Raw genomic sequence first — 68,926 nt, forward strand, 5'->3', positions numbered from 1 at the left:
GCAGCTCCAGCATGGCCCCTCTCCATGGCCTCAGCCTTGGGGACTCCCAGGAGAGGATGTGATCCCCAGGAGAAGTGCAGTCTCCCCTTTGAATACACCTTTCTCACAGGGCTCTGCTCTGTGCCTTCCCAACCTCTGCGCCCATGGGAGACAGTGGGTGGTGGCATCACTGTGGGCACTGAGCCCCCTGGCTGGCAGCAGAAGGGTCACCCATGCTGTCTTTCACTGGGATGGCAGATCCAGCAGCACAGGACATCTCCATCTAGGAAAGGTTTGCTGTTCTCAGGAACTGCTCTGGCACCTGACATGGTTTAAGAGGGGGCCATGCACCCCTCTTCTCTTAACCCTTTTTCCCCTCCGCTGCCCTCTTTCTCCACTTCCCCTACAGCCCCCAGCCCAGTGCTTTCTGCTCAAGGTTTCCATGCACTGCCTGGTTTTGCTCACAGGAAGGTGGCTGCCTGATTTCTGAGCATCACCACAACCAGGTCTGGAGGAGGATGAGCACTTTGCAGCATCCCTGGAGGAAGAGGAACACTACAGCATCCCTGGAAGGAGGGGAGCCCTTTGCAGCATCCCTGGAAGTGACAGGGAACCTTTGCCAAAGCTTGCAGCCCACCCCACTGCACACAGGATTGCGTGGCCACCTCTGTGTTTCACCAAGGCTTTTGCTGCCCAGCAGAAAGAATCTGGATGTTGCTGAGAGAGCCTCACCTCACACAGACACAGGGAAATGCATATGGAGGAGAGGAATTTTGGCTCAGAGTGGGGTAGATGCTGCTGTGGCTCCAACGCTCCGTTTTTCCACGTCTTTTACAGGGCATGGGCGACCCAGCCTCTCCTCGGGCCCTTTAGAGACAGCAATCTCCCCAGCAAAGGGCAGGATGTATCTCTGACAGAGTGCTTCTATCCTCAGAGAGAATTATTATAATAATTACAACAACAATAATAATAAAAATTACAATAATAACACTAAGAATAAAGAGAAGGAACCTGACAGCATTCCCTCCTTGCCAGCAGAGGAACAACTTTTGCTTTTAGGTGCTACATTGGGGACATTAAGGGAAGGGAAAGAAGATGTGCTGTATTTCCAGCTCAAAACCCCAAGAACTGTGACATCTCTCCCATAAATTGGCCTAAAAATGAGATTTTAAAGCTTGCCACAGGCAGCATCATTTTCTTTGCTTTCTGATTTCAGAGCATCCTTTGTGCTGCAGCTCGGAAAATCCCCCAGCAGCAGATCTGGAGCTCGGGGATGCTGGGAGCAGTCATGGCGGGGTTTGGCACAGGGATGCAGGGTGGGATGAGGAGGATGCTGCGGACCCCCGGGGCTGTGCCGATGCCGGGGATCCCCGTGGCTGGCGGAGCGCGGGGGGCCGGGGCAGGAGGGAGGCGGCAGGGAAGGGCTCCAAGGGAAAGGCTTTGTTCGCGGGCCAGCCGGGAGCGTGCGAGGGCCTCCGGGCTCCAGCGTTTCTCCTCCACTTCGCTCCTGCTGTGTGCGGGAGCCGAGCCAAGGTGGAGCACGGCGGGGTGGAGCGGGTCCCTGAGGAAGGCAGGGGACAAGGGACGGCCGTGCATTTGGCCCTTAAATTGCCTGGGAAAGCAGCTCTGTCTTTCCATCTCCCCCCAGGGCTCTTCTCTCACCCAAGCTGAGGCTGTTTCCCAGGCTGCTTGCCCTGAACACCTCCACCTCTGCCCTTTGCCAGCGACCCCTCTTCTTGGCCCATGGAGCCCGTGGATCTGCAAGCTCAGGGGAAGGATAAGGAAAGGCTCACGACAGAATGGCCCTTCGTGGAGCGCTCGAGCTGCAGAAATAAGGTTAAAGGCTCTTATCTGATGGAGCTGCAGCCTTGCCAAAGCCTGTTGCTATCAGCTCGGGACACATGTGCTATTGGCAAAGCTTCGGGGACACAATAATACAAACAGTTTTCATTGTCGAGTCAACAATGATGGGAGAAGGAGCCTGGTGCTATTACCGGTATAAAAGGCACTGTAGGAAAGCTCAGGACAGGAGGATGCAGTCGGGATCAACAGCAGGGTTTAGCAGATTACAGTTATATTTGTATTCGGGAAGGAGAAGCCTTCCATCCCCAGTGGGCTGGAGCCAGAAAGATGGAGCCAGAGGTGGGGGTTTAGGCTGCAAGGAAAAACTCTTACAGCAGCACTGGAAGCAGCTGCAGCAAAGTGCTGATGGCAGCGGGTTTGGACAAGGGCAGGTTTGCAGCACGTCAGCCCAAGGTTGTGCTCTCCTCGTGAGGAGTCACTCAGGGAAAAACTCACAGCTGCAAGGCAAGAGAGACTGTGCAGCAACAGCCCGAGGCTTGCACAATCCTCCACATTTTCACTAAAAAGTGTGTTTATTTGGAAAAGCCAGTGTTTGCAGGGTGGATGGGTGAAGTGGCACACACTGTATCCAGACCCTGCTGTCACTTGGGCAGATTTGAGGATGATGGGGAGAAGGTGGGTGTCTCCACAAGGCTGGTGCACGGACGCCAGGCAGTACCTGTGTGTTTCACAGGCATCCTCCCGACACCTATGTTGCTTGCCCCCACATTCATTCTCCTCAGCCTTCCTGGCCCCTGTCAATCTGAATGGGGCATTTTTGGAGAACACACACTCCCATGCCACCCCATACCCTCGGATATACATGGTGAGGTGATGGGCAGCATCATCTCCATTGTGCCCATGGTAGTGAGGAAGAGGATGCAGATTTGCCAGCTGTTGTGCCATGGTGGCAGGAGTCAGGCATCTATCCATCATCTATCTATCTATCTATCTATCTATCTATCTATCTATCTATCTATCTTTCTATAATCTCAGGCACAAAAGCCTCCCACCATGGGGGGCCGTGGGAGGCTGAAAAGCCGGACAGGAGGTCAGGAAATTGTTGGCTAATGTCAGGGACCGAGTGGGGCCAGGGTGGCCATTCCCACCGGGAGCGATGATGTCAGGCGGCGGCCGGGCCAGGAGGCAGGAAGCCCAACGCAGCCAGCGAGTCTGTCCTCCTTGGACTTCCCCGTGTGCTTTCATGAACAATGCACCTCGTGTCAGGGACACTGGCAGGCAGGTCCTCCTTCACTTGGGACACTGCAAGGTTCATCCTCCTCCTGCACTGGGAACACCGTTGTGCTGTTCCAGGTGCTGCTCTTCGCTCATGTGAGCTCTGGGATGGTGCTGGGTTGCACCCTTTGCAGGGGGATTTGATGTGTCTGTTGCATTGCTGTGAGGTCTGGAGCTGACAGCTGTGCTGCTGTGCTGTGCTGCTTCCCTGGCACATCTGGCCTTGTGTGAGCAGAAGACAGGCTGGTGAGCTGCAGAGGAAGTGCTTGGAGAAAGGATGGCCATGCCAGCTGCTGGCCCTCTCCCACTTCCAGCTCAGCTCAGAGAAGTCACATACCTGCTTTGAGCATCCAGCCATGCCTGCTTCAGTGTCCAGATCTGAAAGTGGAAACAGCAATTACTCAAATGTGACAGGAAAGGCTCTGTCAGCCTAAGACACTTAGGGAAGCTGTGAGATGCGGAAAAGCCTCTCCAGGCTGCAGGTCCCCACTGAGGTGAGGAGTGTCCATGCCCCTGCCCTTATTCCCCCAGCCCAGGCAGCTGGAGCTTAGTTTTGCATCTCGGCCCCTTTGTGAACCGAGTGGGCATTCAGGGATGCAAACGGGGTGGCTTCGCCAGGGCGAGACACCTGGTCACAAACAGCAAGAGGGAGAGGGACTTCCTGAGGCCAGCGAGCTCATGGGTGGCCCCAAGGACTCGAGCTCGGCCTCTTCCTCCACCCCACCCAGCACACCCTTGTTTTCGCAGGGGTGCCTCCGTGCTGGGGCTGCCGCGGGCTGCGTTTGCCAGCGGCTGGCAGCGATGGCGGTGCTGGTGCCGACAGGCCGGCTGGCATGCTTTCCCCCAGGGAGGCTTTAGCAGGAGGCTGTGCATTTCTGGGAATTGTGTTGGTTATTGTTCGAGCTGCAAGTGTGCGGCGCGCTGATGAGATCAGGGCTCGGTGCTCGGGCTGGGGCAGCGGAGCCGCTGCAGAGCCGCTGATGGGGCGATAAGCGGGACAAGGTCCTTATCTGTGCTGCCATCGCTGCGGGGAGCAGAGGGCACGGCACAGCCGCGGTGACCTGGCTCTGCTGGATGAGGGCAATGAAGAGGGAACACGCTGCCTTTGCCCTCCGGCAAAGCACGGCTGAATGCTGAGGTTATTTCAGAGAAAAGGCCCCAGCCCTCCTCGTTGAGTCTCTCCTTCCTCCCTCTCTGCCAGTCAATCCCTGTCTCCAGCCCCTCTGAGGTCTCGACCCCAACCCTGTGTGATCTGCCACAAGCTTGCTCCTTTGCTGACAGGACACAGGTCCCTTGATCCCAAACTGTGTGGGAGACAGTACCAGAGCTTTGCTTGCAAAAGCACTGAGAGGAAGGTGTTTGAGCCCTTTGCAATCCTTTGCTGTGGCTGAACTGAGAGGCGCCATGTTACCCTCTAAGAAGTCAACAATTTTTTTTCCTCCAACTCCTCAGGAGGATGCCTACACTGTGGCTTTTGACACAGAGCAAGTCATGAGATCGGAGGTCAGACCTGCTGCCACGGAGGGGCACTGCCATCCAGAGAGCTTCCCACTGCCCGGGTCTGGAGATCGCATGGGTGAGCAGGGACAGCGTAGGAAATGCGGCATGGGAAAGCCCTGTGTGGGAGCCCAGGAGCCCCTGCCTTCCCACAGCAGACTTATCAAGGCACCAGTTCAGAGTGGTGCTTTCCATGGGCCAAAAGGGAAGTGCATACACACCAGACTTCTCAGGGTCAAGGATGCTGGGCAAGCAGTGAGAGGAGAGGCTGCAGGGGGCAAGGGAGGGAACCGGGGCGTGGGGAAGGAGACACAAATAGCAAAATGAATGGCTTGAACTTCCTATGTTTTATGGAGGTGAATAAAAGGAGACAGAGAGGGGGAGAGAAAGGAGACCTGAGTGCCTGCACAGGCTCTCACGCTCACACAGGCCAGCCCAGACCCACCATCTGCTGGTGGCTGATGTGGGGTGGCAGCCTGCACCCACTTGGCTGGCATGGCTCTGGGCTGGCTGCTTGTCTGGCCCAGTGTCCCCCGGGGGCATCTCACGAAGCGTGACAGGCTGCTGCTTAGCATTTATTCCTCTCCCTGTCATTATTGTTTTGAACAGCAGCCAGTATAATTAAAATCGTTAGGAGGAAGAGGTTTAGGGAAAATCCAAAATGTCTCAGAAGAGCATCTGCAAAGCTGGAGGTCCAAACTCCACCCTGGCACTCGCGATGAGCAGGGCCCATGGGAGCCATCATCTCCTCTGCATCCTCCCTTCCATGCTCCCCGTTTCTCAGGGTGGCAGAGGCTGGGCTAGCACACAGGGTGGTCCTGGCCACATTCCCCTTGCAGCTGCTGCCCACTGTAGCCAAACCCTGCAGCTTTTCCTGGTGTAGGACTTGTCCCAGGAGGTCCACATGGCAGTGTCCCCAGGCATGGGTGCTCACCTGCAGCCCCGGGTCAGATGCAGTGGGGGGATGCAGGGAGACATGGAGCCTCTGTGGGCTGCTCTTCCAGAATGGCATGGATGGATCCTAAAATATCTCCTGGGAACCAGGATGCTTTCTGTTGTGTTAGGAGGGCCTGTGCCACAAGAGGAGGTGTGGAGAGGTCCCTTGGCTCCTCAGAGGAGAAAACAGCATGGTCTGTAAGACAGAAATGGAAGTCACCATTCATGCCACATTCTCCTAAGTGTTTGAATGGAGGATTTCACTGCTCTAGGGTCAAATGTCCCCAGTTCCAGGTCTAGGAGATTAAGGACATCATACAGCTGCAGCAAGGAGGGGAAGAAAAGGCAGATCCCTGTCTCCATTCCATGGCTGGCACAAGTGCATGGTTAGAGGATCAGTCGGGAGCCCTCCAGCCAAGGCTGAGGGTGAAAAGGTGGGGAGATACACCAAAACCCCTCCTCAAAATAAATGTTGCTCTGGCAAAGCCTATGGCAGCTGCTCCCATCTCCTGCCTCAGTGTCTCCCAGCTACTGATTGTCTTTTGTTCTCTGGATGGGGTCACTCATTACTAGTTCAGAGCCCAGTGTGTCACCTAGGACAGCCAGTCCTCCAAACAGTGACCTGCTGAGGTCCTGGAGATCTGAGCACCCCTGAAGTTAGGGGGTGTCTCAGGACAGAGCTTCTCTGTGGGTTTTATGGTGGGTGGATGGACAAGGCAGGCCCAGAAGTGCCTCTCCTCTCTGCTTTTTCCAAAAGTGGACCAGACCAAGCCTCTGGTGGTTGGGAGTAGAGAAAGGGTGGGGTTTGATGGCTGATCTCCAAATTACTTGAACTTACTGGGGATAGTGGAAGCAATTTGATCCAGCCCCTTTGCTGTGTTCAAATCTGCTGAGAGTTGCTTGGGAAATACAGTAGCCCAGTGGAAAAAACAGGTGAGATTTTGTGGGGTTTTATTTTGCAGGAAACCTCTCCTGGCTCTCCCAGATCTGCCTGCCAAGGGCAGCTGCCAGCGAGGCACCACAAACAGAGATTTTCAGGGAGTCTCTTGGTGTGCAGGGGTCAGCAAAAGCCCCCTCCCAGCCTCTCCCTGACGGACTCGCCCCTGCTCTGTTTTTAGCACATTCAAGTAGCTGCTTTCACAAGAGGTAAAAGAAAGTTCATGGATCCGTTGACAGATCACCCCAAGCGGGAATTTCTCTGGGAATTCCTGCAATAGCAGGTTGGCTCCCGCGGAGGTGGAGTTTCCTCTGGATCTACCTCCACCCAGGCTTGGGGAGCGCTCCGGCCACCGGCTCCACGCTTGGGGGGCAGGGCTGAGCGACGCCACTGCTGCTTCCCAGCCAAGGTCAGCCAGAAACCCTCCCTGCTCTGCAAGCGCCTGGCCTGCTGTGTCCTGTTAACCCTTGGGAAGAGCGGAGCCACAGGCTGGCAGGCTTGGGCTGCAGAGCTGGCATGTGCCACGGGCACACAGGGGCAGGGGGATGTGCCCAGCAGGCATGCAGGGCTGCAGGCGTGAGGATTTCGTGCCATTCTGTCCTCGGGGACCCGCTGCCAAGCAGGCAGGGGTGGGCCCTGGGTGAGGCTGGCTGCCACTGCAGGAGGCCAGCGCTGGCAGGGTGATGGCTCCTGCTCCAGGCAGGGAGCAACGGGGTGATGGCGCTCGGCATCAGTGACTGCGTGCTCTGGAATCTGAGACACGTCCCCAGCCATACTTGTGGTCAGGAACCATCTCTGCATTGCAGCGACACAAACCACACTGGCAGTGGCAGCAGTGCCGCTCGAGCGCGCCTCTGACGCCGAGGACCGGCGTGACCCGACCCCACACACGGGACAGGCAGCTGCTCATTTCCAGAAGGTCCTCTTGTTGGGGCTTGTTTCCTCCTCCCTAACAGAGGTGGGCCTCTCCAAAATGGCACCCCCTGACTCCACAGCCAGGCCCTGCCAAGGGCTGGAGGATTTCCAGGTGCTGCACAGGCTCCAGACTGTGGGGTGGAGGGAACTTGTGTTGGCAAGAAGTTTCAAGGTGTCATGCTAGGGAGAGGGTCCAGGGCTCACTTTTGGTCTGGGACCACCTTTGCTGCTTTAGGGATGAACTGACACGTGTCTTACACATCCAGGGAGCAGCTCTTGCTCATGGGGATCCCAGAGCTCCATGCTATTGCTATAAATCTCTATAAATCTCCATGGTATTGCTATAAAGAACAGCAAGCTGGCAGCTTGCTAGTGGGCAGATCTGGGGGTCAGCCACCTATCAGAGCTTTAGCACTGATCTGGTCAATACTTCTGTCTCTGGAGGTATTCAAAACCCACCTGGACAAGTTCCTGTATCACCTGCTTTAGGTGACTGACTTTGAAGGGGAGCTGGACGATCTCTAAGCCCTTGAACCCTACCAATCCTGTGATTCTGTGATTATGCCCTCAGTGACTCAGCCTGCCCCAGGACAGAGTGCACTTGGAGATGAGTGCTGGGAATTCTGATTCCCAAGACCTTTCTGCGCATCCCGAGCCCACACGTAGCAGCATACCCCTGTGCTTCCACAGGATCTGCAGCTCCACCGGGGCAGGACACGGCCGCTCTTCACCAGCACAGTCAGGGCCCTTTCTGAACCACCAGCGCTTGGCGAGGGCTGTGCATGGCTGTGCAGGGAAGTTCTCCCTCTGCCAGGAGCCAGCCGGAGGAGCGACAGCGCTCAGCAGCAGCTCCCGGGGGACGCGCTGCCCTCGCACAGTGTGCGAGTGCCATCTACAGGGGGTCCAGCCTGGCTCCCCCAAGACTCCCGTCCTCTCACCGCTGGTAACTGCTGTGCAGTCCCCAGGGCCGTGTGAGGGGCACAGCCTCGGTTTGTGCAGGGAGCATTTATCCAGTTTATCCAGCGGTTTATCCGGCACTGCTCTGAGGGCTCAGCCATGGACAATAGTCACAGAATGGTTTGGGGTGCAAGGGACCTTAAGCTCATCTTGTCCCACCCCCTCCCACGGGCAGGGACCCCTTCCACTGTCCCAGGCTGCTTCAAGCATTATCCAGCCTTGGCCATGAACGCTTCCAGGGATCCAGGGGCAGCCACAGCTTCTCTGGGCACCCTGTCCAGTGCTGTCACCACCCTCACAGGGAAGAATTTCTTTCCAACACCCCATTTAACCCTGCCCTCAGTCAGTGTGAAGCCGTTCCTCCTTGCTCTGTCACTCCAGGCCCTTGTCCAAAGCCTCCCTCCACCTCTCTTCGAGCCCCCTTTAGGCAGGGGAAGGGGCTTTGAAGGCCCGCCCGGAGCCTTCTCTTCCCCAGGCTGAACCCCGCAGCTCTCAGCCTGTCTCCACTGCAGAGGTGCTCATTATCTGGCCTCCTCCGGACCCGCTGCAGCACTGTGGGACACGGCTGTTCCTGCCGTGCCGCGGCACAGCCCCGCGGGCGGGGACGGGGCTCCCTCAGCCCGGCTCCCTCAGCCCGGCTCCGCTCCGAGCCCCCTCCTCGGGGCGAACCGCAGCCCCCGCAGCGCCCCCGGCGGCCGGGCGGCACCGCGCGGGACGGGCGCGGGACACGCTGGGAGATGAAGTCCCGCTCGTGGGCACGCTCCGGCAGGCGGCGGGTGGAGCTGTCGTCCCGAGGACTACAACTCCCGTCGTACCCCGCGTGCGCCCGCCCTGACTGCGGCACCGGGGGCTGAGGTGGGCACCGGGCACCGACCGCAGCTCCCCCCGCCCGGACCCCCGTCCGGCCCCGGCACCGATCCCGGGGAGCGGCGAGATGGGCGGGGAGGACGAGATCGTGCGCATTGCCAGGCGCCTGGACAAGATGGTGGCCAAGAAGAACGCGGTGAGTGGCGGCGGCAGGGCCCCCGCAGCCCGGTTGGCGTGGGGGGCCGCCCCCTGCCCCGGGCTCTTGTCTGGCGGACGCGCTCCCTCCTTTCCGCAGGATCCCCTCTCGCTGCCGCGCTGCTGGAGCCCCGCCGCTCCCTCGGTGCCCGTTGTCAGGGGCCTCCCTCTGCCCAGAGCCCATTTTGGGAGCCTGTCTTTCAGTGCCGCCCCGTTCATTGCATCGTGCAGGAGCAGACGCTCCCCCCGTTAAAGTGGGGCTCCCTCCCCCAGGCCCCGTCGCCCTCTCCCTTCCCCATCCTTTGCCGAGGTGTGGGATCCACCCGCTGCCAGTTGCTGGGCGGGCAGCCCTGTGTGCCCCCCTGGGTGCTGTGGGAGCCCCCAGTCCCCACAGTGAGCCCCCAGTCCCCACAGTGAGCCCCCAGTCCCCACAGTGAGCCCCCAGTCCCCACAGTGAGCCCCCGCAGCCCGGGCCTCCGGCATGCCCAGCCCACATCTCAGCGCTCCGGGGCTCAGCCTGTGCTGCCTGCCCGGTGTTCTCCTCCCGGAGAGCATCCCCTGTCCCGCTGGGAGCCCTTTGGAAGGGGAGTCCCCCACTAGCACCGGCCTGGGGCTCCGGTTTGTCCTCGGGGAAAGCCCCGCTGCTGATGGATTTGTTTCCTGAATCTCCATCCCACACCGGCACACTGCTCACTGGCCTCTGGAGTGTGGAGGGCTGGCCAAGCTGCTGTCTGTGACCCGTGTGACAGCCTGGGGGGACAGGAGCTTTCCAGCTTAATGGGATACATCAGTGCTTGTAGGAACAGTGTCATGCAAGTGCTAAGGCAGAAAGCTGACAAGGGTTTGTGACGGAGGTAGGCTGTACCTCCATCTGGGTTTGGGGTGGGGGACAGGGATTTTGGGGCTGGAAAGGGCTGTGGGGAGTGGGAGATGATGGGTGAGGAGGAGGAGGGATTAGAGGAGTGTGATATTTGTGTGGTGGGATGCTGGGTGCTGTTATCACATGAACTTTTGGATGTTGGACTGACCCTTCCAGCCATGGGTAGGGCAAGCACTGTCACTTGTGTCGCTGTTGGAACAGCCCAGGGAAGTGTGTTTGGGCTGAAGCACAGCCTGTGATGTCTGTTCTTGCTCATGGCAGGTTTTCAGCATCAGTGTTGAAATAGGAAAGGAGCAGCTTTGCAGAATTTGCTTCCAGCTTCATTGGGAAAGAGGCAGCTTCTTACAGGAGGGGTATGCAACATTTCCTCTTGGCTGGCGTTGGAGATAGTGCTGAACTGCAGCATGTTGTGTGTTGGCTAATCTTAGAACCCTTCCTGCAGGACAGTTTCCTGGAGTACCTGTTTGTTGTTTTAGTTTTTTCGTGGATCCTCATTTGCTGCCGTTTGGAGTCAGACCGGGTCACTTTGGGTGTTCAGGGCTGGAGGAAGGGGAAGGTGTGAAACTGTGGGGGAAGTAATTCGTTCTGGGTACAGTAAATGTGTGTGGTTTATGCTGGTGTGAGTTGCTTGTGTGCACTGAAAGCTTTGCTTTGATTTGAGCATCTGTTCTGTAGGGTGGATTGCAGCTGGATTGCTTCCTGGGATGAGTTGGAAGCAGCCCTTCTGCACAGGGAGGATGGGATGTGAGGACAGGGCTGGCAGTGCAGGCGGCTTTGCCTCCCTACAGTGGTGGCTGTGCAGGCCTTGTGCTGCAACTGGGCTTGGAGTGGTCGGTGTTGTAAATGAGCTGCTAAATGTGAACACTGGAAGCCTTGTTTGAGGGAAGGGGGCTGGGAGGAAAGAGCCAGCTGAATGGAGACAGGCCTACTCTAGGCTGGCATGTGCTAGAGGGAGACAAGTGATTTCCAGTTCTCTGCCAGTTAGGTATCTAGAGATTCCTTGTAAGATTTTTCCTGGTCCTGGGTTCTGGGATGTAGAGATGATGTAAGGAGACTTGACAGAACAAGTTTCAAGTGACCAGCTCTTCAGCATCTCAGCTCTCTGACTTTGCTCCTGGTCTCTCTTTTCTCCTGAGCAGAGTTAATATGAAAACCAGGAAACAGCTACATGGAGTCATTGACAGTTGTAATTCACAGTGTATTTTTCAGGTGTTAAAAATGTTCAGCGTGCCAGGTAAGAATAATAAACTAATGCTGCACTTGCACCATACACAAGCAGGGATCTAGCACTCCAGTGATCTTCTGTTTTGCCCATTCCAATGATTCAGGTTCCTTCAGGTTGCAGGGTGTACTCTCTGTGTGGAACAGCACCCAGCAGTGCACTTGCTGATGTTTCAGGGAATGTTGTTGGTGTTTTTCCCTTTGAATTCAACTTTCTGTGTCTATTCCCAAGCTGTTGAATTTCTTTAATCAAAGCTGAGGCACTCATTCTCTTTCTCTTTTTCTCTCCAGGAAGGTGCAATGGATTTACTGAAAGAACTGAAAGGTATGCCTATGACTTTGGATTTACTGCAGGTAAGTTGCACAGTTATGGTAAAAAGCTAAGTTTACATCTGGATGAGTTCAAAATGTTGTCTGAATAAACCAAATAGATTTCCTCATGCGAAGAATAAAAATAAACATCAAATCCAACAAAATAGTGCAGAAGTTGGGTTTTGGACTAGCAATTAAAGAGCTCTGGGTCACCATGTGTGCAACAGCTCAAGCCTTGTTTGTAGGCTGCAAAAAGAGGAAAGACTGGGTTAAAGCAGCAAACACAGAGGGCAGTCATGGGAGAAGTTCTTTGTAATGTTGATATTCAGAACATTGAGGAGGAGTGAGCAGAATTACAAGTTGGAGTTTGTGATGCATCTCGGAGTTTTTCACTCTAAGCTTGAACGTCACTCACAAGTGTGGAGGGAAGGGATTTGTGGGAGACTGGATGTGTCTTCTGTTCTTTTGTACAAGCTGGAGAGTGTCACCTCGCTCTTCCAAAATTGTAAGGGTCATAGAATCATTCTGCACACCTTTGGATACTCCTGTCTTGTCATGGCTTTGACTTTGTTGTGGTTATTTGAGATTTCAGTTAGTAAATAATGTTAAATCTGTTCTGGAGTGGTTCACTGGGGTGTTCCCTTGCAGTCCACCCGCATTGGGATGTCGGTGAATGCACTGAGGAAGCAGAGCACAGATGAAGAAGTGATATCACTTGCCAAATCCCTCATCAAATCTTGGAAGAAACTTCTAGGTAAGGAAATCAGCATGTTCCTGTCAGATTCAGCTTGTGAACAAGCTGCCTTCAGTGGGAGGCTGAGTTTTTCGGGAGAGCTTATCTCTTGATCTGAATAAACATTCTAGCAAATCAGCCTTTACAATTCCACCCTCTCTGTCTTTCGAGTTTTGTGTCCTATCATGCATCCTCCTAGATTTAGCTCCTGTTTAGCCAGCTCATCATTGGAAGAGCATTGAAAGCTTCAGGACTATTAACTTATACCTCATCACATAATAATTAGCAATGTTATTTGTGCTCTGAACCCTCTGCTCCCACTTGTGCTCTGTGTGGCATTAACACCATGTGTGCTGTCAGCCTCATGCAGCAGCTCAGGAAGGGAAGTGCTGGAATGGATTGGGGTGGTGAGTTAGAGAAGGATCTTAGTTAATCATCCTGTAGATAAACTCACATGGACCATTTCCAGCTGGGGAGGCTTTCCCTGTTATGGGCTCCCATTTCTTGCCAGGCTGGATGAGTGTTAAAAGGGCTGTTTTCCTGTCCTGCCTGGATTGTCATCTCCTCGTTAGGTTGGGTGTGTATTGGCTAGACTCAGACAATTTACCTCTGGGTCAAACTTGTTCTACAGTGTCATGAAAGCCTCTCCAGGGTTGTGCTGTTGGCTTTCAGCAGCACTTGGGAATCAGAAGAAGCTGTAGCTCCACAAGGACCAGCCTGTACTGGCCCTTCAGCTGGTGTTGGCTGGAAATTCTGCTTTGAGTTGTGCTTGAGAGAACTTGATCTAATCCCTGCTCAGCAGCCTCTGAAAGAAACTTTTGTGAAGAGGCATGTCTTGTGAGGAAGCTTATCTCCCAGGCAGGGAAACTGAGTGCTCTCTAGTTTGGTGAGGAAAGCTTTTGTTTGAATTAGTTTCTACTTGCAGGCAAGGAAAAGGTCTGTTGGGAAGCAGGAAGGCCATAAAGGCATTTTCTCCTTTTGGGAAAATAATAACTTTAGGCCAACAGTGGGTAGTGTGAAAACATTGAGGAGTACAGGCAGGGCTGTAGCATAAAGACCAATTCTGAATTTATTCCTCTTTTGAACACAGATGCTTCTGAGGAAAAAAATGAGGACAAAAAGAAAAGCCTGTCTTTGCCAACATCTTCCTCCAGGGAGACTGGTAACTCAAGAGACCAAAGGTAATACTTCCCTTTTACCAAAGGTAATACTTCCCTTTTACCAAAGGTGACTCTGTTAGAGAATTTAAGTTTTCTTAAGGCAACTTACTTTAATTTTTTGTTTAAGTGTCTGAGTCAGGAATTTTGTATAGTCAAATTTCTGGTCAGAGACTCTGGAAGTGTTTCTTCTTCAAGGTTGATCTGTGTGGTGTTATTAATTAACTGTTATGCAGAAATACACATCTAGAAATTCAGTGGCTTTAGTGAGTTTTAAAATTTTATTCATATTTTATTTAATGTTTTTTACTCTTGGTTATGTGTTGTTTTTTCTAGTAGCAGGACATTCCATTTTTTTTCTGTTACATTTTTATGTGTTTTTGTTTATTTCTAACTTTGAACTCCTTAGAATGAAGATTATTTTTGGCCTTTGCAGTGAATGGGATTGATTGATACATTACTAAAGTAAAACTTCCATTTCTTTGTCCTTGACAAATCCCAGCAGAAGTCCCCTTTTCCCTGTGGCTGGTGTCCCCCAGCTGGCAGGTCAGCTGCATGCTTGCTCCTTGCCATGCCTTGAATGCTGCATCCTGTTTCCACTGCCTCTGACTGCAGTTGTTGAGTGCAGACAGTGATCAAAGGGGAGGGGAAAAATGGGATTTAAAGCTTTGTTCTAGAAATTTCTCCCAGCCTCAGATCCCAGGAGGGTGTGTGCTTCCTAGATTTGGCTCTTAAGTGATTTAGCCAATTTCCCAAGTTTGACAGAAGATTTAGAGTATTCAGGCTGTAGTCCTGCTGGCTTGCAGGATTTTCCATGTTTGTAGCCTTTGTTTGTCACTTTCTTGTCACTTCTTTGGTTTTGCTCAGCTCTCTCAAGGCTTGGCACTTCAGGGTGAGCCTCTGCAGCTCGATCCAGAGCTGCTGATGGAGAGAAGGCTGCTGATGCTCCATGACTTTAAATGATTGGTATCTTTGGTTATCTTGCTTCCATAAAATGGGAAAAAGGATTTGCTAAGTAGTGCAATGAAAGGACTTGGGAGACTTCACAGCCAGGATGGAGCTCAGTGATGCAGTGCAGGATGGGAGCCAGGGCTGTCCAGATCTGTGTGGCATTTCTTGGCTGTAGGCACAGGGGCAAAACCCCTCCTTGCTTTGTCACTTATCTTGGGGTTTGTGGGGTGCAGCTGTCTGTCTTGTGCTGGTGATGTTCCCTTGTGCCTTAATGTGCTGCAGATACTGCAGCTTTATGGGTTTTTTTAATCCTTGATGATTTTACGTGTATTCAGCCTCCATCTTCTGACTCCAAAGCATCCCCTTGGCTGTGCAGGATGAACAGAAGCCAATGGATTAATGCAGCCTAGACCAGGAGCAGGGGCCAGCTCCTGGTGTTATTCTGTTGAGCCAGGCTCTCTTCCAGAGACAGGAATGTTTTTTCTCCAGTCCTGCAAACAAACTACTAATCTGCCTTAAAAAAAAATAATAATTTGTTGGCAGAGGAGAGTCTCTGTTCTTTGAAGCAGAGGCTGCAGTGGAGTCAGACTGGTTGCTCAGTGTGTGATAGCTGGTTCAGATGAGGCTGCTGTCAAGACACCAAAGAAATCAGTTTGTATTCAGATATTTCAGCCTCTTAGTCTGTTAGATTTTGGCTACGCCTTCCATTTTGGTCAGGGAAAAATATTTGACTAACTCTTAGCCTGAAACTCATCTTGCTTTCTGGAGCACAGATGTAGAAATCCCTGTGTAGTGACTGGAGCTAGCACTGCAAGACCTGAAGGCTCTGAGCCAGCCAGTGTGGAGCTGGCACCTGTGAATTTAGATACTGCATTACTCTAATCCAAAGCACATTCTGTTGTGCTGTAGAGTTTCAGACCCATGGTGTAGTACATTTTAATGGGCTGTGTCTAATGTTTCTGTCTCTGGCAGCATGAGGTTTTTCTTTTCCAGGATTCTCTAAACTGCCTTTATTAGGAGGTTTTGGATCTGTGGCCTGAATTTAGCTCTTCTGTGGCATTTTCTTCCAATGCAGCCCTGAGTTCTGTTTGCAGTCCCTGGCTGCTGCTTTGCCACCATTTTGTTCCAGCATAGCCTTGTTTTATGTATAAACTTTTGCTGCCTGGATAGATTTACAAGCTCTTTCTCATGTTTAACAGGAACAGTGTGAACCACAAGGATTTCCTGAAATAAGTCTTCTAGGTGTGTTTGAGCACTATTTCCCAACAATTCTATTTATAAACTAACCTCTAAACATTAATAAATAATTTTTTGTCTTTGGAATGGCTGAGAAGTCTGTTTCGTGTAATTCTTGAGGGATCAGCTCTCATCTCAGTGCATGGATGTTGTGTGTATGCAAGCAAATGTATCTTTCCTCATCAGCTAACAGAGATGGAACCATGCATCTTGTTGAGCTTTTTTCCACCCCTAAGGAATAAACATCTAAATATTCAATTGCAGATAGAAACTTTCCTGAAAATCAAATATTACCTCTGCAAATACAGGTTTGAAGACCTATGTTTGAGGACTCATTATAGTGAAGGTCAATGTTTTGAGTTCTCACACAGCATTTTGCTCTGGGAGACTTTTGTTTGTTGATTGCAAAATGATACAAAATTTAAATCTGGAAGAGCTTTCAGGGAAACTTCTCCTGCAGCTCCTTCTTAGCACAGCATAACCTCTGCCCAAGCTGTCCCTGACAGGCTTTTTTCAAGCCCTTTGACAAGCCTAGAAAACCTCAGGGCAAGGTGTTTCTACAGCTGCCCTTGGCAGTATTTCCAATTCATAACTCACCTTTACAGTTTAAAACTTACTCTCAATCAAAACCTGTCTTGCTAAACCCATATCTATGGATTTTTCTTCCTACCATCTTCCTTTGGAAGGAATTTCAGGACTTGTCTCCTTTAAGTTTCTCTTGCCACAAACCACCATATTCCTTCTGTCCTTCCTTTTACTGTAAGTATGTTTTGCCTTTGTCCTTTGGGAAGTCCAATTTTCTCCAAACTATTTTATGTAACATGAGAAGCTGTGATTTTTTAGATGGGTTATTGCTGAATTATGGGTTATTCCTTAGTGTATGCTCTGCTATATACACCCCCCTGAGTGCTGCCTGTGATTTGTGTGTAGCTTCTTAAGCACAAAAGTACCTGATGGCAGTTTCTACATTCCAGATGGGAGAAAATCATCATCTAATGGATTATTTACAGGCTAAGTTGTTTCTTCTTTTTGTAACATGTGCAGTGTAAATCCTATTGAATGTTTTGAGCTGCTTGGACACAAAATCTGTTCTTTAATAAGCTCCTGCAGTGCTGACCAGTAAAACCAGCTGGTTAAAAGGGGTTTTATTCAGCTACTGGTCAGAAGAACACAGTGAGCTCACAGTGCAATCTCCCTCACAGAGTGCATCATCTCATTCATATAAGCAAGAAATCAAAGTTCTGCTTTGGTTTGATGTAAACTATTTGCTGAAGGTTCACTGATGGATGCTTCTGAAAAGGGCTTGGTGAAGTTCTGAACTGTGGAAATCCGGTACCCCAGTGGTGATCTGTGGGATTTGAGCCAGACTGGATATGACCTTAGTCACAGGAGCTCCCAGGATAAGTCCCTAAAGTCGTCTGGCTCAGTTTGTGTGGCAGCAGATTCGGAAGGCTTCCAGCTTAGTGCTGTTTTTCTGTGGGCTGACTAATCCCTTCCAGGACAGTGTAGTGGAAGTGCTTGTTCATAACAAATTTATTTTTGATGGCAAAGAACTGGCAGTAGTGACCCAGCTTAACAAAATTTGTCAAGCCACTTGGATCTTCAAGAAGATGTTGCTGGCATGCCATGGGTGAAATATTGAGGTTTCTTTTTTCCCTGTCTCTTTGTGCAATAATGGTACCAGGCATTGGCCATAAATACAGGGCATTTTACAGCCAAATCACCAAAGCCAGAGCAATCTCTGCTGAAAAAAATTGCTGTACTGCTGCCTAGATTTAGGGGGGAGAACAAAGCTCTAGAAAATTATCTATGAATCATGCTAACCCAGATCTTTTACCAGCAGTGTTTGCAGGGCTGACTAATGCCATGTGCAGATGCTAGGCTTTCTGCGTGCACACCCAGCTGAGCTGCTCGTTGAGGTTCCTTCTCTGCATGCAGACCCCGCAGCAGTGACTCAGCCTGCCCACATCATGTGCTGATTGTGCAGGCAGGTCTCCATCCAGCTCCCCTGGCAGCTGACCTGACTGAGTCAGTCACAGCAGGCAGGTGTTTGCATTCCCTTGCCTGTGCCCGTGATTGCCCGCAGGTGGAAATGGAGTTATTTTTGAGAGCAAAGCAGTATTTCTTGGTATTTCTTAGTCCTGTGCTAGCCTGGCACCTGTATGAGCTGTGTGTGGCTGTGTAGGGGTGCTCTTCTGTGAGATGAGTAATCAGTGTCTTGCTCAGATTACAGGAAAAAGGAAGAACCTTTTATGTGCTACACTTTGTTGTTGGTGTTTTTTAAGTATCAAAGCTGAAGGAGCCATTTTCCTTCTTTTTCTTTGTTTTCCTTAGCAAAGCTCCTTCTTCTGGAGCTTTCTGCTTGCTTTCTGCTGAGAGCAGTTATAGGCCTGGTGTCCTGCAAAGTTAAAGAGGAAAGAAGTACCATGAATCTGCACTGCACTGCCAAATTGAGAGAGTGTTGATGGTCTCACATGTTCTGAGTGTATTTGGGTTACTGGTGGTGTCCAACAGTGGTGTTTTTGCTTGATGCCCAGTGATGCAGCAGCTGATGTGTTGGATAACACAAGATGGTTGGCAGGGTTGTTCATGGATTAAACCTCTGCTGGCAGTGCCCACAGGAGAGCTGATGTCTGGGCTGAGGGCGTTGGCTGCTGTGTTCTGCTCTGTGTTGATTTGGGACAATGACTTTGCACTGTGTTCTGACTGGTTCTGTATTGTGATTAACAGGATGCTTGGCCACATACCTGCTGCTCCCTTCTCTGCTCTCAGTAGCCCAAACTGAGACATTCTGACAGGTGAAGTTTTTCTTTTAGCTCCAACAAAAGGCAGGAGCCTCCAAAGACTCCGACCACCCCCAAAATCACCACCTTCCCTCCGGCCCCCATCACCTGCGACGCCGTGCGCAACAAATGCAGGGAGATGCTGACAGCAGCTCTGCAGGCTGATGGTAAGTGCTGGGGGAAGTCCTGCATTGCCTCAAGTGCTTCACAGCTCCTGGACCATTCTGACAGAGACTGTCAGCGCCAGCTCAGCTTAGACATACTGCTCTAGAGCAGCCTTGTCAAAGGATTATTGCCAGCAGCTCAGTCTAGCCACTGGTCACCCCTTTGATGAACTGGCTGCTGTTGCAGCATTTTCGGGCACTTGCACAGGGACCTGGCATGAGCTGGGGGCATGACAATGTGTAAAGTAATGGGTGTTAAGAACACAAGGTTTGTCACACAGGGTTGCAGCATGGGGTGGTCTGTGCTGAAGTTTAATCCTTCAGGTGTGCAGGGATTTGCTTCACTTTCTAGATCTTTTCTGATTGCTGTTAAGTGAAGCTGTCTTTCCTGTCACCCTTGGGGCACAAAGTGAAGCTGTAACTCAGTATGTGGACTTTGTAGGAATGGTGCTTATGCCAGTCAGCATCTGCTGTCAGACTCTGCTGCCTTTGCAGACAGGAGCTCCTTAAATATTGTGGTCCTCTGCATCTGGGGTGAAACAGATCCCGCTTGCATTCAGACTGTGCCATCTCGAGTGAGAGGCATGTCTGGAAGTTTGAGCATCTGGTTGTGTCCACATTGCAGATCCCTTAAAAAAATTGGGGTCTAAGCACTGCAGAGTCTTATTAATTTGGAGCCAAGGAATGTAGATGACAGATGGAGAAGTTCATGGGGTCTTTATTTCTAGCCTTCCTGTGCATGTGTTTATATGCTGCATTAAATGCTTTGCATAGCTCTTAGAAAAACCCTTTCCATATGAAATCTGGGGAAGAGTTCCCTTGAGCCTTTCCCTAAGCTCAGCTGTGCCCTACCTTCCTTCCTTTATGGTGTTTATCATACTGGCTGTCCAAATCCATGGCAGTTATGCACTCTGTATGATGCTGTTTAAGTGGTGTGTGGGAGAAGAGGGAGCAGCAGACAGTCCTGAGGTGAGATGAGAAAGGAAGGCTTGATCCCGACACTGCACACCTCCAGGCCCTCCCAGGTGGTTGGTCTGAGTAGAGTAACTTACTGACGTGAATATCTGATGAAACTCAATTTCTGCCTACATACAGTTGATTTCAGTTGTATGAAAAATATATTGGAAAACCAATAAGTTCTTGGGCCAAGGCTGTTGTTAGCTCTGTCTCATGCAGTCCATATCCTACAGAGGCACAGGGCACAGACTGGCTAGATTAATCTGTTTTCATCACTGCCCTTTTCCAAAGGGTCAGAGATTAGCAAGAACAAAAGCCAAGATACCATTTGATAGGAAGAGCATGTGAATCAAACCAGCAAACTGTCCAGATGTGTAGCTCAGACATGCTGAGCCTGGGGAGCCCTGGCTTGGTTGGAAGCCACTGAGCTCCTGTTTGTGCTGTCTTACAGACGACTACATCGCCATCGGTGCCGACTGCGAGCACATAGCAGCCCAGATTGAAGAGTATATCCTTGCTGTACTGTGCTTCCTGCATGCCTCCAGCAGGGAAATCCATGTGCTCAAAGGAAAAATGGGACTGTCTGTGCATGAATGCTCTGCTGCAGCTTGTCAGGGTTCTGGGTCTGGTTCCAGCGCTGCTTGGCTGGGTCACTAAGGAACTACCAGTGTGGAGTTGGGAGCTCAGAGACTGTAATCCCTTCTTTGTCCTTCCCATCAGAGTGTTGCTTCCTGCTTTTGATTCTGTTTTCAAATACATGCAACTTCCCTGTGCTCCCTGTTGAGGAGAGTGTGCTGGTCTAGACAAAAGCAATGGAAAGGATGGAGCAGTGAGGATCAAGTTCCATGGTGATGTGAGATAAGCCTTATGTGAGGAGTTTGCTTGATTTAGGAACTGTGGGGTTGGAAGTGCAGCTGGGCTTTCTCAGTGGAGGGGTTTGTGGCTGCCTTGCTGAGAGAGGGGAGGTTGTAGAACCTGAGCATAGCTGAATATTTCCAGCACAGTGAAAAAGCCCAAGCTGGAAGCCCTGGGATTTTGAGATTGCATAAACCTGCTCTCAGATCCAGCACTGACCTCCCAGAGCAGGTGCTGCTGTTGTGTCCCAGCCCCTCCATCCTGGCAGTGGGTGACAGTCCCTGCTCTTCATGGGTGGCTGGGTAGTGCTTGGTGCCCCTGGGTTGCTTGCAGGCTCCTTGACTGCCCTTACGCATCTACCAGGATGTCAAGAACACCGACATGAAATACAAAAACCGCGTGAGGAGCCGCATCTCCAACTTGAAGGACTCCAAAAATCCTGAGCTGAAAAAGAACGTGCTGTGTGGGGCCATCACCCCTGAGCAGATTGCAGTGATGACCTCGGAGGTGAGGGAGCCTGGGGAGCAGGGTTTGCTTCTCACAGGGGATGTCCTGGGGCTTGGCTGGGCTGGTGCAAGGGTTGCAGTTTTCTCAGTAGCTGCTGCCAGAGTGCATGGAGTGAGCTTGCAGTGGGGTTTGCAGTGTGGAGAGGGGTTTGTTGGGCCTTCCCATCATCCCGGGATGGGCCCTGGGAATGAACCAAAAACCAGAATTGGAACAGGCTTTCTGTCTTAATGCCCATCTGTCAGGCTGCCTTGTCCTGTTGGCTGTTTCCACTGTAATGGGTGTGGTGGTAAAACTGGGCAGATGTGATTTTATTGCTTTTTTTTTATTTAAAGGAAATGGCCAGTAATGAGCTGAAAGAGATCAGGAAAGCCATGACAAAAGAAGCAATCCGGGAGCATCAGATGGCCAAGACAGGAGGGACACAGACTGACCTCTTCACCTGTGGGAAATGCAAGAAGAAGAACTGCACCTACACCCAGGTTGGTTTTCCTGCTCCTGTCTCGGCCTCTGCACAGGACATGATCTCTCATGGTCATGAGCTTGTACTGCTCCATGACAGGCCCTGCAGCACAGCACAGATTTTGCTACTGGTGGACAGAAAACACTCATGGCTGTCTAAAATGTACTTCTGCACATGTTTCTGTGAGCTTGTGTAACTTTTTGGCTCACTTGTAGAAGAGCGGGAGTTGTGCAGCACTGAGGAAGATTTCAAAAGTTCAGCAGTGCTCTACACTGAAAGCAGGTGCTGGGAATGCTGGGATTCAGACAAGAAAGGAGTGGGTAGTGTGGAAGAGAGGCTGCAGAAACTGACTCAGACATGTTGATGGTATTAAAAGTACAAATTAAGAATATAGATTACCTGCAGCTGGATAAGTCCCAACTTATTTAAAATCAAATAGCATTGAATGAGTGAAACAAAAGGAATAAACGAAGCTATGATGTGAGCAGACAGAGCATTTTTCTTCCCTGTGGCCAGCTGTTGGAAGCCTTGTGCATTACCAGTGCTTTTTAGCTCCCATGTCTGTGCCAGGCATCTGGAGATAAATATGCCTTTGCTGTGAGTCAGTGGTTTAGAATGTGCAGATACCCAAAAATGCACCAGCAGCCACCAGATTGCTGCTGAGTGAGTGCGCACAAACTGCGTGTGCAAGTGCCGGCTGAGACTCCTGCATCTGCTTGGACTTGACATACAAACACATGGAAAGAGAAAGAGATCCAGGAATCTGACCAGGGAGTTTCCTTTGGCTCAGCAGCAGCCTTGCATCCCACAGGCTGGCTCAGGCAAGGGGCCTTGCTCTGCCAGTGCTCCCAGTAAGCATTCCTGGCTTGTCCCAGCACACAGCACTGTCTCCACCTGGAGTGGACTGGAGTTTGACTGCCTGGAATTTGAGCAGGAGACAGCAGTGTCCTTGAAATAGCAGTATCAAGAGGCTATCTGTGTTTTGATTTGTTTTCTAGTGAAATCACTAGTGGGTGATGAGATGTAAGTCTCTCAAGTAGATGAACTGGCATCTATGAACATGTTGGAAGCAGACAGTAAAGGAGGAGAATTACAGAATTTAGCTGTCCAGCATTCTTGCAAAAATGGTTAATTGGCATCATGCAAATACTGTGACTCTTGCACATTGGGTAATTTCACACGTAGATCACCATAATCACCCCTCGACACAGTTCTGCCTGACTGGTGTGGGGAGTACCAGTGTTTTCAGTCTAGATCTGCCTCGTGGTATTCAAATGCCACAAAAATCTGGTTTTTAGTGAAGTATGTGTTTCTGGCAAGAGCCAGTCAGAGGCAGCAATCACATCTGGGTTAAATATCAGAGTTCCTTAATGGCTCAAATACAAACCAGACTGGAACTGTGCAGAACCTGGTAACCTGGAGTGTGTTCCTGTGAGTTCCTGCTCTGTAAATGGGAATGACTTGAGTGCTTTTTTTATGCTCTTGTGCTTGGGACTGAGGGGTTTGTCATGGCAGTGCTGGCCACATCCCTTCCTGGGGAGCAGTTTGGAGAGGGATTGGCTGTAGGCATGCCTAGGGTGAGGAGGGAAATATGCTGTCCCAAAACTTGTCACTGAGATAATACCAGGCTGGGGGGTCATGATGTCTGTATGTGTGTACTGTGTGTAACACAAGCACCAGACTGATTTTACTGGAAAGCTCCTTTTGCCATCCCAAACCTCGATTTCTCATTGTATTTGTGAGCCCAGCACCAACCCTAGAGGCCAGAGGAACAGGGCCATGTGTGATGCTGAGCTCTCACCTCCCTTCTTTCCCCCGCAGGTGCAGACGCGGAGCTCCGACGAGCCCATGACCACCTTCGTCGTGTGCAATGAGTGTGGGAATCGCTGGAAGGTACTGCACCAGGGCTGTTACTGGCACTGAGGGGTGTTGGGGTGGCTGCACCCACCATGCTACAGGCACTTGGTGCTCGGAGGTGCTTGCCCAACCCTCACTGGCTCTAGAGAGTGATCTTCCCTCGCTCCTGGGAAGCTCCTGGGTTCATCCCTGCAGACCGGCTGGGGTCAAGTCTCACTTCCACATTCCCTGCTCTCTTCTCATATCCCTTCTTCCCATAACCAGCTTCACAATGCTTTCCATGCTGCCTCTGCCCTCTGAGGGTAGTGATGATGATGCTGATTTCAAAATGGCTCTTTCATGCTGTGCACAGAGCTCAGGGGTGAGCAGAAATCTCCTGATCAGTGGTGAGCAGAAATGATGCCACTACAAATTGCCAAAGAGCCACAGCGAGAGATTCACACGAGAGCTCCCTTTGGCCCCTGCTTCTGAAAACCCCAAGCCCTTGCCAGCTTCTAAAACAAGCCCACACCTGGATCCTTACCTTTTTCTGCAGTTCCCCTTGGCAGTGAGGTTTCTAACTGGGGTTTGAACTCCCTTCTCTTGCAGTTCTGCTGACATGTGCCAAGGCCCAGAGCGGCAGCCAAACGCAGACCCGAGCGCAGCCTCCACACGCCGGCTCCCATGGCAGTTGTGTTTTGTGTCCCAGTGAGTTTGCATTGTCACAGCTGAGAGCAGCAGCGGGGAGGCCTGGGCCTCGCAGAGAGCCACAGCCACGGGCTGACAGGTTGGCAGGAGAGCTCACTAAACACACCCAGTCATTACTTTCTCATCTAAGCGAGTACGGTCACTTTCTCTTCAAAACTAATATTAAACATTTTTGTCAGTTTCTGACTTTTATTTCAACTGTGTGTGCAGCACTTTGTTTTTCCAGCATGGGAACTTGACAGGTGGTCCATGTCCAGGTGGATGAGGACTGAATAATGCCTGGAGCAGCAGAAAGTGAGATGTGACTTGCAGGCACACCCGTGGTGTGTGAAGGCTTGTTTCTGTCACCTCATGGAATCTCAACCACTGGCCACGGCCTGGGGCAGTGGGTGGGCAGTACTGTTGACAGGAAACAGCTTTTGGGGCAGAGATCAGATGTTGCTTTCCATCTTGTCAGCATTCACCGGATTTCGCACTGATTCCTTGTCATCTTGAGCCTTCAAATGCCAACAACATCAGCTGCTGCAAAGATCACAATGTACTGCCCAGGTTGTAGCAGACTGAAAGCAGGGTGACACCAGCCACAGAAAATCCCACCCCAAACTCTTCAAAGGGAGTCCCAGGCGCTTTCCTGTTTGTGCTCTGCTTGTAGCTTGACAGCTGAAAAACAGCCTGGAGGTTCAGAGGGGCTTGCTGGAGAGGCTCAGGAGGAGGGAAAATGCTGCAAATACAGGAATTTTTCCAGAGGCTTGGATCTGGACAAGGTAAGGGCTAGAGGGATGGGTGGGAGCTGTTGGCACCTACTGTAGAAGTGGAGGAGGTTTGAAGTGAGCTCAGAGCTGGTGCTTGGAAGGGGTCACATAAGGAAAGGAACTTGTAGCAAAGGCAGCCCCAGGTGCCACATCTGGAGATGTGACCCTGTGAAGGAGAGATAGAGAATCAGCCTCCTTCTGGGAGCTAAGTAAAACCTGATGGGGAAATTCCATCTGAGCTCACGACAGCTTTCAGCCAGACTTAAAATCCCTCTTCTTTCCTTCTCATAGCCTTTAACTTGGGTGATGCAGCATTGGGGGCATCCCAGGAAGGTCTGTGGGTCTGAGGCTGCCCAGGAGCAGCATTTGGGGGATCCCAGGAAGGTCTGTGGGTCTGAGGCTGCCCAGGAGCAGCATTTGGGGGATCCCAGGAAGGTCTGTGGGTCTGAGGCTGCCCAGGAGCAGCATTTGGGGGATCCCAGGAAGGTCTGTGGGTCTGAGGCTGCCCAGGAGCAGCATTTGGGGGATCCCAGGAAGGTCTGTGGGTCTGAGGCTGCCCAGGAGCAGTGCTGTGCCCTCCAGCTCTTGTGCTCTTGAGCATTTGCAGTCACATCTCTCATGGCATCGCTTCCCTCTTCCAGAGTGAAAAACAAGTATTTCCACTGGCTTCCCAGCATGCCAGACAGCAGACATTGAGCAGAGACCTCGGAGATGTTTGGAGAGGAGTGAGCAGCCACATGAAAGCAGCGGAAAACGTGCTCCCAGCCCCTTGGAGGGCTGTGCTGCTCCGGAGGCAGGGATCCCACCAGCATCCTTCGCTCAGGGCTTTCACTTTACAGGGTGCAGCCAAGTCTCCCAAGAAGGAAAATATTCAAAGATGCTGACAACTCCTTTAAGCCTCACGAGTCTTGTGGTGAATGGGATTATTCAAGCCAGGCTTGGGAGGGAGCAGTGTCCTCGCAGTGATGCTGAAAAAGCTTCGGGATCTAAAACCCACGCTGACCACAGCACTGGCTCGTGCTCTGGGAAAGGGAGCCAGCTCCTTACCAGTGCCTCTTGCCTTTCTTCTTGTGTTCCTGTGAGGAGTGGAGCTGAGCTTTTGTACAGCCTTCTGACAATCCTGAATTAGGTACCAAGAGTCCCAAGCAGGAGTTTGAGAAAAGTACCATGTCATTTTACAGTTCCATTTTCTGGGATAACACCAAGGAGAGCCAGGGAGGGGAAGCACACTGGATAAAAAGGTGTTTCAGAAGTAAAGATTTGCTTGTAAGGTGTTTAAAATGGAGTGGGAGCAAAGGAAAAACTACATTATCTCTAGTGGGGTCTTCCCTGTGCTGAGACCTCTGTGGTGTGTGGAGGGGCTCTGACCCCCAGCCATGCTCTTGAACAGCTTCAGGGATGTTCAACCTCCAACCTTCAGGCTGGGAGCACATTTGAGAATGTTTCCCTTACTCACAGAATAAACCCAGAACTAAAACTTCCCTGTGCAGGGTGGGTTGCAGACTGGGGGAAAAACCTGCCAGTAATAACAATATTGACATTCCTAATAAACCATTGCTGGTCTCTCTCAAAAATACATTTTCTTGAACTGTATTTCCAGCTTGGCAAAGAAAACTAAATTTACTGACATGAATTTCCACACAGTCATGCCATGAGGAAGGAAGGAAACAAAAACAAAAAAAAAGCTGAAAGAATTGGTTTGTTTAAAAAATATGTTCAATAAAAAGCACTTTTTTTCTTTTGGAAGGGCTGAACAGAGGAGGGAAAGGGGTGGATAAATAAGAAACTGCTGTGGTGGATCAGGAAAAGCAAAGACTGGCAGCAAAATCCCTGTGTTGGCTTTGTTTCAGTGTGAAGGGCAGGGACAGACATGTTTTAATCCTGAATACTGAGCCTTCAGTAAATCATTCCTTGTGCTGTGCAAAACATGGGAATGCTGTCTCCTCCCTGTGACACTTCCCATCCTGTGTGGAGCCAGGTCCCTGTTCCCGGGGTCAGGGCAGACCCCTGGGCTTGTCCCTGCTGGCACAGCAGGTCTGGGCCAGCTGGGAGCTCTCATGGAGGCATCCTGGTGCCTGTGGGTTCTGCAGGAGGGCAAACAACGCCTGCACAGGTGTTTCCCCCCACTCTGAGGTCCATGAACCAAGGATGGAGGTTGCTCTGGGTTTGGGGTTACTGTGTGGTGTCCTGGGGCTGAGGCAGTGCTGATGTGTCATGGGGACTGGCAGGGGAGGCAGCGGGAAGACATCTCCTGCCCACCCCCAGCACATCCCCAGGGTCCCTTATGGCACCTCAGAGCTCTGCCCTCTGCTCCACCTGGATCCATGGGGAATACAAACAGCCTCTAGCACCACCCCCCTGCCCTCTGGGCCACCCCAAACAGCTGGAACCAGGTAAACCTGACAAGTTTTTATATGTACAGAGATGCTCCTCGAACCCCCCTCCCACACCTCAAGTCCCCCAGTAAAAGCCAACCAAAAGAGCATTTTAAGATTAAAAAAACAAACCCAAACCAACAACAGCCAACCTCCCCCCACCTCAAAAAAACCCCAACCCAGTCCCCAACTGGGTCTCAGGTGGCAAATGGGGACGTGCTGTGTCCCCAGGTGTGGTGGAGATGGGATAAAGTGACCTCTTCCAAACGGGGTGTGGGGGGAGCCAGGCCCTGGGCGCTGTCCTGTGCTCCCCCAGCTCGCTCTGGCTCTGGGGACGGGGCAGAGAATCAGTAGTATGAACTGGCCCAGGCTGTGTGCTGGGGACAGTCCTGGAGTGTGGCCCAGACACCGGGGTGACAGTTCATAGGTAAAAAGCTAAAAACTCGGTGAGGTCTGGCAAGGTGGGCGGCAGAGGGGAGGAGGCACCGCCCGCCCCTGGCCACCGTGTCCCCACTGGTGTCCCCACGGCTAGTGGGTGCCCTTAGGACTCCGAGGAGGAGTGGGAGACGGTCTGGAGCAGCGATTTGTAAATGGCAGAGTTCAGGAAGCGGGGATAGGAGTCTCTGTGCATCAGCGTGTAGATCTGGAGCTGTGCGTCGTCAAAGGTGTGCGAGGACGGCTCCTGCATCTTCCGGTTGATGACCTCCCGCACCCGCGAGTCCAGGCTCACCTGGGGGCACGGAGAGAAAGTGGGGGCTGAGGGACACCCAAGGACAAGCCCCCAGCCCAGCACCCATCCCCGCATCCCTCTCGAGGGAAACTGGGTAACAATGTTCCACCAGATGTGGGGAGACCACAGTGTGCTCCATCCCAGAAGATGCTGGCACTGGAGCCCTGGTGGCTGGGGAGGGTTGCAGGGAGGAGTCGGGATCTCTCTGGGTCCCTTCTGTGTCCCGCAGCTGGGCTCAAGGAGGTGGGTTGGGGTGGTCCCGCCCTGGGTACCCCCACCCCGGGGATGCTGCAGGTCGGGATGCAGCATTTTCTCGGCCCGCTGGTGCCCTCGTGAGGTCTCGGCCCCGCAGCACAACCCGGCCCGTAGTCCCACTGCCAACAGCGTCCCGGGGCTTTTGGGGGGCTGGATATCCCCTTCCCACCGCCGTTACCCTGCCAAACTCATCCCCAAACTGTCACAGGGCTCTGGCAGCAGCTGGAACTGAGCCCTCTCCCTAAGAGCCCTCCAGAGTTTAGCCTGAGCCCTCCCCTCAAAGGCTCTGCCTCCTACCTCCTTGGGAGAGAGGATGGAGATGTAATCCTCGTAGATCATCCTGGCCTTCTCGTCGATGGTGTGCTTGTTGCACTCGGTTTTGAGCTCCTCACACGCCAGCCAGAAGAGCATGTTCTCCTCGCTGTACTCAGTCCGCAAAAACTCCCGGAAGACGTTGCGCCCCGCCGGGCTCTTCATCAGCTTGTCGAAGGACTGTGCCCAGCCCTGCACCTCCTCTGGCGTGGGTTTGGCACTGACGGGTCCATGGGAAGGCAAGGGGATGGTGTTACAGCCAGCCAGGGTATAATATAATTACCATAATTACCACTGTGTCCCTCCTGCTCATCCCTGCTCCCACCCCAGAGGAGCTGTGCCTGACTGCATCCCCCGTGCTCATGAGGAGGCTGCTCCTGCCCAGGTTCTGGTGGTGTGGAGCTTTCAGAGGTCACTCCTGGGGTTTGTTCTGACGCTGCTCAGCCAGGCTGGAGCGTGGCCTTGCTGTGGACTGGATTTCTCAAACTGGGATGTATTTTGGTGCTGGCTCTGCACAAATATCAACAGGAGGAAAAGCCCTTGGTGGAGAGGCAGCTCTGAGCCAAGAGAGTGACGCGGGTCCATCACCCCTCTCAGCTGGGGAGGGAGAGAAGGGGGTGGAGAGGGAGGCAGGGAGGCTGTTTCCCAGCAAATGCTCAGCACCTGCTCAAGCAGGCCAGGTACACTCATTATCCATGGCTAATTAGCACATCTAACCCTGACCCAGCTGTTCCAGGCACTGCACAGAGCCCCCATGGCTGGGTGTGTCACACTTGTCACTCAGGGAATGGGTGCTTGGTGCCCAGCATTCCTGGAGTGGGGTGCTGGCCCATCCTGCTCCCCCCTGAATGGATGTGGACACTGCTGCCACTTCCTCTTCAGTGCTGAAACCCCCTGGGAATGGCCTGTCCCCTCCTCTCCCTGTGGCTGCAAGATGCTCTTGGCAGTGGGTCTAAATGGCAGAATGAGGTCCAAACTCTGCTGAGGTTCTTCCACGCCCCAGTTTCCCTTTGCAATAGGCCTGAGGGCAGAATCACAGCAGGATTCAGCCTGTGGCTCCAGATTCCCTGTTTCTTGGTGAGAACTGGGGATGAGCTGCTGGCTGGACACACTACCAGGAACCCCTGAGCCCTGGTGTGTACCCCAAGGGCAGAACACAGTCCTGGCTGCCATGGAGGGTGGCAGAGGGGACAGTGCCATAGTGTGCCATGCTGTGCTTGTCCCCAGCCCACTGCGCTGCCCCTCCACTCACCACGCTTCACAGTTTGGGATGCTCTCCAGTTTGGTCTCCCGGGATGCCCTCCATGCTCGCTCTCGGTCCTCGTTCCTAACGGGGAGACACAAAGGCAGTCAGGGGCATTGGGGACACATGCAGACCCCACCTTGACCCCTGACCACTGAATCTCCTCCATGGGCACCAGCACCCCCCACCCATGCCTTCCTCTCACCCACTGCCCTGGTGGCACCCTGGTTCCCTCATGCAGTTTTGCTGTCACCATGTGAGTGTGTCCCTGTGCTGTCCCTGTGCTCAGGGGCTGCTGTGGCTCTGGTCCTGCTCCACCACTCAGGCCGTGTGTCAGGGCCATGTGCCAGGGCCATGTGCCAGGACTGAGCTGAGCTGGCCACAGCAGCCGGCAGAGGTCAGTGCTGGACCAGCCCAAGGCGCAGCTGATGTGTTCACAACGATTGTGAGCTGTTGTGTCACGAAAAATCACCAAGAAATAAACAAGTGTTTATTGGTGATGTGCCAGCACCAGTCCGGCCTGGAGGCAGATAGTGGGATAGAGGTGCTGGGCTTGGGGATGTGGTGTTCCCTGTCCCTGTGTCCCCTTGTCCCTGGGGGTGCTGGTGGCACAAGTGGAGAGCAGCCACCAGCCAACTTCCCCTGGGCCCATGAATTTCGGTGCCCAGCAGTGACCACAGCCCTTCCTGCTTGCGACACCGTCCTCACTGCTCACACAGCACTGCTCTGCAAACCTCTGCCCCAGCGTGGGCAGCTGGGGTGGGCAAAGCTGTGGCCATGTCCCTGCCTGTGCCACCCCCAGGGCTCACTGCCTGCCAGGCCTGAGCCCCACGCAGCAACCAGCACTGCTTGGCCCAGGAACAGGATACAGGAGGGATAGCTGTCCCATCTCTGGGATTTCTGCTCCCTCTCTGCTTGCAGGGTCTTGCAGACACACAGGGAATGCCACCAAGCCTAGGGCAGCTTCTAGGAGGGAGAGGCATGGGACTCAGTTCCAGGGTTTTTTACTCCTCCAAGCTCACTGCTCTTGGTGGCTGTAAAGACCAAAGCTGCTGCAAAGCTGGAGCTATCAGCAATCTCTGAATGAGCAGATGCTGAGGAGGAAGAGCAGATGGGCTCTCCAAAATCTGGGCTATCCAGAGAATAAGGAGCTGGAGATCCTCAGTAAGGACAGGAGATGCAGATGGAGGCAAGCAGCTGGTTCTGTCCTCGGCTTTGGGCAGTGCTGGGAGGGCAGGGCTGGACTCTGTACCCACTGCTCCAAGGCAGAGCTTCCCAGGGGCCATCCTTCCCTGCAGACCATCAGGGCAGCACTGGGGAGTCCCTCTATATCTTCCAAATCTCTATGTGAGAGATTTGTCTCACGAACAAGAATCCCATTGCCCGCAGGACTCCACCACCTGCCCTGCCTGTGTGACGGCGCGGTGGGTGGGTGATGCTCACTGGGCCTGCAGGAGCCAGCCCAGGGGGGCAGGGGCACGTACCACGAGCAGCTGCAGCAGCAGCACCAGCAGAAGCAGCAGGCGTTGGGGCGGTGGTTGCTGGCGGGTTGCACCGTTGTCGGAGAAGTCTCATGCCGGGACATCGGAAGGAGTGACTCTGCGGACGCGGGTCCTGCGTACTGAAAGGGTGGCGAGGCTCAGGGAGCTGCCAGTGACCAAACCCCACAGAGACACAGGAGCAACCCCCGTGCAGTGACTTGCTGTAATTTAGTTTGGGCTCCTGCCTGCCACCCCTGGCAGGTCACCCCTCACCTGTGTCCCAGCCTCATACACGGTGCACGGCGTTGGGTCGTGTTTCAGGGGCTGTTCTGCCGCTCCCAGCTCCTCCCAGCCCGCGGGTGAGCTGCGAGACCCCCTGGCTAATGTCCCTGCCGCCTCCTGGATGGAGCCTGTGGGGAGGGAGAGGAGTGGCACCACGTTACTGCACAGAACCCCCGGCTTTGGGGGCTGCTTGGTGCTGGGAAAAGCCCTTGCAGGTGGCAAGCGAGGGCAGGGCAGCAGGCACAAAGTGCAAGAAAAGGAAGTGAGAAGGAAAGTAGAAGAGGAAATGCATTGGGACATGCTCTGCCAGCCCCCTGCTTTGCCTGGGATCCCATCCCACACTTTGGGGCTGCTGTGGGGCTCACTGCAGGCAGCAGTGGGGCTTGGCAGGGTGAGGGGCTCGCTGCTGGCCCTGCACACCCCTGGCCGTGCCCTGTGCCACCAGGAAGAGTGGCTGAAATCCCTGGTGTCTTCAGGCACGGGATGGGGAAGTCAGAGCTGCTCCACGGCATCATGTGAGTGGAAGGAAACAGGGTGGTGGTGGCGAGATTTCACAGCTCCTGGTGCTAAACCAAACCCTGTCCCACGTCACCTGCCTGTCCCTGCCTGCACCACTGGCTCAGCCTGGAGCAGGGATGCTCCTGGGTAGGAGAGATGCTGAGTGCTGGCCTCAGCATGGGCAGTGGTTATGTCAGGCCACAGCTGGCTCTACCTCCCTGTGCCTTGCCAAGGGTGATGGGCAGCAATCCTGGTCCTTCTCCTGCCAGAAGGAAGGAATGGGAGCAGAGGCAGCAGCAGGGAGAGCCCCTGGAGATCTCAGCCTCAGCATCCCCACCTTGAGCAGCCCCAGGCCCCGTCTGAGTCTTGCTGCTCCTCAGCAAGGGTACACAGCAAGGCTGTGGGATGCAGCTGGGGACACAGCTGTCCCCAGAGCCCTCCATGAGCCCTGGGGGTGAGCCCCCCTGTTCCCAGCACGGCCATCACCCAGCAGTGCTTTCCTGGGCCCTCACAAACCCTCCCACAGTCCCAGTGCTCCCACAGGAACGAAAAAGGAGAGAGTCTGTGTTTCACTCCCAATTGTCCCTATTTATAGCCCCAAGTGCTGGCAGGACGGCTGTGACCTTGTCACCCGGTTCAGCAGCAGCTCTGCTCCCTCTCGCACTGTGCTGCCTTCGGGTCCACTTAACCCCACTTTTCCCCTTTCCTCTGCCTCCCAACCAGCTGCCACTCCCAGCACCCTTCTTCCCACTGCCCACCCACCTCCCACTGCTCCTCCCATGGCACCCAGCTCTGCCAGGGGCTGTGGCACCAACAGGAACTGGGGTCAAGGCTGTGGGAACGGGGTGAGCAGGACAGCCTGAGGACTGGGAACACCCAGCTCCCTCCCAGCTCACCTGGCTCTGAACAGCCCTGGGCTACAGAACGGCTGGACTGGGGGTGACTGAGGGACAGGATGTGGGGACAGCGTGTGGCTTTGCTCTGTGGGGACATCCAGGTACTTCAGTTTGCTCGTTGGCCAGAGCTGACCCATAAGTGGCTGAGCCAACACACTCTGGAGAGGCTGCAGGAGGGGGTGGCATCTCCTGGCAGGAGCACCCCCTTCCCATGGCAGGGGGTGCGCTCAGCACCCAGCCAGGAGCAGGATCACACACCCAGGGCCATTCTGGAGGAGTGTGCTGTGCCATGGGGAACAGGGAGAAAGGAACTGTGGGCCTGCACAGGGACCACAGGGACATTGTCTGATGGCACCCAGAGGTGATGCTGGTGTGATCCTTGTTGGCACCAAAAGGCAATGCCAGCACACTCTGATGGACACCAAAGGGCACTGCCATCATGGTCTGGATTTGCAAGGATGATTTCCCAGCACCCTTTAATGGCCCTGCCACCCCCACCTCCCCACGCTGGCAGGGGCTGGGTGCCATGGGGCTGTCACCAGCTGCCCCAGTGCCAGGCCTCCCCATGGGGCTGCTGGGGCTGGCAGATAGGGAAGTGCTGGAGGGAAGGCGAGGGCGTGCGCTCGAGGCTGCAGAAAGAGGAAGGATGACAAAAAGGGGACATTTCCCCACAGAGAGAAGAGACACCCCAGAAGCCACCCTCCCTGAGCTCCCCAAGCCCCCCGTGAGTCTGGGAGTCCCCATGTGCCAGGTGTCCCTGGGCTGTGCCAGGTGGCATCACACACCTGTGATGTCCCTATGATGTCTGGCACCACACTGTCCCCTTGCCAAACGGACTGGGGACCCTCCATGCAACCAGACAAGATGAGCTCTCCCCAAAATCACTTTCAAAAGGGGAACCTCCCCTTCCAGCAGGCCCTGCTGAGATGTTGGCCCCATCCCTTACACCTGCACATGAAGCTCCTTGTGCCCAGCTGGCTCTGGGCAAAGCAGCCTCCCCCAGCTCTGCAGCACGGGGCACAAATCAGCACCCACCTCAGCACAGGGCCACTCCCAGCACAACCTGTGCTGCCCCCCGACGTGCCCACCGACCCTGTGCCGTGGGTGCTGGGAGGACTGGGGGCTGTGGGAGCGGCTCCTGTGCTGTGTCCATACCTGCAGCCTGGCCATGGCACAGCCAGGTGACCCCGGCCGGCTCAGGGGGCGCGCGGCGTCGCCAGGACCGCCGGCTCTGCGGCAGGGAGGTGGGGGAGAAAAGAAGAGAGAAAGAGAAAAGAAAAGCGGCCCAGCACATCCTCTCACAGGAAAGGGAGTGGTAAGGGAAGTGGCAAACTCAACCGAAGAGTTCAGGCCTTTTTTGGGAAAGCCCCAGCCCGGCCCAGACGCTCTCCTTGCTGCTCCATCGCGGGCCCGGCTGCCCCAGCGAGGGGCACGGTGGGTCCCAGCAGGGGCTGAGCCAGGTCAGCCTCCTGCCTCCCAGGAGGGCTGGATCCGCCAGCACAAGGGCTGCAAAGATGGGGCTCCCCAGCCAGGACTGGCACTGATGGCAGCTCATCAGAAACAGCCGGGCACGCCGGTGCTGGAACACCCCCGTGGCCGAGGAAGCGGCTCTGCCGAGAGTGACAGGCAGGATGTGTCCCCAGGCTGCACCGAGGTCCTCGGCGACCAGCCGGGGCCACTTCAAAGCGACAGCGCTATCTGCCACGCTGCGCTTCCGATGTCCCCGGGCCTCCAGCAGCGCCCGCAGGGCACCGACAGCGGCAGCGAGGTGGGCAGTGCGGGACAGAAAGGGGCTGTGCGGAGGGAGGGCTGAGCCAGAGCCGGCGGCGGGGCCCGCGGGCAGCATCGTCCGAGCGAGGTGGGATGTGCCAGCCTGCTCCCTCGGCCAAGAGTGACTCACAAACAAAGTTGTTTGATTTTTTTCCTCTTCAGGAAAAATAGAAACAGAAGAGAGAGAGAGAGAGAGAGAGATCAGCCGCCAACCTCCGTTTTCTTGATTAAATTCACCCTCGGCACTGCTGCGGGCAGAGGAGGCTCCAGCCCACAAGCGACCAGCACCGCTTGTGGTCTCTGCTGGCGGCTGCCCCTCAGTGGCACGGTCTCACCGCAGGTGAAAAAGGGCAGAAGGGGAGAAAGAGGGAGGAGGGATGCTGGCAGCCACCCCCGCTCCCCTGGGGCAGAGCCATGTGCCTGTTATCGGCTCATCCCAGCGCCGCTTCCCTTCCCTCGCCTTCCCCGGACACGAGCTATCGTCTCCCCTCCTGCCAGCATCTCCCCTCCTGCCAGCCCGCACACCCGGCGCCCAAACCCCAGCGCGGCTGTGCTGCCGCTGTCCCCAGCGCCACTCCATCCGGATGGAAACCTTCCCGTCACCCCAAAGTCACCACCGGCTTCGGCAGCTCCTTCCTCTGCCGTCACCCCTGCTGCTCCAGGGCTCAGCCGGGCTCTGCTCCTCTGGGCACCTGAACCTCATCTATTCCCCAGATGGTTTTCCAGGATTCCCTCTGCTGCTACAGGGCAGGGAGAGCTGGGGCTGTCAGGATGCAGCCACGCTCCCACGGCCTCTGGCACCCCCAGCCCACAGGCACCGAGAGTATTTTTATTCTCTGGCCACCTCTTGCCACTCTCCACCCCAGGAAAAACCTTCCCTTTGTATTTTATGGGTCAAAACCTGGACAGCAGCTTTGCTGCTCATCACAGAACCCTGCAAGGACCATTTGGGTGGAGACAATCAACAAACCTCCAGTGGCATGGAGACACCATCCCTGTCCAAGTCCCAGTGATGCCTCGGCCAGGAGCAGCACCGGATCTGAGCCCTCCCCATGCCTTGAGGAGCTGCAAACACCCATCACCTGCCAGACCAGCCACGCTGGATCAGCACAAGGAGAGCTTGGCAGCGTGCTGCTGGATTCTCCAGTGTCTAATAAGGGCTCAGCACAGCCTGCAGCTCCCCACCCCCTCCCTGGCACTGTCCCAGGAGGTCCCAGCACCTCTGATCTCTGCCAAATTTGGCTGGAACCAGCCACTGAGTGCAACCAGAGGCGAGGCAGCCCAGCAGGCAGCTGGGGTGGGCGGCAGGGGGCTGGCACCCCCCGGGACCCCTCTGCCGGGGTCACCCCACGGAAAGAGCCGCGGCACCGCCGCCGAGCCCCACAGCTGCCTCCACCCCCGCAGCCTGTCCCAGCCACCTGCCAGCAGCACAGGAAGTTTTAGGAGTTATTTTTAGACTCGGTTTTCAATCCCCCCCTCAGCAAACTTTTAGAAAAAGATTAAAGAGGTTGAGGGCTTGAGCCCCCTGGCTATGCGGGATGGGGCTGGGCTGACCCCAATCCTACCAGCACAGAGGTGCCAGTGAGCCCCGGCAGTGGCTGGGTGGGCTCTGCTGGGATGAAGGCGTGGGTGTGCCCATGTGGCTGCACCCTGCCGTGTCCTCACTGCGTGGGAGCCCACGGCACTGATAAAACCTCAGATGTGCCCACACATGTGTCTGAGGCAGCTGTGGCCAGCAGGAATCTTTGGGGAGATCCTCTGCCCTGCAGTGATTTCTCTGCCATTCCCAGAGGCTGGAAAGGCAATTCCTGCTGATGGGAAATGTGAGATGCTTCAGTGTGTCCGAACACCTCCCCAGTCCTTAACACCACGAGAGCTGAGAGCCCTTCTCCTGCCAGGATGAGGACGATGCCAGGGTCCTTCTCCACACCAGCCATCTCCTCTGCTCCCAGTGTATTTCTACATGAGCATCCTCCAAGCTAAATCTCACCAAAAGCCCTCCCACATGAACCTATCCAGCACCTGCTGGGAAGGGGAGAACAGACCCATAGCTCTGTCCTGGCAGAGCTGCTGGGCAGCAGGACAGGCACAGCACTCACCCCAGCTTTTGCACTGAAACACAGTTAATTATTTTATAGCATAAAAATAGCCCCACGCCAGTGAGCTGGGGGATTTAGTAAGGCAAGCCCTGACAATTCTGTTTCTACTACTAGAGGTACTGTGCTGTTAGGGCAGGTGCCTGCTCTGCCTTTGGTAATGAGCCACGCCAGAGGAGAAGACAGATCAGTGATCAATACTCAGCAGTGGTTAAAGGGATGGAGGAGATGATGGGAGGGAAGATCAGAGGAAAGGGAGGGATGTGGCACTGGCATGGCCAGGGTAAGAGCTGAGCTGAGCTGGGTGGGTTGCAGGGTGCTCCTTGTTCACAGCAAGCTGCCAGCCCCTGGGACCACAGGGCAGTGGTAATTTGAGGGATGAAGAGTGGCATCTTCCAAGGAAATGAGGCACCAGACAGAGAACCAAGGCAGGACAGGGATGAAAAGGAAGAACACTGCATCACAGGGCAGTGCTGGACCAAAGGGCTGGCTTAGCACAGCTCTCAGAGCTCCCAACACAACTGAGGGATGATTCTTCCCCCAGCCCCAGCACAACACCAAACCCCACTGGCTGCATGCAGAGCCCTGCATGGGAGGCACTGGGAGGTGCAGGAGGAGGTTTGGGAGCCTGTGCTGGCACGGGCAGGAGGTGAGTGTGACCGTGCTGAGGACAGGTCTGGCCCTGCTCTCCAGCCACACTTCCTGCCCAAAGCTTGGCCCCACATGGCATTGATGTGGTCAGGGCAGGGCTGAGCCTGGCTCAACCAGCAGTGGGACCAGCCAGGCCAGGGCCACACCAGCAGCTGGGGACAGCTGGGGACAAGGGGAGCAGCTCCTGAATGCTGCACCCAGTGGCATCTGCCCACCATGGTTTATTCAGCTGTGGTGCAGCTGCCTGCACACTGCCAGCCCTGACAGATACCTTTGGAGGCTTCAGGCAGATGTCACTTTGTGCTGGTGGGGACATGTACCAGGGCTGGGACATGTCCCCAGCATCAGGTCCCTTGACTACAGCTTTCAGAGCTGGGCTGTCACTTGTACCAGCAAAACTTCCTGCCACGTCAGACTTTGGTCCTGCATTAAAACACTGAGGGACTGAGGAATGAGCTCCCCTGGACTCATCCTGCAGGAAAACACCCAGGGAAAGGGGGATCTGGTGACCTAATGCCTTGCCCAAGTTCTGCAGAATCCCAAGGGTCACAGGTGACCCCTGTGGTGTGGTCATGGTGCCAGGGTACCAGGGAGGCTCTGCCCTGCCCCAGACACCAGCAGGGATCAGGGTGGGCAATTTGTGTCCTCTGAATCCAGCTGCCCTGGTGATTTAAACCCCAACCAAAGCAGCAGATTGATGGCAGTGTTCAGCTCCATCACCCCAGGGAGGAGCTGGCAGTGTGGGGAGGAAGGAAGCACTGTCACCCTGTGTGGCCCCATGCCCTGGGACACTGTCTGGCAGTGCAGCTGCTCACCCCCTGCTGCCAGACAGGGCAGGCACAGCCGGGGTGCAGGATCCTGGCCATGGGGGTGCCCTCCACAGGCATTCTGGGCTCAGATGGTGGGAGTGGGCCTTGCAGGGGATCTCAGTGAGACCCTGATTAGACAGGCCATGGTGATGCCCTGTGCTGAGCCCCCAGGATGCTGCAGGGTGCAGGTCCCAGCAGAGGACACGAGCTGCTGTCACAGCAACACATTTCTGCAGCCCCAAATCTGCTTTGCCAGCTCTCTCTTCCTGGTGAAACCCACACCAGGCTCTCAGGCAGCATCTTCCCTTGGTTTTTGTTGGTTTTTTTCCAGTCTACCTTGAAGCTTTCTGCCCACTAATGCCAATATGTACCTGTTTGTTCTTCTCCTGCCCTTTGCCCTGGAATGCTGCTTGGACACTCGCCTTCTGCCGAGGAAGCTACAGCCCTGCTTGGGTTAAACTGCAGGAGGGGGAGCAATGGGAAAGCCCAAACCCTTTTGCTGACCCCCTTCAGGCTGAACCAGCAGTGCTTGCAGCACTGGGGGTGGGCTGGCAGTGCACCCCCGTGCACAGGAACACCCCGAGCTCTGCTCTGCCGTGCCCGTCCCGCGGCTGCCCTGGAGGCTGTGCAGCATTTCTGCCTCCAGAGTGGGCAAGTGCTGACAAGCGAGTGTGGAGTGTGGCAAACCTGGGCCCCCAAGCCCAGCGTGTCTCCACAGCTGGAGCAAAGAGCCCTCGAAAGGTCAGCCGAGGCTGGTTCCAAGTGCTTGGAGAACTGGAAGGGCGGCTTGCTCTAAAAGTCGACCACACATTTTCCTGCTGTCAGGAAACCCCCTTTTTTCCATGTCTAAGATGAATGGTGAAGCTGAACCCCAAAGAACTTTGTTGTTGTTTTCATTGCTGCTCCACCCTTCTGCTGGTTAAATTTTGCTCTCACGAAATGGCCAAGGGCAGGAGGTTTTGCAGGATGGGTGAGTGGCAGAGCACTCCCTGCCTCTCCTGGTACACTCACCCAGAATGACTGAGGTCCCATGGTTCCAGAGATGATGGGATGGGCTGAGGCATCACCCTCCGTGCCCTGCACAGTGTCTGGGGAGGGGGAAAATCACAGGCAGGAGGTTTCTGTTACTGGTCCACTCTGAAGAAGGAACCCAGTGGATTTCCAGCCAAAAATAACAGAAATAAAATAATTCTCCATGCTCCCAGGGAGCGCTTTCGCAGAAGGGTGAAAGGTTGATCAAAACTCTGGGGTTGCTGCCTTGTTTTACACGGTGCTCAGGATCTGGATGGAGCCAGGATTCTGCCTTCACTCGTTTTACCCCAAAGCCACCAGCTCCTGTGTCCCCAGGTCCTGAGGAAGGCTGGGCAGCTGCACAGGGAACTCACCCCAGGGCTTGTGAACCAGCACAGCCAACAGCTCCTGCAGAGCATGCACAGCTGGATTTAAGATGTTTGATCCCTGTGAGAAGTTCTGGATGTCCTGAAACCCGTGGGAGCAGAGGAGAGAGCTGGCCAGTGGTGCTACTGGAGTTACTATCACACCCATTGGATGGCCAGGGCAGTGAGGATTCAGGATTTTCTGCATGGGGAAACCCATGGAGTGGCAGCTGGGAAAGGAAAAGGGCTGGCTGAGCCCAGCAGTGATGGCAATGAGCTGCAGGAGGCTCGAGTGGTGCTGGTGCAGGATGGGCAGTGAATAGGGACATGCTGGGGCTGGATGCTCATCCCCTGAGCCGCCAGAGCTGGGGCAGTGATGGCACCAGAGCTGCTTCCAGTGTGTGACAGGGGGTTTGGAGTCCCTGCGAGTTCAGCTCCTTCCCCTCTCACACCACGGAAGATGTCGGACACTTCCCTCTCCTGTCCTCCCCACAGGTGAAACCCAGCTTGTAACACATGGGGAGGGGGATGCAAGAAATCACTGGTAAGGTCCAGGATCTTTTCTTCTCCCCAGAATAAGTAACAATTATGAAATAATGTATATAAACAGCTGGATTTAGATCCCCCCCTCTCTGAGGAGCTTCTGCAATGGAAATGCAGAGAGGGATGTGCAGATGAATAAGGAACTGAGCAGTAGGAAGTCTTGGGTGAAGGCCGTGGGCACCAGATCACTCAGAACCTGCTGTTATGTTATTCCAGGCAGGAGCCCACACTGCTGAACCCTGAGAGTGTGGCATGGCAGGGGGTGCCTGCTGGCCTTGCTGTGCCCTGCCTGCTCTTTTTTGGGGTGCTCAGGCATGGCCAGGGGTTGCTGCATGAACTGATCTGAAGAGCAGGAGGAGCTGAGGGGGGAAGGCAGAGTGGCTCTTACCCCCTCCTGAGCTTTCCAAAATTATTTTTATCCAGGGAATAAAAATTTTGGGGCGAAAAAAAAAAAGAGGAAAAGCCTCAGCAGCTCAAGCCCATGCTCTGCAGAGCCTGAGGAGTGACACAGTGGCTGCTTTGCTACTCCTGACCTGTTGCTCACAGCTCCGAGCACTGAGCTCACCCACTTGCTCCACATCAGCCCAGCAGAAACCCAAGATGCTGGAGCCCAGGTCCAGCCTAAAAGCAAAGACTAGAACCAAAGCTTAGCCAAGATGGGAGAGGAAGCACTTCAGGAGGCGGCTGAGATGGGCTGCTCCAGCACCTTGGTCAACTCAGAACCAACAACCCTGCCGAGGTATTTTTCTCCTTTACCCTTTCTGGGTTTCATTTGAATTATTTATCTGCCTTCAGTTCTTTCTTTTTTCTAAATAATAATATCAAAACAGGTGCCTGCACCCTGACTGAAATATATTCATGTCACTAAACTCCTGCTTCTCCACTACAATCCTGTGAGGTGGAGGTTGTTTAATTGCTGAAGAACATGACTGTATTTTGATCAGTGGCTTGAGTCATTTGTGGGGAAGGGCTGACGCGGAGCAGCTAAAATCCTTGTAGGGAAGTCTGATGTGGCGCTCTCCCTTGGGAGATACTCTGAAATATGTGCCCACTGGGGTGACCCGTTTTCCCAAAGAAAACGACGTGCACCAGGCCAGCAATGCCACGGCTCTGCTCATCCAGCGTGACACAGGACGAGCATCTCCACTGACGGGGAGGGAGATGCATCCAGAGGGGAATGAACTCCCCTCGCAGCAGGGGAATCCCTCCCACTCGCTTAACACGTTTTGTTTAGTTTCTTAAATAAGGCCATGGATCCGTGCCAGAGCAGCCTCGTGGAAGCAGCGGGGAGAGGGAGCTTCCCGGGGAGCCCCTGGGTGCCCGGGGACGCGCGGTGACCCGCACACGCCCCGGGCCCTCTCCATCCCTCGGCCACCGAGGGACAGCGCCAAGTGGCAGCATCCCGCGACGCCTCCCACGTGAAGGGCTCGTGTTGGGCGACCGTCGCATGTCACCTCCCTTCGGGGCACAGCCACATCCTCGACACCACCGAGGCGGGTCCCTCAGCCAGCCCTGGGCCGTGCCGCTGCTGGAGAATCCCCAGCTCCAGGCTGCCCTGACCTCAGGCAACCTTCCCGAGCCCCGGCCGGCCGGCTCGGGCTGCGCATCGCCCTGCCGAGCCTCGGCACCCTTCGCCCGGTGCCCGGGGAGCTGCACGGGCAGGCAGCTCTGCCCGGCCGAGCCGCTGCGAGGATGCTCCGGCACCGCCCTGGCACCCACCTGTGGGTGCAGAAGAGCCGGGGAGGCCTCCGGGGGGGGATCCTCCCTGCAACCCCCGCCCCGGGCTGGGCAAACCCCGGCGCAGCCGGCCCTGCGGCTGGAGGGTGCCCCCCTCCTTCCCCCTCTCCATCCTCCTCCTCCTCCTCCCGGCAGGAGCCCTGCCCTCCCCTGGGGGGATGCGGCGGGGAGTTCCCCCTCCCTGCTCGGTGCCCGGGGTCCCCCCGCCCCGCCGGCCGCTCCCCACGGAGCATCCCCCGCCCCAGCGCTCGCACATGGGGCCGGTGACAGGCGGCAGCCGGACACACGGACGCGCGGACAGACAGCCCGGCACGGGCAGGGCTCTCCATCCTCCGCGGGGCTGTGTGGGGGGAGCGGCGCGGGAGCGAGGATGCCCGGGGCGGGGGTCCATGCAGGGGGGAGCGTGCAGAGGGGCTGGGGGAGGGAGAGGGGGTGGGCAAAGCGGGGTCCGCCGGGGGAGCGAGGCTGGGCTGGGCACCGGGCGAGCGAGGGGGCGAGGGGCGCGCGTCCCCCCCATCCGCGGCAGCCCCGGGTTGGGCGCGGGGTACTCACGGGCCGGGCATCCGCGCCGCCGCCGCCGCCCCCGGCCGCCGCCGCTGCGCTGCCGCCGGGCTGGGCACCGGAGGGAGAGGGAGCGGCAGCGGGAGCCGAGCGGCGGCGGCGGCACTGCGCAGGCTCCGGCCCGGCCCCGCCGGCCACTTCCGAAAGCGATTGCAGCCCTGGCACTTCCTCACGGCTCGCACACTCGCGCACAGGCACACACCCACGCCGCCCGCGGCCCCTGCCCCCAGCGCCAGCAGCAGGCACCCGCTGCTGTGCCCCAGCGCCAGCATCACAGAACCAGCGCTGGTGCCCGGTACCAGCGCCCTGCACCAGCTCCCAGTGTCAAATATTGGCACACAGGACAAGCACCGTGCTCCCAGTATTGATAACCAGCCCCAGCACCGAGTGCTGGTATGGTACCAGCACCCTGCACCCACCATTGGCACCCAGCATCACACAGCCAGCACTGGCTCCCAGTACCAGCACCCTGCACCCAGAGCTACACCCTGCATCAGCATCACACAGCCAGCACTGGCTCCCAGTACCAGCACCACACACCCAGAGCTACACCCTGCATCAGCATTACAAACCCAGCACTGGCTCCCAGTACTCACACTCTGCACCCTGTACTTACACCCAGCACTAATACTGGCACCCTGCACCAACACTGGGGATCCCCTCTGCCCCTCTGGGGTCTTCTCCCATCCCCAGGGGGTGGGGAAGGGCTGTCTGTGAAGCTTCCCCCAGGCTGCTTCCCACCTGAGGCTCCCTGCCCAGGAGTGGCTTTCCCTGTGTCAGTGGTTTCTCTGCTTTTTTTTTTTTTTCTTTTTTTTTTTTCTCTAAAGTGGGGATTATACATCACTAAAAATAAAGGGTGATAAAACTTTGGGAGAGAAAGGAGGCATAAAAATTTCATGATCTTGCCAGCCAGGGAAATTATCCCACTTTATTATTTAAAACCTCATTAAAAACCATTTCCCTGGGAGAGACAATGATCAAACCGCCATCTATTTCAATCCTCAAGACGTACACTCAGCGACGTGGGGGACGTGTTTAAAATAGGCCCCAAATGTGACTCCTGCAGTGAAATCTCCACCCCGACCCCCACCCATGCGAGCAGCATCTCTGAGCTGAATCCCTCTGCCTCTGCCCTGGGGGATCAGACAGACCCAAAGTGCCTCCCACATTTTCTACCTGCCCTGTCCAGCACTGTGGATTTTCCTCTTTTCACCCATCAGCTCTCCACGGTGGGGTCTCTCACCCAGAGGGTCCTGCCCCAGGACCTCTGCAGACAAAGCAGGGTCCTTCCTCTGGCTCCAACTTGTGCAAATCTCCGGAGCAGCTCCAGTGTGGAGCTGTGGCTGCCAGGCTGCTCCCTCCTGCTGTGTGACCGGGCCACCAGCCCTCGCGATTTTCTTTAGCAATTAATTTAACTGGAAGCTCACAAATGCCCCTAAAGGCTCCCACGTCTTCAGGAACAGCTTTGTAGTGTGTGTTTGGGATTTTTAGAAATTTCCACGAATGTTTGCCCCATTCCTGGAAGTGTTCAAGGCCAGGTTGGATGGGGCTTGGAACAACCTGGTCTCCTGGAAGGTGTTCCTGCCCATGGCAGGAGCTGGAATGGGATCAGCTTTAAGGTCTCTTCCAATCCATGCCATTCCAGATTCTACGATTTGGGCTTGTGATTTCTTGTGATTCTCCATCCAATCTGTCCCTTCAGATGATGATGAGAAATCACATTTTTTCTTTAAAAATGTGTGGATAGTGAGGAAATGCTTGGAGCTTCCAAACCCCCTGCACAATGGGGCTGGCAGCGAGCAGCCAGACTCGCACCACCGGCAGCTCAGGGTGCGGCAGCTCGGCCTCGCTCACCTTTCCCAGCAATCGGAAACGCTGCCATCGATAGCCAGGAGCACTGCTGGGATCTGGAAAGCTGCTTTCCCCCAGCCAGCCTGGAGAGCTCCGGGGAACGACCGGCAGCATCCCGCCGCACCCAGAGGCACCGGCGGGGAGAGCGGCAGCCTCGGTCGGGCCGTGTCGGTGCCGAACGGGACAGCCGGGGGCGGAGGCGCTGCCCGGAGCTCCCCGTGCCGGTGCCCCGGGGCCATTCCCGCACCGGAGCCGTCCCGGCCCCGCGGCCGCCGCTGCAGTAGCGGGACCTGCCCGCAGGTGCCGCCCGACTCCGCCGGGAGCGCGGCCGGCGGTGCCGGGGGCCCGGGAGCCCGGCAGGTCCGGGAGCCCGGCAGGTCCCGGCGGTTCGGGCATCCCCGGCAGGTCCGGGAGCCCGGCAGGTCCCGGCGGTTCGGGCATCCCCAGCGGCTCGGGGGTCCCCGTGGCTCGGTGGGGCGGGGGTTCCCGGCGGCTCGGCGGGGCTCTGGCGGCTCCCTGCCCCCGCGGGTCGCCGGGAGAAGGAGCTCGTGCGGAGCGGGGAGCGGGGAGCGGACCCACTGCAGCGCCCCGGAGCGCGGGGCAGCCGTGCACCATCCCGGGAGCTGCTGCGGGCTCCTCGGGTACCCGCGGACACATCGGATAGCAAGAGCTGGGCACTCCTTCGGTGTTTCCCCTAATTTTCTGCTGGTGTTGCTAAGTAGGCTCAGAACTGGCCAGCAGGACCAGGATAGAGACTGCCCCACCCTGTGCTGGGAACTGCTGAGGTCTCACCTCAAAACCGGTGTTTGGTTGACAAGAATGACATTGAGGGGCTGGAGGTGTCCACAGAAGGGAACGGAGCTGGGGAAGGGCCTGGAACACAAGGAGCTGGTGAGGGAACTGAGGGGGCCTCAGTCTGGAGAGAAGGAGGCTCAGGAAGGACCTTCTCACTGTCTACAGCTACCTGAAAGGAGATTGTAGGCAGATGGGGTTGATCTCTTCTCCCAGGGGACAAGTACCTGGGCAAGAGGAAATAGCCTCAAGTTGCACCATGGGAGGTTTAGGATGGATATAAGGGAAAAATTCTTCCAGAAAATGTTGTTCAGCCTTGGACAAGCTGCCCAGGGCAGTGGTGAAGTCACCATCCCTGAAGGGATTTAAAAGCCCTGTGGATGTGACACTTGGTGACATGGTTTAGTGGTGGACTTGGCAGCCGTGGGGTGATGGCTGGACTCGATGGTCTTAGAGGGCTTTTCCAACCCAAACAATTCAGTTTCATTCTGATTCTGCGATTCTAGGAAGGTGCTGGGTGAGCAGAGGTGAGCTCTGCCATCGGCTGCAGGGAGCTGTGAGTAAAGCACAACAGCAGCACCTGCAGAGCTGGTGCTCCTCTTCAAGGAGAACCCCAGTAACTGCATGCAGGAGCAGGAGGCCTCCTTTGATGTATATCTGAGATGAACCAGCCTGTGTCAGGACTGAGATATAGCAAGGTTCCCAGAGGGTCTGCAAAGCACAATTTACTGGAGAAATCCTGTCAATCCTTGTTTCTCAATGCCATCTCCAAAGTGCTCTGCAGTATCAGCCTGGCTGCAGCAGCAGAATGGGCTTTTCCCTTCCAGGGTGTTTCCAGCTTGTGTGTCCCTTGAGAGGCTGGCAGGTGATGAAGCTGGATGGATGAAGGCTTCAGAGATATTTTGCTTTAGGAAAGCCTTTCCCCCACCAGCTACCCGGGCTTTTTAAAAACTTTCCAAGCAGCAGAGCATGTTCAGACTGGAGTGACCAAAAGAGATGCTCCTGGCACTGGCTCTGAGGAAGCAACAGTCCTTGAGCTTCTAGAGCCCGAGTGGGAGGCAGAGGAGAAGCAGCTCTGTGCTGTCACGCTGCAGGAAGTGCTTGTCAGAGCTGAGATTGTAAAGGTCATGCTCACCCTGTCCCTGAACGTGCAGCTCCTGTGCTGGGGGCAGCTGGGGACACGCTGAGGTGATGCTCCTGTGAGTGCACAGAGCTGGCACGTGAGGGTGCAGGAAGCAGAGCTGCTCTGGGGACCAGCCCTGCTCCAGGGCATGAATCCACCCTGTGTACCTCAGTGGTGGAGCTGTCTTTGCAGAGTACCTGGTCTGAGCTGTGCAGTCTCATCACAGCTAATTTATTCCCTTGTGAGAAGTACCTGTGCAGCCTTTACAGCCTTTTTACTCTTTTAAGGCCTCAAAGCTTCCTGTGGAATGTCAGAGACACGTTTCCAGTCCTAATCTCTGCCTTAGCTATTAGGTGTGCTACAAACCTGCATATCTCTGTGGCTCCCCAGGGCTGCTCACAGGCTGACTCAAGAGTCATTCTGGTTGGGGCCACGTTTTTTCCACAGGGACCTGAAGTGCAAAGATTGCCTCTCCTCTACTCAAGCCTGAAGATAAAGCAGCAGCTTGAAGTTCTGGAGTGTGTCTGGAGGTCGTGGAGCAAAGTTTAAAAGAGGATTTTGCACTGCTAGGCTCAGCATTTGGTCTTTAAATTCAATCCCATTTAGAGGAAAAGGGGTCGATTATTTTGATTTCCTAATGTGACAGAGCTTATGCAATCACATTGTATATCGGCCCACTCATGTACTTCCAAATTATTATCTTCAAAATCTTTTTAACCCTTTGGCCAGTTCTATAAAAAACTGAGAGTGGTTAGAGCTGAGCTCCTGCCATTACAAACAGCTGGGCAAAGAATGACCCTGCCAGGGCTGCAGCTGTGAGAAAAACCAACACATGCTGTCAGGCCTTATTAGACACTGGAGAATCCACTGGATCTGACATTTGATTGATGCCCAGACCGTGGGAAAAGCTTCAGGCAGGGTCTGTGCCCTCGCAGGCACCCAGGTCTGTCCCCCAAGAGACGCCAGCCTGCTGAAAGCCAGACTCTGCAGATTCTGCAGCTCCCAGAGCTGTTTGTTTGCTTTCTGGTGCCAAGCTGGGAGGGGGCGGGCAGGGACAAGGAGCTTAGCAGAAATCTTGGCCAAAAGGGCCAGTGCTGGTGTTCCAGGTTGGGGCTAAAGGTCCCAAAGGCTGCCTGTGGTGGTGTAAAGATGCTGCCCTTGAAGGAGTCACTGCAAGTGATCAGCTCTGCTGCTGGGTGGCACAAACTGACAGGGCCTTGGAGGGCACTAAAATCCATATTACCCCTGCACTTGTCACCTGAGCCTCTCAGTGACCTCCAGGCTTTCTCTCAAACTCTCATCAGTGTTTGAGAGGTGGCTGAACACTCATTATGAGGTATGTCAGAGAGAAGTGGTGACAATAAGGACAAAGCTGAGCTGGTTGGACTCCTCTGATTACTTTTGGCTGAAATTGAGCCAGGCAGGTTAGATCTGGGCAGATGTGCCCTTTCCTTGGCTACAAGACGGACAGTGGAAAAAGCTGGACCACATTTTAAAAAGTCACAGATGTTTTGGAACTATCACAGCAGATTGGAACAGACAGGAGTTGAGAGACACTTTGGAGATCTTCCAGCTGTAAAAACAAGCATGGTTTGGTCTGGCCCCTGTATAAAATTTCCCGAGCAGGTGGAACAGCTCCTGAGGATGTGTGGAGGGCCCATGGGAAGTCTCAGCTCTTTGGCTGCAGAGGAAAGGTGATGCTGATGAGATGAGAAGAGTTTATTTGAGAGGAAGGTTTGAGAAGCCAAGTGTCTGTCATGAAAAGAAAATGCTTTGCCCAAAAGGGGAAGATAAAGATACTCTCAGCTGTATAATCTACCCTGAGAATTACATTCTCCCTTTTTTATTCTCCTTGCATGAAGAGCATCTCCCCATTGCTTCCTCATCTCTTAATCATTCGGTACACAGAGTTCATGACCTGACAGGACAGCAGAAAAAGCAAATGATGGTTATGAGTGTGTGAACAAATATCACCCTGATATTTCCTTTTTAACACAGCAACGTCCAGGAGTCATTGTCAGGAAAAGCTGGTCATGATTTTGAGGTTTCTCACTTATATACTGAGACAAGAACAACTTTGACATGCAGAGCAAAGATGTTTGAATGTGGTTTTTGGTTTAACACCATACAATCCTTGTTTCTCATTGATTTCATTGACACTGAAATGGGTAAAGCTTTGATTACAGCCTGATTTGCATTGCCTGCAATGCCAGAGCAAACAGTGGAGCTGCAGGATTTATATTGGCATCTTATATCACTAAGACCTGGTGAGATGATGGAGTAAAGGAGAGCAGGTGCTGTGCCCTGAGAAAATACATGAGTTCCCAAGTTATGATGCTAAATGTCCCTCATTCCAGGGGAATAAAGACAGTAGGAATATGGATATTTTCTCACTTTCCCCTCTTCTTTCTGCAGTGGATGTGGGGCAGAGGCCAGGTATTATTTGACATCCCTGCACTCTTAAGATGTTTTCACTGTAGAATTAAGTGTCAGAAGTGAGAGCCTTCCCCGTGCCTCACAAAGCCTGGCTCAGTGGGGGAAGCACTGTTTCTGAAGGGAAAGGGTTTATTTCTGCTCAGTCTTGAATCAGTCTTGGCTTTACCTGCTGTGAGAGCTGGAGGAGGAGGAGGAGGGGAGGCCAGGCCGGCTTGTGTGTGAGGATTCATTTCCTCCAGGTCACTAACAACCCTCAGATAAGGTGACACTGGGGTTCAACGTCCCTAAACCCAAACTGAACTTGAACCAGAGTCCCCACCTGAAATTCCCAGGGTGTTTTGGGGAGACATCCCTGCCCTGCTGCTTGTACCAATCCCCTACTCTGCTTCTCCTGCTGAAAACAGTGTTAGGAGAGGTCTGAGCCTGTCTGGTCTGAGCTCTGAAATCTTCTTGCTGTTTCTCTAAGACCTGTCCTGGGGTCAGGCTTAAAAATATCCCAGGAACAAATTGACTGATGCATCCTCTTTCTGACACGCTCCTGGATTAGAGGCAGGGAGCTGTTTGCTCCTTCCTCCGCCCCTTTTCTCGGTGAGACAGATGCAAGCCACGCAGCTCTCCCTCTGCTTTGGCCAAGGGAGGGGCAGTTTCCTGTTTTCACACAGAAATCAGATAGATCCAGGATGCCTTTGTGCGGCTGCCGCTCCCGATGCACACAGCGGGGCTGAGGCTGTCCGTGGGCTCTCTGGGTTTTATTTCAGTTTTCCCGTAAAGCCTGCATCCTCCTGCCTGTACCCCACGGACAGATCTGGGGTTTGAGGATGGGGGGACACCCCTCCGAGCAACCTACAGGAGGATCCCATGAAAAACCTTTCCTGCAAAACCAATCTGCTTTTCCAGGAGCACATTGCAGGCTGTTTGCAGCAGCAGCAGCAGCAGCAGCAGCAGCAGCACAGCTCCATCCTGCCCCAGCCATGGGACTGCTCATCCCAGAGCGGGGCTGTGCCTGGCATTGACATCCCAGGAATCTGCTGCAGGAACAAAGAGCAGAGACGTGTTTGCATCTTCTTGGGGGGGAAGGCACAGAAGCTGCCCAGCGCAGCAGTCTCACGGTCCGGCTGTCAAGGAATTGGTCTTGCACAAGGAGAAATGGAGAGCAAGCAGCAAATTGGCCTTGCTGAGTGATTTGGGCACAATTAATAAGGAGGGAACTGGGCAAAGGTGCTGGATAATTAAGTTGGCTGATAGCAGAGCTCTGTCCAGAGCAGGAATGTGTTGTATGCTGTCACGCTAAAATTAGCAACATTTTGTTATAGTGCTTTTCCCTCACAAAATGCACTCGGGTAAAGTTGCCAGCTCCCCTCGGGGAGGGAGGCACCACGTCCTGATCCTGCGTGGTGGAGGGTTCTGGGGCTGGCAGAGGGAGTAGGATGGGGCTTTTCCAGAAAAAAAAGGGGAATTTTAATATTTCAGTGCTTTTACCCCCCCAGCTGGAAGACACAGGGTCCCTCTGGCTGGGGTGACCTGTGGGATGGGTGATTTTGCCTGTGAGAAAGCTGGAGAATGGAGGGGTGAAGTGGCTGTCTGAGGTCACCAACTGAGTCATGGGTAAAGCCAGGAATAGAAGCCAGCAGTCAGGCTCCCAGCTGCTGTACCTATGGTTATTTCTGTTTATGCTCTTCACTTCTCTTGCCCATGGTTTACTGAGTGCATTCCAAGAGTAACTTGCCTGCCAAACTTCCTCCCCTTTAAAACCAGAAATGGACAGATAAGATAGTAAAAGAAATAAGTTTAACTGCTGGTATGTGCACAAACATACCTGAACCCTGTCCAAGTTATCAGCCAGTTTTTTTTTTTTTTTATGCTCTTTTGGGGCAGGAGAAACTCCTCCAATCTCAAAGTGCTTATGGCAGTTTGCTGGCACGATGTCAGATGATTTATTTGCTTTGCCTGTGGTCAAAAGGAGAAAAAATTTAAAAAGGAAAAAATAAAGAAACATGTTAGACATAGCAAAACCCGGTCAAGTGACTCCACTATAAATCCCATGAAGGCAGTGGGAGAATTGTGGCTCTGGGAATTGGAAGTTTAGACTGTAAACCAAAATAAAACTGAAACCCCAAATAAATGCTACATTCTCACCCAATAAATTTTCCCAGAATGCCTTATCTACTGCACAGTGAAGGCTCTGAGACTTTCTTCCACCAACTTGTAAATCAGATTGGGCCCAAGGCCAGACTATCTGGAAAATCCTAAACTGGGGGGTAATGACTTGGATCCTCCTTATTCTTGGCATAAGCAGAATCAGAATGCTCTGTTAACTGCTGTTCAGAGGCAGCATAAAAAGGTTAATCCAGGTAGCAGAGCTGACATGAAGTCAGACCCTTACATCAAATGGTAGTGGCACAAGTGTCCAGCAATGCTGTGCTGTATCCCTACCTCAGGCTGCTGTCCCAGGGCATGGGATGGGCACTTTCCTACACTGTGACCTGAGCTTCGTTCACTCAAATTCACTCAAACTGCCTCTAGGTGTGGATCAGAGGATGGGCTGCCTTTGCATCCCACAGCACAATCCCATCACATCTTCACACTTGGCTCTGTCTCCCCTTTCTTTGTTTTCTTTTTCTTTCTTTCTTTCTTTCTTTCCTTTTTTTTTTCCTTTTGCATTTTTCCCTCTCTATTTCTATTTCAGTGTTTTTATTGCAGTTTTGTTTTATGGCTCTCTTCATTCCCTGACTGAGGGGTGATGCACTGTGTAAGGCATGCAGAAGCTACTGCTGCTGGCACGAGTCCCCTCCAAGAGCAGAGAGAAGTGCCTGGGTCCCCAGGCTGCCATCTGACCCTCGGGATATGGTCATGAGTATTCCTCACAGGGATCTGCACTGTGGGAGCAGGAGCTGCCTGATCTCTGACCAGGAGGGATTCAGCTTTGTGTGGTTTTCTGTGTTTCCTCTGTTCTACTTTGCTGGATTCTCCCCAACTTTCTCTGGGATTTTTTTGAAGAGGGATCAGGCTGGAATAATGTTGGTCTGGTCCCCAGATATCTCGTACACCCAGGCTATCCATTTCCAGGAGGTGACTTCCAGAGTGTCCCAGACACAAGAGCTGACCTCTCCTCTTTGCCCTCGTGGTGATTCCCGGATGCTGGAGCTGATGAGCAGTATCCAGCTGAGCTCTCCCTCCTCCTGCCAGCCATGGCTCTGCACACTGGAGTTCCAGGTCCTTTCACAGAAATTAACATTTACTTTAAGAACTAAAACAAACAAAACCCAAATAAATCTCCTCACAAAACAAGATCAATAAAAACATAGCCAAGTGCTTTGTTTTGCTTAGAAGACGCATCTTTGTACATATCCACTTGTGTGTTGCCAAGTTTTGGAAATCAGCAGAGGCTGACATTGTTTACTGCAAATTAAAGACCCTTTGGAGACACTCTGTCTTGCTTTCCAGTGTAGCCTCGGGATGGGGGAGGAAAGCACTTGGACAGTAGCATAGAAGGAACCCTGTTCCAGTGTTGCTAACTATAGCATTAATTTCAGAGTCATAAATAACTGCAGTACCATGGTTACAGCACTAGCCAAGTATGATATCATTTAGTTTAGGATTAGGGGAAAATATCTTCCTTGAGGCTGTGGGTTCTAAAATAAGCAACTTTTCCAGTATAAGTTTTCTCCCAAAGACTACACAAACACCAGCCTGTGGCCATAAATTAGGAGGATTAGTCTGGTAAAACTGACTGGATGAGAAGTGTCAGCAGGTAAAACAGCTCAGAGAGCAGATTCTTCCAAGTTCCTCAGGGAATGGCAGCCTGGCACTCCGTCAGTTTTCTTAGAAAACAGCACCTTCCGGGAAGGGAGCAAGCTCAGCCTTTCCAGCCCCAGCTCTGCAGTGGAGAAGGTCCCTTCAGAAATGATCGATACACAGATGGATTGAGAGGCCAGCACTGACAGCTCCCATGGCAGCATTAGAGCTGCACAGAGCAGTCACAGCTCGTGGGCATCCATTGGCCCAGCCGAGCAAACAGCTGGGGTGTTTGTTTTACAAAATTTACACACAATTACACGCACACACGGGTCTGCAGGAGCAACTGGGAAAGGCTGTTGTGAGGGAGACCCTGAATATATGTGTTAGAGAGTACAGCACTGTCATGAATTACAGAAAGCACTCAAATGGGATAAGGGTCTCTCATAACAAGAGAAAATTTTATGGAGAAACACAAGCACAGCAAAAAATGGTCACAGTTTGATGAAACAGGAAACCTGGCTTTAGGGCTCCTGGGTACAAAATCCTAGACCACACAACCCAAAGCACTGATCCCATTCAAAATTGTTCAAGAAGTTATGACATGAGGTCTGTATTGGTAGGCTTCATGCCAGATTAGATATTGTCTTTCTTCCTGCTGCCGGCATCCAGCCAGCACAAACGCCGTGTTGTGAGCCCTGGCTGATCCAACAGGAACCTCATTGTGTGCCCAGGCACGATCTGGATTGAATTTGTCCTGCTAAATGATCCACTCGTGCTCAAACCTGGCAGAAGGGACCACAGAACTGCGGTACAAAATTCCATTTCGAATTTCTTTTTCTTCTCTAACACCAGGCAAGAGGGTTTTGCCCCATGCAAATGTCTCTGATAACCATTGGAATGTTCTCCCTCGGTTTAGTGGGTTGGATTAGAGGGTGTCCCCCCATGGAAAGCAGTGGATAAACTTGAACACACAGTGAAAAATGAAAAATCTTTTTCATTTCTGCTCTTCCTGGTTCTGATCATGCAAACAACATCCGAAAAAATGACATTTTGGGATAGGCTGAACCAGTCTGATGCATACATTGCATTCATTAGCCCTGCCCCTCACTGCTGCAGCTGGATCCCTGGTGGGAGATCCTCTGATGGTTAACGTAGTCTCAGATCCTGAGAATCTCAGCTGTCAAGGAGATTTTGGGCTTTTGCAGCTCTGAGCAGCCAGACAACCCCAGCCTGTTTCTTTTGCTCTTTACCTGTTCTAGGCTTGACTTGTTCTCCAGCACAGAGGTGTGGGAGGCCAGCAAGGTTTTCATTTTCTCAGCAGTGGGCTCTGCAAACATCACACACCTTGTTTTGGGTTGTGTTAGACAGAGGGATGCTTTTGCTTTAGCAATAATCCTCTGTGTGTGTGAGTTTCTTTGTCTTGAAATCATCTTTATTGCAGCTGTGCATTGCAAAGCAGCCTAAAGGAGAAAAAGAGAAGAAGAAGATGGGGGAATGATATTTGCGTAGGAGGACAGAGGTTTTTTGAATTATCTGGTGTGAGCTACATGATAAAATACAAAGGTTATCTGGCCAAGGGAGTGGATAGAAGAGGTCAACTGACATTAGTACTAATTTAGGGTGTCAGTAGCTTCTTTAATTCAGCCAGTGAATAAAGGTATTGCTCAGGCTCAGAAGATGGACAACACTTGTGGCTTTGGTGCTGATCTGTCCTTTAGCACTCACAAACTCAAATCTTTGTCATTTCTGGTGCTATGCCTGTTTTCTCTGCAAGAACTGCAGGACATCCATTCACTGCCAAATAATACAGGACCCTGATCTACCCTGGGATTTCTACCACCACACAGGGCTTTACTCTTATAGTGACCCAGTCTTATTTCATCAGGGTAATTTAGAGCTTCACTGTTCCAGTCAAATCCTCTACTGTCAGGGAACAGAGTCAGGTCTGGTCTACTTGGGATATTTTTCTGATAGTTGCGCTGCAATATTCCAGAGAGCCCAGTCTGTATTTGGGATGGGGACTGGGGAGTCTGAGGATTCCTCTCTCCTGCAAGGAGGAGCCATCTGTCAGAGCTGTGCAGGGATCTCTCCTTGGAAGTTCCTGGAAGCTGCTCCCAAGTGTAGCTCAGAAATATGCAGGCAATTACATCTCACTGCTGTTGTACTGAGGCTGCCAGCTGCGGGGTCAGGTTGTCCCCTTTGTTTCCCAGTAATTACTATTTTTAGTTCATGTTTCATGAGCCCAAAGGTCCTCTGGCTGCGCACTGTGCAACTTCAGAGAAGACAGATGGGGCATTACAGGCACAGTGTACTTAGTCCCTGCCACTCATGAGATTCAAAGTCCAATCTGGTTGCTTAAAGAACAATGTTTTCAAGTTCTGGGAAAAGCTCTCTCTGGGTGGAAGCAGAATATCTGCAGCAGAAGCACAATGAACAGGGGATAATTTCACTCCCAGTGAAACAAGAAGATTGGAAATGTTCAGGGACCAGAGGGAAAGTCTGCCATGGCTGGGGCTGTTTGACTAGCTCAGACCATGTCAGCTTGTCAAGTGCATCCTGAGAGATCCACAGCCCTCCTCAATTCCAAGGCAGGAATTGAAACCAGCCCAAAATCTAAGGAAGGAACTGGGTGTGCAGTGCTGGGCAGAGCAAGTCAGCACAGCTCCCCAGCTCAGAGCAGTGGGGAAGCTGGGCCAGGCAGCATTCCTGGAGCTGTGCTTCAATCCCAGCTCAGTGCTGAGCTTGCCAGTGGCCATCCCAGCTGCAGTGTGAGCTGAGGGCATGAGTCAAAGCCACGAGGGGCTGCCATGGTCTTGCCAAGTATAAAAAGCACAGAGATGCTGCCTTGTGTGTGCTTTGCTTCTGCCTGAAAACAACAGGGAAGGTATGAGCCACTGCATATCTGCTGCTCAAGAAATCCCTATAGTGCTTTGATGGATCCTAAAAAAAAAAAAAAAAAAAAAGCTTATCTATATTTATACATATATGGTGCTCAAAAATTATCATACATATTCTAACCTTCCACAAACATTAACCAAGGGATCGTTGTAAAAAGGCCTGGGAAGATCCCAAATGGCACAATCTTCATTTTACTGAGGCCACAAATAGTAATTAGCTGACTAAGGAGTGCAAACTCAGCACCCACATTAAAACTGGGGCTCGGGGAGCTCTGCTCATGCCTGGCTGCTGCTGCCACACACCTGCAGCAGGGACAGCAGCTGGGGAGCACTGCCCAGAATCCCTGTGACACACACACAGGGCTCTCACAGGCAGGGTGTCATCACAGCAGAGACACCCAGACAGGCAGGGTGAGGCCAACAGCTTCTGAAACAGTCTGTGTGAAACTGTGAAACAGAAACTGCTGCTGAATTTAGCTGGTTGCTCCTGACACAGGTTCCTTGGAGTCTCAGCAGTGTTCCAGAATAAACCCTGCAGTTCAGCTCCTGCTTCCAGCCCTCAGGGTAAAACACAGCTGACTGCAGGTTAAAACAAGGTGGCCACAGGTGAAAATGACACTCAGGGTGGATAAAACACAGATATTATGGCTGAAATGTCGCCAGGTGAAAGACACAGGGAGAATCAGAATAAACCCATGGATGAACTCTGGGAGCTGGGGTTGTTGTCACCACCTCATGTGAACCTTCACACGAAGAGCACACTTATTTTGTTCTCAGAAACTGGAATTTGTAATAAATATGTGGCAGTCCGTGGTAAGCAGAAATTATTATTATCACAGGAAACACTGCTGGTCAGGAGGAACAGAGGTGTTTGATGCCCATGGTGTGAACAAACCTTGAATTTGTCTGTGCTGCACAGACTCTCGGGATTGTTCCATGGGCAATGCTCTTAATAAGAGAAACTGAATAAATGGGTTTGACTCTGAGCAGAGAAGCCAGCAAGCCATGAAGAATAACATGTTGTGAGCAGAGGAATATTGTGGAGGGTAAACAGTCTGCCTTTGCCTCAGCTGGGTTCTCCTTAGAGCTGCACCCTGATGAACATGACTAGCAGGGAGGTAAATTGATTTAATGCATGTATTAATAGAAAAGAAGAAGGTTTAGGGTGTTTGGAGGGTTTATAACACACAATGGAAGGTGGTGGTGATTTAACTGAACTAAAATAATCTAATTGAGTGGACAGGAGGTTAAATTTCTGCCAAAACTACCAGAAAATTCCAACTTATCTCAAGTTAGGATCCATCAAAGCAGTGTTAAAGCTGGGCCTTTGAGTCAGCAGTTTATGTTCCTGTGGGAGGGAGTGGCATCCCAACCACAGTGGGAGAGGCACAGAGTGCCTGCAAATGACTCAGAATACATTAGCTTTCCACGGTGGATTTTGGGATGAAGATGGAAAGGAAATTAATTTCTATTTGAAATAAAGCCAATGATGTTTGTGTTTATTACGATCAGTAAGTGATTTCAGTGAAAAATGGGTTCCTGTGCAAGACCTAAAATCTTTAAATATGTTTTGTAACAGAAATTGCGAATCTTGGGGCTTCTATGTGAACAGTAATTGTATTAAAAAAACAAACAAACAAAACAAAGGAAAAAAGTGAGGAAAAGGATTCTGACTGTAGAGAAAATACTCTGAATTGCAGGGGAAAAGGAAAGAAAAGGAAAGAAAAGGAAAGTAAAGGAAAAAAAAAGAAAGAAAAGAAGAAAAGAAAAGAAAAGAAAAGAAAAGAAAAGAAAAGAAAAGAAAAGAAAAGAAAAGAAAAGAAAAGAAAAGAAAAGAAAAGAAAAGAAAAGAAAAGAAAAGAAAAGAAAACCTGGTACAAAAATACTTTAAAGAGGGATTTTGTAAGTAGATTTGAAAGAAAAGCTGCTAAAGACAGAGAAAGGCTTTCTATAAATGAGGAATCCTTTCATTTGTGCTGCTCTTACAAAACAGCACAGGAAATCACACAGGATGTGCTGACGAGGAGAAGGAAGTGGTTTTGAGGATGACCCTGAGCACTGAGGGGGATGCCAGCCGAGCTGGGTTCTCATGCGGGGTGGGTGCTCCTGCCAGTCCCACCCTGAGCTGTGCCCGAGTGGGGATGGAGAGCCTGGGGAGCTCCGTGAGCACCCCCTGAGCCAAACCCCAAACTGCCCCAGCCCCTCTGGCCCCAGGGTGCTGCTGGGGTGCTGCAAAACCTGCTCAGGAACTGAAACTTCTGAAGCCTTCCCGAGGTGTCTGGTGAAGGCTCCACCTCGTGAGAGCCCTGCTCCACTCGGGACACTTGTGGGGAGCAGGCAGAGCGTGGGGAGGTGTTATTGCAGAAACAGGGCAAAGCACTCAGCTCCTGGGGAACGGGAGTCTGCCTTGGCCATTTTGAAGTGATTACAGCAAACAAGATAATCCGTGGTTATTGAGGTCCTTGGCGTGTTATTTTCCTTTCCCTCTTGATGTGGTGTGCAGGTTCAAAGGCAGCAGCAGAGCTCTTTGCTCCCCAGGAGGTGCAGGGGGGTTTTTCTCAGCAGACAGCCTTGTGTGACTGCTGCCATCACATGTGCTGCTGCAAATGAAAACAGTTTCTGTTCTAGACACTCGTTTGCCACAGATTTGAATATGCTTAAAAATAACTGTGCACACAAATAATACATAGGGGTGCACCAACAGAATTTTTGTGAGTATATGTATATCCATATCTATCTGTCTGTCTATCATCTGTCTATCTATCTATCTATCTATCTATCTATCTATCTATCTATCCATTTTTCTATCTATCTATCTATCTATCTATCTATCTATCTATCTGTCTATCATCTATCATCTGTCTGTCTGTCTGTCTATCTCTGTATGTATTTGGCATATTTTCAGTGAAGGTGCCTGTGTATTTCTGCACAGAGTCTGAGTCTGTTCTTCTCTTCCTCTGTAGCTCAGATTCTTTTCAGCTAATCTACACGGCTTTTAAGCAGTTGAGTTCAGGTCAGTAGCTGCATGAAGTTGAAAAATCGTAAATTTCTCTCAGAGCCCTTAAATCCAAACCCCGAGTAAAACAGTTATTCATGAGGCTTGCTCATAAATGGTTCATTACATTGTTATATTGGTGAGCCTATAACAAAATGCAGGTTCCCATCTCCACGCTGTTTGTTACTTGTGAAATTCAGGAGGCTGACTCCACAGCATTTAATTTAATCAGATCCAGTGCAGATCTAGCAGTGCCTGTTTGTGTGGATTAAATCTCCTAACACAGTAATGCATCAGTTCTGTCAGCTCCTGCTACAAAACTGAAATAAATTTTCTGCTGTCACCGAAGCATCAGAGGGGTGAATGTCAGAAGGAAAAACCCCAGCTCTCAGCTGTGTGGCTCAAAGGGTCCCTGCTTCAGTGGCACCTGCCCTACCTCCCCTCATAAATGTGAAATGTGCTGTGTGTCTCTGTCTTCCAGGCAAAACATGGCTTCAAGCCCTGACTTCTGCAGCAAAGCAAGGGACAGCTTTTTCATCAGTGAGAAAATACTCTGGACAGGACAAGAAGGAATAAATGTGGTCACGTTTTAAACCTGCAATTTATAAAACAGAACTGAATTCCAAATATGCTGGAGAAAGAAGCACCCTTGCCTAATAAACAAGATCCACCTGCTGTTTGGTTCTTTTAGTTTCAAGGTTTCTCTTTGCTGCTGGAAGTGTTCTTTGTGAGAATTAACTTCCATAAATTGTTGCAGATTGAGGTTTAGTGTTTTTCCAGTTTCCCAAGTGGAGGTCAGCTCCTGATGCTCCTGTGCTTCAAGGTAAAACAACACGGGTTTTCATGATGGGAAAAATGAGACAAGTGAGATCCTTGCTGCAGAGGTTTTCCAAGAGCCCTGGGGCCGAGGCTCCCCCCACTGCTTTCCCTGGATGAAGAGCAAAGAGCAAGGATTGCTTCAGTGCAGCTCAAGATGGAAAACACCTTTACAAGTGAAGGAAAGATGGATTTCCCCCAGAACAGTTTCCTGGCTAGTGGAAGATGCTCCCCAAGCAGGCTGCATTGCTGCTGCCTCAGGGTGGGTGCAGCCACACACCTCTACCTGACCAGGTCCTGCTGTGAGCCCTGGGGCTGCCCTGGCTCCCAGGGCTGCCTGCCCACCCCAGGGCAGTCTCAGCTCCTGCAGGCAGCCCCTGAGGCCCTGGCAGGGTGGAAGAGCCTCCCAGGCTGGCCCTGCACAAGGGTGGATGCTCAGCAGGGCTCAGCTGCTCCCTTCAGCAGCCAGGCTTTGGGAAGAGCTCAGCTCTTCAGAGACTGAACTCTGGAAAATCTGCTCGGTTGTGGAACAAAAGGAGCTGCCACACACTAATTCATAGTGATTCTATCTCTAAGAAAAACCACTTAGCAGACCTGGACAAGGGCTGAAGCTGATAAGGAAAGAACTCATTAAACTGATAGAATTAGAGATCTCTTTTAGCCTTCTCCCCATCTGTCTTTTGCCACCTGTCACTCACTGTTGTTTCTGTAACTCAGAACTGTAGGTTTGGGGAACAGAGATTATTTCTTCCTACATCTTCTTCTTAAGGTTCTTTTAACATTATATAATTACCAATAACACAAAGGGAATAAGGTATGAGAGCTGCAGAAAACCAATCTTTGTGATGCTGGTCTTGACAGCAAAAAGCCCCTTCTAGCTCCCAAATCCTTTATAGTAAGTACATCTCCTAAATAAAACATGATAAGACTCAAAAAAATGAAAACCCAGCAAAGCCCTCTGGAAAACCTCTGTAACTAACACATTGCTGGAGCCAGCAGAGGGATCCTCACCCCCTTGGCTGTTGGTTCAGGCTGAGAACAACACCAGGAGCAGATGACTGTGTACAAACACCACATTTCCCATGGATGCTGAAGAAACAAACCTTAAATATATTTGTATAGATATAGATGTTTAAATGATTTTTTTTATTATTTTTTTTCCCCAGGAAGGCTTGGGAGAAATCAGAGATCAAGGAACACAGGACTAAGAGCTCCTGGCCAGCCCAGCCCAGCAGAGGGTGGAGCAGGGCCCCGCTGCCCCAGCCCAGAGGGGTATTTTCTGTCAGGGATTTTCTCTCTGTATTTTCTCTCTGCTCCCATCCTCACTCCACCACTCCCCTCCATTGCTTCAAGGCAGTGCAGGAAGCCCTCAGGGCCTTGGTGTCAGAGGCTGTTCACAGACATCTTGTTTTCCCTTCTCGTGTCACAGCTTGTCTAGCAGAATAATTCCTTTTTTTTAATGTTTAAATGCCTTTTTGTATAAAGAAAAGGTGTACAGTGAAATCTCAGTAAATGGGTACTCAAGCATTCTGCTTCATAAGCCTGTTTTTGTTTCATTTTTTGTTTAAATTTATTATGAAGACAAACACTTTCAGAAAGTCCATTTTTATTTCCCAGCATCTTTCATTTCTTTTGGCTGAGCACCATCAGCCAAATAGGTGTAATAAAACCACGGAAGAAAAGCAAATGCACAACAAGGAGCTTTACCTGGGCAGATGTAAAATTGCACTCATTAAAGAAGAACATTTGGGCATAAAATGCAGCTCAAAAACCTCCATTAAGAGCCTCCACTAGGGAAAAAGATTGCTTTGACCTTCAGAGATTGACTCAATGTGTGCTGTTTATTAATAGTTGTAGTAAGAAAGTATCTATACAGGGGGTTGTCTTGCCTTTTCATCAACCCATAGGGCTGATGAAAACTCCCTGCTCTTAGGTTGATGTCCATCAAAGGATTTTTTTGTTCCTCTGATGATGAAAGTAGCACTGTGAATGCTGCAGGACTCTGGGCTTAATCCCATGCACCAGCTTTCCAGCAAGGGAAGGATGGCTCCAAGGCTTCCAAAAGCTGTTCTGTATGTGAGAAACGCTCTCTGAACCATGAGGGGCTTGGGACGACTCCTTGGGGAAGCATCTCCTTGTTTCCCCTCATGAGGTGTTTCCTGCCCTCCAGGAGGTTTTCTGTAATCAAGATTTTCAAGATCTCCTTTCATGTTTTTGCTCACGATTTGTGCTGGGTGTAATTACTCGTACTGAGGGGCTTTGAACACCACTCTAAACCACCAGCAGTACAAACCTGTCTCTTTGCTGTGTGAGAGTTTCTCCATCCTCAACGAAAATCAACTGAATTTTATCAAACCACCCATTTCTTTGTTGACAGCACTCTGCTTGCCCAGGCCAAAAGGAGCAAAGCTGACACACAAAGAGGAGTAAAGCTGACACAAGAATGCCACTCAGGACTTAACACTCACATTTAATGAGTCAGGGCCTGGGAAGGGTTTGTGATGTTACTTTTCACAGGCAGTGAGAGTAGGGCTTTGTTTTTTCCCTTCCCCATCCCTGGAAGTTTTCAAGGCTGTGTTGGATGGGGTTTGGAGCAACCTGGTCTGGTGGAAGGTGTCCTGTCCCATGGCAAGGGGTAAGGAACGAGGTCCCTTCCAACCCAAACCATTCCGGCATTCTCAGATCCCAGGATTCCTTCCCCAGAGCCTCTCCCCAGCCCAAGTGAGCCAGCCAGCAGAGGGAGCGCAGCACATGAGCTCACAAAAATAGGAGCCTGCTAAAAAAAACCCGCCCCAAACAAACCCAAACAGCAGAATGATTATGGTCTTTAGCAGAATAAACAGAATCGTCAGGAGGCAGAAGCTTTTCCCCTGGCAATGAGATCCAGCTGCAGGCTGGATGGGGAGCAGGCACCGCATCTGGCAGCGAGCGAATTCCTCTGGTGAGGAAATCCCCGTGGTGAGGATGTTCCCCTGTGCCACCCCTGCTCTGGGGTGGGGTCCCCACGGTGAGGATGTTCCCCTGTGCCACCCCTGCTCTGGGGTGGGGTCCCCACGGTGAGGATGTTCTCCTGTGCCACCCCTGCCCTGAGATGGGATCTCCATGGTGAGGATGTTCCTGTGTGCCACCCCTGCTCCAGGGTGGGTAAATCCCCACGGTGAGGATGTTCCCGTGTGCCACCCCTGCTCTGAGGTGGGGTCCCCATGGTGAGGATGTTCCTGTGTGCCACCCCTGCTCCAGGGTGGGTAAATCCCCACGGTGAGGATGTTCCCGTGTGCCACCCCTGCTCTGAGGTGGGGTCCCCATGGTGAGGATGTTCCTGTGTGCCACCCCTGCTCCAGGGTGGGTAAATCCCCACGGTGAGGATGTTCCTGTGTGCCACCCCTGCTCTGAGGTGGGTAAATCCCCATGGTGAGGATGTTCCCATGTGCCACCCCTGCTCCAGGCTGGGTTCCATCCCACGGTGAGGATTATCCCGTGTGCCACCCCTGCTCTGGGGTGGGTTCCATGGGTTCCGTCCCATGGTGAGGATGTTCCCCTGTGCCAGCCCTGCTCAGGGTGGGTTCCATCCCATGGTGAGGATGTTCCCCTGTGCCAGCCCTGCTCCAGGCTGGGTTCCATCCCTTTTTCAGGCTCCTTGGCAGAGGCACCTCCGTAGTTCCCCCTCAGAGCACAGCAGCTGTGGAGGAGCCAGGACGGAGCTTCCTCTTGCAGAGGGTGCAGGCGATGGCCAGGGTGACAGCAGTGTGACAGCTGCGGGGCTGTGGGGCCTGCTCGTGCTCTGGCCATGCTGCAGATTTGGGCTAGAAGCTGGGAAGTTTGGGGCTTGCCTGCCAGCAGTGCAGTTCTGCAAACAGCACGATGTGATCCGCACGGGAGGGTGGAAGTTAACCCGCCTGTCTGTCTTCAAGAGGATCCTAAATAAAGACCAGCAGGAACTGGAGGTGTTCTCTGGGACTTCACCATCTACAAAAGGGTTTTTCCAAAGGTTTGGGAACCTGCCTCACCTGACACATCCTCCTTGTGTCTGGGGGTGGGGGAGCAGAGCTCATAGGCTGTGTGGCTGGTTTGTTTGGGGGGCTGCAGCAGCTGGTCCTGCTGGAAGCGTTTAACTCTGGGGCTTGCTGCTCTCCCCTGCACTCCCTGGGATGAGAGGCAGCGAGATGATTTCTCACACATCCCTGCCAACATCTGGGCCCTCAATATCTCATTTACTGCTTGTGAGCTGTCTCAAAACAGGACAAACTGCACATCCAATATCTGATCCTTCACTCAGAAGGATGGGGAGTTTTGATAGACTCACTTCAGCCAGGATCTGTATCTGACACAAACCATTTCTGCAGCAGGCTGGTCATTATCTGGAGCCCAGTGTTTGCAGGGTATTTCCATAAGAGCTCTGCAACCCTTCAAATCAAATGCACTGCTTTCATTGTGGATTAGAACTGCAGTATGCAGCCAAGGTTTAGTTTTTAACAAGGATTTAAACATTTAAAATTCTTTCAAAGCTGTAAGTAAGGCTCATAATTTAAACCCTCACAGACAGATATTGTGGCAAAAATATGAAGGCTATTTAAAGACAGTCAGCCTGCCTGTCCATCGATTTGTCACCTTCTAATCTGCCTGACACGTGCCATGGCCTTTCTCTTTCCAAACACAACGAGGCCAGGTCTGCACAGGCACGTGTGGAGTGACCTGAGCTTCCCCAGGGTCCTGCACACTGCCTGCCAGCTGCAGCCCAGCAATGGGAAAGGGAAAGGGCTGATGCTGATCACGGAATCACAGAATCACAGAATCACAGAATCACACACTGGTTTGTGTTGAACTCGTTTCACACCCTGCCGTGGGCAGGGACACCTTCCACTACCCCACGTTGCTCCAACCTGGGCTTGGAATTTCCAGGGATGGGGCAGGCACAGCTTCTCTGCAGAGCAGCCTGGACCTGCCTGGATTGGAGGTTCAGCCTTGCTGCGTGGGGAGGGCACCTGCAGGTTTGGTGGAGGAGTTTATCCATCCAAGGAATTCTTCCCTCTGAAGTCAGTGGTAGGAGGAGGAAGGCATTCAACTCACCACCAGATCCAGTTTCTTCTCTACTTGTATGGGAACAAGCATGACACAGAAACTACATCACTCTTTGGAATCAAGTGAGACACGACATTTCACTTTTTTAGGTGACCTGAGTGTATTTTGTCCCCCCTGTAGAGAATTAAATGATGCTCAGCCAAGTCAATCTCTTACTTGGTCAGGCCTTTACAGCTTCCCTTCATTGGCCAGGGACCAGTTGCCTTGTATGGGAGCCACAGCTTCCAGAGAACCCACTCAGAGCCCTGCAGAGGTTTTGTGGGGAGGCAGGAGGGATCAGCAGCTTGGGCTGACACACACACATCTAATTCTGGCAGTACAGAGAGGGTAAAGGTGACAAACGACCCAGGGATGGCACATCTCACTTCCAAGGCTGGATTTAAAGAGTGGAAAAAATGTTGTCTAGTTACTTGTCTGAAAAAGTTTAGGAATATTATTTTAAAGATATTTTTGAAGTCAAAGAACTGAGCCTAATTCTGTCTTAAGAAAACCATTTTGGGGCTGACTGGAATGCCCTTTGTGTCAGCGGTGGTTGGAAAGAGAATCTGAGTTCATTTGGTGAATTTATATGAGGTGCTGGGGCATCTGAGCAAGAAAGCTCATTGCAGAAATTCTTAAGGCTCCATCCTCGTGGCTGAAGGAGCATTTCTAGGAGCTGGTCTGGTTTCTTTCTGAGAGATCAAAGTGCCCTTTGCCTTTAGCTTATCAAAGGGATTTGATTGTAGTGCTTGAGTTGTGCAGCAGTAGGCAGCTCTATGGGGCTTAGCAAGGATCAACATCTGGATACAAAATGCAAATGAGATCAAATTAGAAACCAGGAAAACCTTTTCAATAGTGTGAGATTGAAACAGCAGAGCGCTCTGCCAAGGGGAGCTTTTTATCTCTGAATAATTTTGAGCTATGGCTGATGACCTTTCTGCAGGTGCTTTTATCCATCACAAGTTCCTGGGCTCAGCACAAAAATAAATCTGAAGGGGGAGAAAAAATGCAGCAGCTTCTTTTGGCCTTAAGGTCTCACAAAGGTTGAAAAGGACAAGGCAAACTAATCTTGCCTTGTGTTTCTGAGATTATCGAGAAGATAAAGAGGTTGTTACAGTCCAGGCGTTGCTGCTGACTCCCTGCCACGCTTTTTTGCTGGCTGAGGTCTGTGTCTCAGTCTCTGCAGCCCATCCTTGGGTTTTGGGAGGGTTAATGGGTGTGTGCAGAGTGCTCTGGGTGAGGAGGGAGGGCATCATTTATTGCTGCAGAGATTGGAGACTCCCTGATGTGATTATAACGTGTAGTGATGGAGGCTATTTTTGTTGTATGTTGTGAATATTTCCTTGTATGGAATCACAAGGAGCCTGCTTGTGACTTGCAGCTCTGTTGAAAGCTCCAGCCACGAAGCTCCCAAAGTCTTTGACATTCCCAAGTCGGTGCTGTATGCAGCAGTGTTAATTAGCCTTGGGGGCAATGCTTAATATTGCTGAGATGATGATAATGGAAATGTCTCTGGGCTCTGCTCTTTGCAGAGGGATTGGACAGAGTGGCACAGCCTCCTCTGCACCTCGGGGCCTGGCATCTTGTACCTGCAGTGAGCAATCCCCAGGGAAACGGGAGGAAACTCTTAATTCTTCTTACTGATCCAGACTGCTGCTCAGCAAATCCCCTCGCCACTGGAGCTGCAGATCTGAAATGGCATTAAAGAGGAAATCAACCTTTTGCACAGTTTCCTCTTGGAAAGTGAGTGTTACTTCTAATTATAGCGATTGCAATGTTTCAAATGCTCTCCCAGGGACCAGGATGCTGGGGGTGGGGAGGGACAGCTGGAAATGCAGATATGTCCCCCCTGTCCCCTGATTCCTGGGTGTTATCTGTAACAGGAGTGGAGAGAAACAGTCCTGGCCGTGTCCCCACACCACTCCTGGTGCTGGTCATCGCTGTGTCCCTGACAGGCGCCAGCCCTGGTGGCAGAAACACTTCTCCCAAGTTGTGGCTGCTTTTTAAAGAAGCTCAAACTGTCTCTTTCCCCCCCCCTCTTCCTCCAGCAGTTCAGTTCTCCAGTCCTCCGGCTTCCTTCTGATGGTGAGAAGCACATTGTGAGCGATCCTGCCCCAGGCCCAGGCCGGGCCCTCCTGCCAGGAGCCACCCGCCATGGACGAGTTGAGCCTGCCACCTCCTGGTGACACTCTCCAGGACTGACCACAGCTTGCAGCTTTACAGCAGCACATCTCGGCACTTCTCCGAGGCCCCTCGAGCCCCCCGACCCCAGAGATCTCTGCTGTGGAGTTGTCCTTGTGGCTCTCCTGTGGGGTGTGGGCCTGTGGTTCCCCGTCTCTTGTCGGGGTGAGGCTCAGAAGCTCAGCTCTGTCCCCTGTGACGTGCTTGAGTTTGGTGTCTGATGCTTTGAGGGCCTGGATTTCCTGTGTGGAGAGCACACAGCACATGGAAAAGAGGTGGATTTCTGAGGAGGAGGGTCCAAGTCATCCTCTGGAGTGCGGCAGTGCATCCTCAGTGTTTGGCTCTGAGCCTTGCCTGGAGCACATCCCAGTTTTGGCCACCTGTTGCCCCTGGTGCTGGGTGCTGGGGGAGCCTGGCTTGCCCTGGGAGCTCACAGAGCCGTGTCCCTGCTCTGTGCTGTGTCTCTGGGTAATCTCATTGCAGCCACACTCAAATACCATCTCTATGGTGATGACTCAGGCATGCAGCCCCTCTCTGGGCTCTCCTCTCCCTGTCCAAATTCATATCTCAGAGGAGCTCTCTGACATCTCGTGAATGTCTCACCACCCTTTCAAGCACAGCACGGCCAAATCAGAGCTTTTAACCTCTCCTTCTCAACTCAGGGACTCCCTGAGCTCAGCAGCACCAGGATGCTGCTTTGCTGCCAGAACCTGAGTCCTGGCTTCACCTCCTGCCTCCTCAAATGTCTTCACATCCTGGGCACATTAACAGCTTGCATAACCTTGCTAAGCCTTTCCTAAAACTAAAACTCTCACCTTCTCTTTCATCACATCCCCCTCCACTTGTTGCAATATCCTTTTTTGGCCTCAACAAACTCGCTATGGGCCAGCTTGCATCCACAGGGATGCTGTTTCAGACATTGCTTCCCACCTTTCCTGCCTCTCCTCCCTCATCCTCTGGGCTGCCCTGCTGCCCACAGCCACCCTCTGCCTCCCCTTGATCCCACCCATGTCCCTGCCAGCTGTCAGGGCTGTATCCTCCTGTTAATTCCTCATTTTATTTCTAAATTGTCAGCTTTGGGCTCACAGGCAGCTTTCTTTGCTGCTTTCCTCAGCAATGCCAAGGCAATCAGGCTGCTGCACTTCAGTCGAGCTCCTATTGACTGGCACAAATGGGAAAACTCCTATCTTGTGAGCAGGGAGGGGGGCACTGGATGGACAGGGCAAAGGATTTCCCCAGGCTCTCATCAGGGAGGTGTCTCCAAGGCTGTCCATCTATCCCTGGGGGTGCTGGGTGGGCAGGCTGGGGGACACGGGGCTGTCAAGAGCTGCTGGCAGCACTGAGCCCTGCCAGCCCTGCCCAGCAAAGGGGTGGCATTTCAGGTACTAATAAACACCCCTGGCTCCAGGCACAGGACTCAGCTTCTTGCAGCTGTTGGAGTGCAGCTACCCCAGAGGCTAAATAAACCTAAACAGGCCCTGAAATAGGGATTGGGAATGGAAGATTCTTCAGGGGAGTGAGCAGGGCTAGAGCCTTCACCTGTGAGCACAGTGAGGCTGGGAGGATGAATTCTGCCTCAGGGTCTGAGCTGTCAGCTGCACTGGCATGGGGGACATGAAGGAATGCCAGGAGCTTGCTGCACTCCTGGGTCTGTCCCCTTGGTGGGCAGAGGAGGCTGTTCCTACAAACCTGCTGCAGGACAGCTCTGGACCAGCCTCGTGCATAGGAAACACCCAAGAATTGGGGCAGAGCTGCTGCTGTGTCCCAGAAAGGTGTTGGCAGAGCCTGTGCCTGCAGTTCCCCTGCCAGCTGAACATTCATTTAACAGGAGCAGGGAGCTGTGATGTGCCTCTGCTCGAAAGCAAAGGCTTTCCATTAATTTATTGATGCTGGGCTCCAGCCTCATCTCTGCTCCTGCAGAAGGATGAAAGCAGCTCCTTGTTCTCTTCTGGCAGGAGCAGGGCAGGTGTGTGTCAACAGTTTTATTCTGACATGTGAGGAGCTTATCCTAAAGCAGCTCATTCCCAGGTTCGTCCTGCTGGTGCTGATGTGCATCCCTGTGCCCTGACATCCTGCAGCCCCCTGAGCCCCCAGGCCATGTCCTGACCTCTCTGCAGCCCTCACAAGAGCTGTCCTTCTCAGCTGAGCCATCCGCATGAGGGGTGGTTTTAATGGGGCTGCAGAAAAGGCACACTTACACCCCCTGCTCTCATCCTTTCAGACAGGGAAAGGTTCTGTTCAGGAAGATTACATTGATTTTTCTTTTTTAAGGATGGAAATAGTAAGAGAACCTCACCACTGCTTAGCCGTGCTCTTCCTTCATTCCCCAAATCCTCCCAGCTGGGATTTCTTCACTTTTGCTCTGTCTCTACTGGGTTTCATCAGTGGCATGACAAAAGCAGTGTCAGGTGTTCTGTTTTTCCAGTGAATTCATCCTGTGGCCATGGCCTGCCTGGGGTTAAAAACTATTGCTGGCCCATGGGCAGTTAGCTTTGCAGCAGAGAGCACAGCTGCCGGGAGACAAAAACCAGTGATGCAATCCCAATTTTGAAGAACTTGACTTTGGATCACATGATGCCACCCCAGAAGTCAGTGAAAGCACTGAGTGGGA

At 52.8% G+C, this 68,926-nt stretch overlaps 2 protein-coding genes and 1 long non-coding RNA gene across 5 annotated transcripts in view; 2 read left to right on the top strand and 1 right to left on the bottom strand.

Annotated features, from left to right (window-relative positions):
- Window positions 1-9,106: 9,106 nt before the first annotated feature.
- Window positions 9,107-24,259, top strand: TCEA2 (transcription elongation factor A2). Of its 2 annotated transcripts, XM_064391985.1 has the most exons (10): window positions 9,110-9,302; window positions 11,694-11,756; window positions 12,363-12,468; window positions 13,538-13,628; window positions 18,608-18,741; window positions 20,147-20,203; window positions 20,903-21,057; window positions 21,390-21,536; window positions 23,339-23,410; window positions 23,963-24,259. In XM_064391985.1, the coding sequence occupies exons 1-10, from the start codon at window positions 9,234-9,236 to the stop codon at window positions 23,969-23,971; spliced, it is 903 nt and encodes a 300-aa protein (XP_064248055.1). In that variant the 5' UTR covers window positions 9,110-9,233; the 3' UTR covers window positions 23,972-24,259. The 2 variants fall into 2 exon arrangements, with proteins under 2 accessions (XP_064248054.1, XP_064248055.1); XM_064391984.1 differs by lacking the exon at window positions 23,963-24,259 and having other exon boundaries at window positions 9,107-9,302; window positions 23,339-23,440.
- A 3,018-nt stretch (window positions 24,260-27,277) lies between these two features.
- Window positions 27,278-42,713, bottom strand: RGS19 (regulator of G protein signaling 19). The gene is made up of 6 exons (XM_064391982.1): window positions 42,420-42,713; window positions 31,483-31,651; window positions 31,213-31,349; window positions 29,738-29,812; window positions 28,471-28,705; window positions 27,278-27,918 (listed from the first exon to the last, which is right to left on the bottom strand). Exons 1-6 carry the CDS (start codon window positions 42,698-42,700, stop codon window positions 27,730-27,732), a joined length of 1,086 nt encoding a protein of 361 aa, XP_064248052.1. The 5' UTR covers window positions 42,701-42,713; the 3' UTR covers window positions 27,278-27,729.
- Window positions 42,714-64,076: 21,363 nt separating this feature from the next.
- LOC135282005 (uncharacterized) overlaps window positions 64,077-68,926 on the top strand; it is a 14,342-nt gene continuing 9,492 nt past the window's right edge. Inside the window, exons 1-3 of one of the 2 annotated variants that reach the window (XR_010348378.1) lie at window positions 64,077-64,217; window positions 65,667-65,877; window positions 66,186-66,480. This is a non-coding gene — a long non-coding RNA (uncharacterized LOC135282005). Of the gene's footprint in view, window positions 64,218-65,666; window positions 65,878-66,034; window positions 66,481-68,926 lie in introns of those variants that run through there. The other variant, XR_010348377.1, reaches the window with a different exon arrangement.

Source organism: Passer domesticus, chromosome 16, assembly GCF_036417665.1.
Source record: "Passer domesticus isolate bPasDom1 chromosome 16, bPasDom1.hap1, whole genome shotgun sequence".
NCBI lineage: Eukaryota > Metazoa > Chordata > Aves > Passeriformes > Passeridae > Passer > Passer domesticus.

Excerpts from the sequence above, each read along its gene's own strand:
- TCEA2 (XM_064391984.1), top strand. The coding sequence starts at position 9,234 with ATGGGCGGGGAGGACGAGATCGTGCGCATTGCCAGGCGCCTGGACAAG. Across the intron at positions 9,303-11,693 it reads TGGTGGCCAAGAAGAACGCG|GAAGGTGCAATGGATTTACT; the intron begins GTGAGTGGCGGC and ends TTTTCTCTCCAG. Across the intron at positions 21,058-21,389 it reads TTGCAGTGATGACCTCGGAG|GAAATGGCCAGTAATGAGCT; the intron begins GTGAGGGAGCCT and ends TTTTATTTAAAG.
- RGS19 (XM_064391982.1), bottom strand. The coding sequence starts at position 42,700 with ATGCTGGCGCTGGGGCACAGCAGCGGGTGCCTGCTGCTGGCGCTGGGG. Across the intron at positions 31,652-42,419 it reads GCGGCGCGGATGCCCGGCCC|TAACGTGGTGCCACTCCTCT; the intron begins GTGAGTACCCCG and ends GGTTCTGTGCAG. Across the intron at positions 29,813-31,212 it reads TGCTGCTGCAGCTGCTCGTG|GAACGAGGACCGAGAGCGAG; the intron begins GTACGTGCCCCT and ends TCTCCCCGTTAG.